This window comes from Watersipora subatra, chromosome 10 (assembly GCF_963576615.1).
Source record: "Watersipora subatra chromosome 10, tzWatSuba1.1, whole genome shotgun sequence".
In the NCBI taxonomy this organism is placed as follows: Eukaryota; Metazoa; Bryozoa; class Gymnolaemata; order Cheilostomatida; family Watersiporidae; genus Watersipora; species Watersipora subatra.
In genome coordinates, this window is record NC_088717.1 from 9289481 (window position 1) to 9361569 (window position 72089).

The 72089-nt window shown below is 39.1% G+C and overlaps 3 protein-coding genes across 3 annotated transcripts; 2 read left to right on the forward strand and 1 right to left on the reverse strand.

Moving 5' to 3' along the window:
* The first annotated feature begins 9422 nt into the window (after positions 1-9422).
* LOC137406754 (uncharacterized) lies at positions 9423-13835 on the forward strand. The gene has a single exon (XM_068093363.1). The coding sequence runs from the start codon at positions 9423-9425 to the stop codon at positions 13833-13835; it is 4413 nt and encodes a 1470-aa protein (XP_067949464.1).
* Positions 13836-14212: 377 nt separating this feature from the next.
* Positions 14213-15193, forward strand: LOC137406755 (uncharacterized). The gene has a single exon (XM_068093365.1). The coding sequence runs from the start codon at positions 14213-14215 to the stop codon at positions 15191-15193; it is 981 nt and encodes a 326-aa protein (XP_067949466.1).
* Positions 15194-64606: 49413 nt separating this feature from the next.
* On the reverse strand, positions 64607-65338 carry LOC137406756 (uncharacterized). The gene has a single exon (XM_068093366.1). It carries the CDS (start codon positions 65336-65338, stop codon positions 64607-64609), a length of 732 nt encoding a protein of 243 aa, XP_067949467.1.
* Between the last annotated feature and the right edge of the window lie 6751 nt (positions 65339-72089).

Consider the following 72089-nt stretch of genomic DNA (forward strand, 5'->3'; position numbering starts at 1 on the left):
GAGCTGGAACTCCTTTGGTAGGTCCTAGAAGTGTGAGAAGAGGTCTGTGGTCAGTTACCAAGATAAACTGTCGAACATACAGGTACTGGTGATACTTCTTTAGAGCAAATATGATTGAGAGCGCTTCTTTTTGTATTTGTCCATATTTCCTCTGTGTGCTGGTCAGTGTTTTTGAAACATTGGCTATTGGTCTCTCACTTCCATCAGGATAACGATGAAATAGTACAGCTCCCAGTCCAGTTTCTGAAGCATCACATGAGATTCCAATGTCAAGATCTGGGTTGAAGTGTGCTAAGACACTATCAGTTGATAGCACCTCTTTCAGTTTGTTGAAGCTCTTTTCTTGTTCAGTGCCCCACTTCCAGGTCTCTCCTTTGCGTGTCGGTTTGTGCAATGGTCCTGTGAGTTGTGACAGATTGGGTATGAACTTGCTGTAGAATTGTGTAGCTCCTAAGAAAGATCTTAGCTGAGTTAAGTCTGTTGGGACTGGCATCTGTTGTACTGCATCTGCCTTCTTTCCTTTAGTGATTCCCTTTGAAGTGAGTTTGTGTCCCAGATACTCTACTGTAGGTTGAGCAAAACAGCACTTGTCTTTTCTACATCTGAGCCCTCTTTCTTCTAATCTTTGAAGAAGTCGACGTAAGTTTTGTAGATGGCTCTCTGCATTGGCTCCACTCACTAGTATATCATCTAGGTATACTGCTACTCCTGGGAGGTCTTGTGTCAGTTGCTCCATGATTTCTTGAAAATACCCTGGTGCTGAGCTTATACCAGAGGGCAACCTCTTCTGTAGTAGTACTCCTCGGTGTGTTGATAGTGCTAGTCGTCGTTGACTTTCTGGTGCCAACAATATTTGATTGTAGGCATCTGCTAAATCAATCTTTGTGTAGCAATAGCCTCCACCTAGTTTTCTGATTAGATCTTCAGGTAGTGGGATAGGTTTCCTATGTATTTCTAGCTGATTATTGATAGTCTTGGAGTAGTCTCCACATACTCTGATCTTCTTTGCAGCTTGACCTGTTGTAGATTTGCGTACAGGTACAACTGGTGTTCCATACTGGTTGAATTGAGTTGGTTCCCATATGCCTTTAGCTACACCTGCTTCGTATGCTTGGTTGAGCTCTTCTGTCAAGGCAATAGGAACTGGTCTGGGTCGGCAGAAGACTGGCTTTGTTGAAGGTTTGAAGTTTATCTCTAGTTCAAAGTTCTTGAGACATCCTAGATCGTCTTTGAATATTTCTGGAAATTTTTTGCACATCTCCTTACACTTGATTTGTAACCTCCCATCTGGCTGGTTCTCTGTGATTGTTGATACAAGGTTCTGTTGTAGCTTGTCATCAATAGAGATGCCTAGTTGCTGTATAGCCGTTCTTCCTAGTAGGTTGAGATCTTGTACAGCGCTAATCACAAATGGTAGTCTGACTTCTTTCTGTGCATCCAATTGGGCAGTTAGCTCACATCTGCCAAGCGTCTCTATGAGATGTCCTGAGGCTGATTTGTAGTTAACTGTAGTAGGTTTTAGGTTTGGCTTTCCTAGCTTCTCCCATATTGATTTACAGATGAAGTTGTCACATGCTCCAGTGTCCAGTTCAAGTGTGAAGTTGTCTCCCTCCAGTTTGATGTTTTCAGCAAGTTTCACCATCTTGGTTGATGTGCATTCTATCATCTTTACTAGTTTTTCTGCTGCAAATGATTTCTTTTTCTTGCATGCTCTTTCTATGTGACCTTGTTTAGAACAAAAGTTGCAGGTGGCTGCTTTGAATCTGCAGTCATCCGCTGTATGGTTAGTTCGGTCACATCTGTAGCATAGCTTTCCTTCCTTCTGCTTGTCAGGTGTAGAGTTGTTTTTCTGGATTGGTTTGTATCTTGATTTCTGTTGAGCAACCTTGTTGACTTTAGACGAGTTTCCATAAACTGTCTCTTTGGCAACTTTAGCTGCTTCTTCTGTTTCCTGTGCTACCTGTATAGCTTTGTTGAAGTTGAGTTCATTGTCCTTGACCTTGAAGCGAGATTTGAGAACTGCTTCATTGTTTACAGAGCAGATAAATCTTGTTCTGAGAGCCTCATCTAATGGATCTGTAATGTCTATGAAGGCGCATGTAGTTGCATCTTGACGAATTCTGGCAGCTAACTCTTGAATAGTTTCTCCAGGTTTCCTCTGCATGTCACTCCAATACTTGTAACGCTCTCCAACAATGAAGCGCTTAGGGTCATACTGGTCTTTGAGAAATTCCAGTATTTCATCCATGTTGAGGTCGTTGATCTGCTTGGGTGTTGGAAGCTGAGCTGCTATATTACTAAGCTGCTTGTAGAGTGTAGGCTGTTGGTTGGTGAGAAAAGTGCCAGCAATCTTGTCTTGATGAATAGAATTTGCTGCAATGAATGTGTTGAATCTGTCTATGTAATCTGTTAGTAGCTCTGCTGTTGGGTCAAAACCTGGGAAGGCTGGAACAGCGGTTGCAGCTGTTTCTTGTTTCCGTTGTAGGTTTTGTAGTAGTAGCTCCATCAGTTTCTTATTCTCCTCCATTCTTTCATCTTGCTGACGTCTGTATTCCTCTTGTTGCTGCTTGAACTCCTCATGCTGCTGTTGTCTATGCTCTTCTTGCTGCTTTCTCTGCTCCTCTTGCTGCTGTCTCTGGTCCTCCTGCTGCTTCCGCATTAGCTTGATCAGGTCTGCTACTTCTGCCATTGTAGTTGTGCAATTTTGAACAGTTACTCTTGTAATAAACTAGAACTCTTTGTATCGATTTTATCAATGATAAAATCTGAACAAAACTCTTTGTGACTGTTCAAAAGAGAAATCCTTGTCGCCAATTAGCTTCTGTTATGTTTCTGCACAGAAGCAATTAAATAGAGTATTAAATTAGAGAAATGGTTTATTGCACACTCCAGAGACAACTGATTTGATAACAGAAAACCCAAGTATTTATATGTTTGGTCATAGAAAAGCTTTGTAAAAAGCTACAAGCATTATTAATAGCTATAATGAGACAGTACTATATAATATTAGCTTGTATAAAGCTTTAGCTAAAAAGCATAATGTTTGTTGGCAAAGTACCAGTAATACTTGGCACTTGCATGACAAGGAAAATAATTTAACATTTTGTAATATATTTATTAGTATAATATTAACGCTTCTCATGTTTTATAAATACTATAAACTATATATTAACTTCAACTATTACGTTAAGGTATTTTTAACTTAACTTCAACTACTGTGCGGTTAAAGTTCAACTTTATGTGAGGTTAAAGTTCAACTTTATGTGAGGTTAAAGTTCAGTTTTATGTGAGGTCGGTCAACACTATAGTAGGTTCAAATGTAAGTATTTCATCAAAATGAACTCTATGACTGTGAGCATGCGTCAAAATGTTTAATAGCCTTTGATTTATCTTCCTTGCTTATGTTTGTTTTTATTATTAGCAGTTGTCTTCTCTTTTTTCAAGACTATTTTCCATTTTTATCTTAATAATAGCCATATTTGTTCATGTACCTGCCTGAAGCTTAGGCTAAAGTCTAGACTAAAAACTTAGGCTCTATATTTTATCGGCACACATGACAATCTGTTACGGTGCACTGTTCCAATACAGTCATGGCACCAAATTAGCTGCTTTTCTGAGGTTTTTTTTTTCTGGCTCTGAGATGCACTAATGAGGCTTCAACAGTCAAAACGATGCTTTCAACTGATAGCACGTATTTTCTGCTGCTAATCTTGAGCTATCGGACAGCCCCTTTTGCTTCATTTTTAGACATTTTGTAATTTTTGTAAGCTTGCACCAACTTGTTTCTTAGTTTTTGATTTATCTTCCTTGCTTATGTCTATTTTTTTGCTTTCAGTTGTTTACTCTTTTTCAAGTTTTCAATTTTTATCATAATAAAAGCCGCATTTGTTTGTTTTTTTGCCTGAAGCTTAGGCTAAAGTTTAGACTGAAAACTTACACTCAATAGGACTCAAACTTCTAACACTTGGGTTGGTAGACTAGCACTTTAACATCTGTACTAATCTACCACTTAATTTACCACGCAAGAATCTTGTCAGCAGTCAAAAAATTTAAAGTTCTTTCAAAATCAACACAATTTACTCAACCTATCACAAACTTTTTCATGTAAAGCTACAATTAACCCTTTGGCTGGGTTAAAACCCGGCAAAAACACCCAAAAGTCGTGTCATTTATTTTTTTAAATTCAATAAAATCAATATTTTATGAACATGCAAGTATCAAATCTTAAATTTATTTCTATGAACAAAATCTTTTGTACATAAACAATTATTTGCATATCTACTACTACAAAAAATACAACCATGTGCATTTTCTGATCAAACAAAAAATCACTAACGATCGCAGGATTATATAGTTTTTTATTTCGCCGTTTTGAAAATCGAGCCGATGTTGACTGGTTTTTCCAACTTTTATTTTTTACCAAAGAGGTGCGATTTTTGTTGCTTATAGCACAAAGCAACGCCTCTCAGATCATCGTTTCATAATGTACAGTGTAAATCATCAACTGATATTTTGTTGATGATATTTAAAATTTACTTGTGTTCAATTCATATCCTTTGTTTATCGTTACGAGACGGCAGCTTTAGAAAACATCTACCGAAAGCAACATGGTGTTCCTCCTCGCAACCGATAAACGACATTTTGATCATTTCCCCAGCCAAAGGGTTAAGTATCATGTGAGCATGCAGACGGGCCTCTATATCAACCATGACAGTATAGTGAGATTCTTCATTTATTTGAAAAGTTATTTTTTATTCCTTCTCAATTGACTTTACTTTTTAGTTTTATTTTTTGCACAAATCCCGGGACATTCGATAGGTGATCATTGAACAATGTCATTGCCATGATCAAAACAACAAAATGATCATAACATGAAATCGGTAAATAATTGTTTTCATTTTTTAAATAAATAATAATTTTTAAAATATATAATAAATTATTATTTAATTTATTACCTCAATCCTGTCTATCTCATATCACTCTCAATCTCTTATATTATATATTACACTACTTAGATAATGATTTTCTTTAAATAAAACATTGATTATGCTACCTCAACCTGCGCCAAGCTTGCAATATGAATATAATAAATAAATATATATTATAAAAAATGCATATGATTATGAAATAATTATATATTGATTTATTACGATTACTATAACTTTTCTAAATACTATATGTAATCTTTTTAATCATAGTAATGACATATGGCAGATTTGGTTAGTTCTCTTTTGTCCAAGGTTAGTTCAAGAACTAGTAGAAGATAAAAGCAAAAAATCTGACACAAACTTGACTGAAGGGTTATTGTTATCTTTCAGGTGTTTGATAGAATTCAATTCACTTGATATGAAATTATAAATACTTTTGAATGAATGACTAGAAATGTACCAAATACAACACATTTGATATTGCCCACTCTAAGGGTGAGTTAAGATCTGAGTTACAGTTAACTACCACATCAGCCACACAAATATTTAAATCATCATATCTCTGCCGTCATTGTAGCAAGCCTCGCTCAGCTGCTGGATATACCACATTTTCACACTTCTTCTCTTAACAGGAACTACTCAAAAGCAAGATAAAACAAGCGTAGCATGCGGCAGGGAGCCTAATTCAAACTTTTTTCAGTTTATCCGATTCATGGCCAGTACAAACCCACAGCTAGACCAATGGATGAAAGGCCATCGAACCTACACATCACCTGACAACCAGAACGAGCTTATCAACATCATTGGCCAGGACATATCCTGTTCATTGTGTAAAAGAGTAAAAGATGAAGGGGCTGGATACTACACAATCATGTTAGATGAAAGCACAGATATATCTAACAAAGAACAGATGACCTTCTGTTTGAGGTTTTTGCTTTTTATACTTAAAATGAACAAGTTGTCAAAGCTTTTAGGTCACTTGGCTCTTATTCTCAATGTTCTATGGTTAAAACTTTGGGTTGATGTCATGCCCTGTAGGTGAGAGGGTTTGAAGAACTTTGCGGACCATGCTTGTGGTAATAATCTAAAGACTCTTTATTGACATGAGCCATGAGGGCTTTATTGACCCCCCTCCTCATACTTGCTAATTATTTGAAATTTACATCTAATCCCTTTTACAATTGTTTTATTTTTTTTAATTTATTAGGCTAGCAGAAAACCTTTTCCTCACGTATGAAGTTTGAAAGTTACAGTTGTTCGTCAAAGTTTGATAAACTTTGCAGTTGTTTTTATTTTCTCTTAAATTATTTCAACTACACAAAACACTTTTCTCATGATAGGTTACCTATCATGTTTCCTCATGTTACCTATGTAGTTTGAATGTTAGAATGGCAAATGTTGTTATATATGTTAAATGCAAATATATTTTTTCTGCAAAGACTTTTTGTTACCCAGGTACAGGTACAGCTTATGGTGTAAAATGTTGAAAAAAGACTTTACCGAAATTTTTTTCTCGCCTTGAAGCAGATTAAAATTTACCTTATTTTATTTTAATAGGAAAAACTGTTTCGGATCTCAAACTTCTAGAACTGATTATGTTCGAGAACTGAGGTTCTACTGTACATTATCAAAAGATATACATGTAGGTTGCTGAAAGTTATGAAATTTTAAATTTTCATTGGTTTGAAAACCCTTACTGTTGTTCTGTTTATTTTTAAATCAGTTGTCTTGCACAAAACATTTTCCTCATGATACTGTATGAAGTTTGAAAGTTGTAGTTGTTTGAAAAAGTTTGAATACCTTTGCAGTTGTTTTATTTTCTCTCCTAAATTATTTCAACTACACAAAACACTCATTTCATGATATGTAGTTTGAAAGTTAGAATGGCAAATGTTGTTATATGTTAAATACAAATCAATATTCTGTTCCAAAAAAGTTTTTACTACCCGGGCAACGCCGGGTAGTACCACTAGGCTATGGGCCGTGGCGTCACTCGGGAATGCGCGAGACCTTTTTTGCCCTGAGAACAGCGAGAGTCTTCAGGCGTTGCTTTCGGATGAATGAGTCGGCGAGTGCGAGGCGATTGATTGCAAAGCGATTGAGAGCTAGGCGATTGATTGCGAGTGCAGGGCGATTGGTGGCGCAACGATTGGTTGCGAGTGCAAGGTGGTTGATTGCAAGGGGAGTGCGAAGCAATTTATTGCGAGGAGAGTGTAAGGCGGTTAATTGCGTGGCGGGTGCGGGCCGTTTGATTGCAAAGCGTTTGATAGCAAGTGAAAAGCGATTGATTGCAAGGCCCGTGCAAGAGCGTTATTATCAACTGCTTGGCGGGTGAAAACTGGTCAGTTGAGGCGGGGGCTCAGCAGCAGAAGTGTGCGATTGTCAACTGCAAATATAGACAGGTATGAACGAATGCACGAATCTAGACACATTAATCTAGAATATTTACTAGATTTTACACGCATCTAGCTGTAAGACGCATTGCAGACTTTCATTGTTCCCCCAACATTGAAATGTATATGCGCATGCATACTTTGATCAGGGCAACAATTTTAGTAGACTTCATATTTGGAGTTGTTTTACGGTATAAAAGACAAATTTCAATAGACCATATGCTGCACGTGAATCTGTTCCTGTAGGTGGGTAATGCAGCTAGTTTGTGCATAATCCAATCAGATAGGAAAGGTTTAGGAATATTTCGACAATTTTCCAAGATTTGGTAACATTTAAATATGTTTTTATGTGTTTTTGTATTGTTATTATACTTAAACGACTTTACACAAAAATGGTTAAGTTGGTTAATGAGGTTTTGGTACAAGGGTTTGCGACGTTGTTGATGAATAATTTTCATTAGTTGTGTGCACATGCATTTGTGGTGGAACACAAGATTTCCATCCCTTCTTGTACAGTTTCTATCCGGAGTTATGTTCCCTTTATTTCTTTTGTTAGCCACGCCCCTAAGAGAGGCTGGTCTTATCATATAATTTGCATAATTTCATGTACTTAAGGCAGGGTCTCGGCCCTTTGTAGTTGTTCAATACATGCAGTGCAATTGAATCATACTCTTTCTGCTACCTTAAGCGATACCAGAACCACTCCGGCATATAGCTATCTCCAAAGATCTAGTCTATGGACTGTGCTGTGGGGATAGACTCATAAAAACACTGTCGACCCCTGTCGACCTCGTCGACCTTCGGTCGACTTGTCGACCTAATATAAAACCTCTTTGGGTGCAATCCCTTGTGTGAGGTGGTTAATGTTGACCGGTGGAGTAAGCCGACCTAGTCGCCTCTGCGTGTTGGTCACGGGAAACCAGTACACAGCCACTGTGAAGGGTGAATGCAGACCGGTAGTGTAAAGGACAGCCTTTTATATTGGACTAACCCTTATATTTAACTTAGTTAATTTATGCCTTAACGAAACTACAATGCTGAGTCAATGCGTGTGAGTGGTGCAGTGAAACTATTTGGCTGGGGTGCGTTTTCGCCGTTGCAATACGTCCGGTCACGGGGCGGTATCGGCCGATAGTTTTAGTGCCGTTTTCTCAGTTAGTCATGCAGAACGGCTTAGGATTACCTACGCTTTTCATCTAGTGCAGATCAGTTGGTCACACCGGTCTCTGTAGTTTGGTTGAGTTAATATACCGTGTATTGGACAACTATACCACTCTATTCTTAAGTACAAGTTAGAAACCACTACGGCGAGACAACTCATACATAATTATAAACTAACACAAACCTAGCCGTACCAGAACCTTAAAGGCAAAACCTCAAAGGCAAAAGCTTTCACGGTGCATACCAAGAACTGGCACGCATAATAAAATAACCTATTCAACCTCAAAGAATTGTGTCTAGTCCTATTGCACCCGTAGACGCACACCCTTAGACATAACCTGGTACAGCTACAGTGAAAGCTTACCTATCGAGACTATCAACCAGACCACCCTGTCCAGGAACCGGAGACGCCGTTGGAAACAAGATACGCAGACGTTGCACACCGTTACGGAACGACGGACAGCTAAGTAAAACACATCTACGAACGTTATCTATCTACACTTAAACCTGAACCTTATCTAGTTACTTTATGCAGAATTTTGTTTAATTTTCCTTTAATCCTTTCTCATTCTATTCCTTAGTTTACTCTACAATCAGATTATTTGTAAACAGAGACTGGGTTGACCAATTCTGCTTTGAAAAGTTACTGCTTTACCGATTTATTCAGTTTCGGGGGATTCACAGTAGTTAAAGCCCTGATATCGTCGGCCCTTACTGGTTCCTGCTGGAGGGCGTGTTGTGATTGCGTTGGGGTTCCGACAGCCTGTGTTGTTTTCCTGTGCCCTCATTCCGCGCATGTCATTGTATTGTTAGCCAAACTTGAGTAAACAATAAGGCAGCCTGATAAATCTTGTGAAATTTCCACATACATGTACTATAACTCCGCTGTATTACTCAACCAAGCATGAGTGTACAGGCCTACAGGCGTAGCTTACGTCATATGAATGAAGATGCATTGAGACCCTTTATCAAAGCTGAGCTATCGGATGCAAACAATGCTGTACTCAACATAAGCACTAAAATACAACAAGCAGCTAACACTGGTGATAATACTGGTACTGATGTGTCGCTAGAGCCTGAGGAACTGAAAGAGTTTTTGGAGCACACTAAACCATACAATTACACTATGCTGCTGATAGATGAAATTTTTAAGACACTTAAAGGTGTATCACATGATGAGGAAAATGAGCTGAGTGAAGAAATCTCAGAGTTATGTCAAACCATGGCTGAGCTGCATGCTACTGTAGGTACGTTTCGCGACACTATAATTCAATCTTTACAAAACAAATTCTCACAACTGAAATCGAAGGCTTTTAGTACATTCGCTGACTGTCAGAAAGACATAGCTAGCAGCCCTACCCGAACCACAAAGCTGGAGACCTGGATCAGCACCCTAGCGAAAGTGGATCAGGAAATAATCCAAGTATACGAAGATTTACGCAGATGGTCAAATGGAAAGCTGTATGGCAGTACTCAACAGGACATGGACAAGATTAGTCAGAATGTCAGAAGCCTCACTCGAAAAGCAAATCAGCTACTCTTCGCCGCAGAAGAATGTAATGACGAAGGGGCAAACTCTGAAGAAGAGGACAGTGTGGTAGAACAAAAATCCAGTATACACACCGCATCATCCGTTCACAATCAATCTGTTAAGTTAGCTGTTTCCAAAACACAAGCTTTGGTTGAGGCAATGAAAAGGGAAAATAGCAGTAAAGAAACAGACCTTCTAAGCTGCTCTAGTCAAGACACGCATGGAGGTATAGCACTAGCCAAGGAGTTCGCACAGGCGATTGCTACAAGTTTTGCGCAGAGCATGGAGCTGCAAAGAGTACCAGTACCCAGCCTGTACGTGTTCAATGGAGATCCTCTGGAGTATGCTGACTGGGAGATGGCATTTTCAGCAGTAGTCGACAAAAGTGGAATATCTGAAGAGGAAAAGATGAGAAATTTACAGAGAAGCGTAGCAGGTCCAGCTAGAAAAACGATACAGCGCTACTTCAGATTGGAGTCACCTAATGCTACCAAACAAGCCCGACAGACTTTGAGAGAGAAGTTTGGCGATGACTTCAAGATATGCGATGCCTACAAGAAAGAATTGAACAGCTGGCCAAAGATTGGTGGTAAAGACCAAAATGCACTCACCGACTATTCAGAATTTCTGCATCAGTGTCTAATTACCATGGATGACGTTCCAGCTTTGTGCTCACTAAATGATTGGAGTGAGATACGAAAGGTAGTCGATAAGCTACCAGACTGGCTAGTCAATCAATGGAAGAGAAAAGTCACGTCATACAAACGCAAACACAAAGTATATCCAAAGCTGAAAGACCTGACAGAATTTCTACAAGATGAAGTAGAAGTTAATGGGACAGAGGTGACAACAGAAAGTCGTGGTGCTACTGCAATGGTGAAGCCAGCTATAAACAACAAACCCAAAAAGTCAGCTACACTAACTGTCAAATCAACAGAGAAGACACTTACCGAGAAGAAAACTTCAAGTCGGCCTTCCCGTAAATTTTGCTACAACTGTGAAATGACCAATCATATGAGTGTTGACTGTGGTCATCTACGCAGGAAGCCTCACGCAGAGGTGATAAAACTGATCAAAGAGAAGCAGCTATGCTTTGGTTGCCTGCGGCCTGGTCATTCGTACAAAATGTGTCAGAATAGAGCGCAGTGTACCAAATGCTCCAGACGCCACCCTGACTGCCTACATACCGAGGAGAAACCTGAAGAAAAGAAGAAAGAAAATATTGAAACTGTTCAAACCTGCGGCAAAGTACAGAGCACAACAGACGGATTTACATCAGCAATGATTGTACCTGTTTGGGTGTCACACAAGAATAAACCTCATCAGGAACTACTTACCTATGCCATGCTCGATACCCAGAGCAGCTCTACCTTCATGTTAGACAACCTGTTTGACAAGCTCAAATGCCCAGCAACTAAAACAAACCTGACAATCACTACCCTCACTTCCAAGAAAGAAACAACAGAAAGTCTGAAGATCAGTAACCTTCAAGTAAGAGGATACAGGCAGTCTAAGAAACTGAACCTTCCACCGACATACACAAGACTGTTTATTCCATTTGACAAAGATCATGTTCCTACAAGAAGCAAAACTACTTCCTGGCCTCATCTTCAACACGTGGAGAATGAGCTAGAAGAACTCTTTGAGTGTGATGCTGGTCTGCTGATAGGATATGATTGCATGAGTGCATTAGCCCCAATAGAGACCCTCAGAGCAGAGGGTAATGTTCCTTACGCTGTCAAGACTGAATTGGGATGGAGCATCGTGGGCACAGTAGACCAGAGAGAAAGTGCAGATAGATTAGGAATTAGCCACAGAGTAATCATGAAAGAGTCAGAGGCTGGAAATCAGCTAGCTTTTGAATGCAAAACAACGATAAAGGAAAATAATTTTTCAAACGAGATTACAAAAATCATGCAGGCAGATTTCACAGACATTAAAGACCATAGCAAAGCAATCTCTATGGAAGATAGATCATTTCTGCAACAACTGAGCAAGAACATCTACCAGGATTCTGAGGACTTTGTCACCATGCCACTGCCGTTTCGTGAGAGACCTACCAATCTACCAGACAACCAAAAGATGGCCGAGAAACGACTACATCTACTAGGAAAAAAACTCCAAAGCGAACCTATGTTCAGACAGCAGTACACAGAGTTTATGACCAACTTACTAGATCAGGGTCATGCAGAAGAGGTCACTACACCTGGAAAGAAAGGAGAGTGTTGGTTTTTACCACACTTCGCAGTTTTTCACTCAAAGAAACCTGACAAGATCAGAGTAGTATTTGATGGCAGTGCGAAGTTCAGACAACAGTCCATCAACGACCACTTACTGCAAGGTCCCGATCTCCTGAACGGATTATTAGGAGTGCTTCTGAGATTCAGAGCAAAGAAAATTGCCATCATGTGTGACATCGAGAAAATGTTTCATCAGTTTCGGGTGGCGGAGCATGACAGAGACTACTTCAGATTCCTGTGGTGGGATGACAAAATGGAGACAGTCAAGGTATACAGAATGGTTGTGCACCTTTTCGGCGCTACATCTTCACCTGGTTGCGCCACATTTGGATTGAGATATCTGGCACAGAAACACCAGAGCACACATCCGAAAGCTGCAGACTTCATTCAACAATCTCTATATGTAGATGACGGATTGATATCAGTCAGTAGTGAGCAAGAAGCAAAGGAGCTTATAGAGTCAGCTAGAGATCTCTGCAAGAAAGGCAACATCAGACTACAAAAATTTGTAACAAACTCATCAGAGGTGCTGGAAACTGTTCCCCCTTCAGAAAGATCCCAGAACCTGCAGGAAGCCACTATAACCACGACTACTCCAACACAACCAGAGAGAGCATTAGGAGTACTCTGGTGTGTAGAAACGGACACCTTTCGTTTTACCATGCCGGTCTCTAAGGAGATGCAAACTAGACGAGAAATACTATCCCTGATAGCTTCAATATATGATCCGCTAGGGTTCCTAGCACCTTTCATAATTACGGGAAAACAGATACTACAGGAGCTGTGTAGACGCAAAGCAGATTGTGAAAGTAAACTACCATCTGACCTGACACCGATGTGGCACAAGTGGACAAGAGGACTACGAGATCTTTCAGAACTACGTATAGTAAGATCTAACATGATAGAGGAAGATGCTGCTAAAAGTGAAATACACTGCTTTTCGGATGCAAGCACTACTGGCTATGGTGCATGTGCCTACCTCAGACAAATAACCAAAGAAGGAGAAGTGAAGTGTAGTTACCTGCTTGGAAAAGCAAGAGTGGCACCCCTCAAGATGATCACGATTCCGCGCATGGAACTTCAAGCTGCTGTTGTTGCCACGCAACTAGTGAGCGTACTTGAGAGGGAGCTGAAAGACTTGCTGCCGGCCAACACTGCTACACACTACTGGTGTGATTCTATGATTGTACTAAACTACATTTCAAATGATGCTAAGAAATTCAAAGTCTACGTAGCAAATCGTATCCAGCAAATTCGAGACGTGTCAACACCTACACAATGGCACCACATAGCATCTGGAAATAACCCTGCTGACCACGCATCCAGGGGTTCTGAAGCGAAAGACATAATTCGACATTGGATTAATCCACCAAGTTTCCTTCAGCAGTCAGACATCAAAATATCCACAACGAAACTGCAAAAAACAACGGATAATCTCCCTGAAGCACGTTGCCTGTCTACTTCTGTAAAAGAAATACCTAGACTTTTAGGGATGATGGAGCGGTACTCTAAATGGGAAACGCTAGTCAACACTTTCGCGGTGTTCATCAGGGTTGCCATACATAAAAAAAACAAAAACTAACACCCCTACAACTGAGAAAAAAAGCTATCAGGCTAATCATCAAAACAGCCCAAAGTCGACTAGAGAACAAACATCTTAAACAGTTAGACCCGTACACAGATGACGATGGTATCATACGCATAGGAGGGAGGCTAAAATACTCTACCACTCTCACCATCGACTTGAAGCACCCAGCAATTCTGCCAAAGACATGCCACATCACAAACTTGATCGTACAGTACTATCATCGACTAACTGGTCACTCTGGAAGAGGACTGACAACTGCTACAATATGACAGAACGGATATTGGATCACAGGACTATCTACCGCAGTGTCTACGGTAATACACAATTGTGTAATATGCAAAAAACTAAGAGGAAATACGGAGACTCAAAAAATGGCGGACCTACCAGCCGTACGATTGGAACCAGCCACACCATTCCACTACTCCGGAATGGATTGTTTTGGGCCGTTTCACGCCAAAGATGGACGCCGTGAAGTTAAACGCTACGGACTGATGTTCACATGCCTAACATCTCGAGCAGTCCACATAGAAATGCTAGACGATTTGACCACGGATGCATTTCTGAACTCACTCAGATGCCTAATAGCCATGCGAGGCAATGTGAAGTCACTCTATTCAGACCAAGGCACTAATTTCAGAGGTGCACAGACAGAACTGAAAAAAAACCTGGCTGAAATAAATGAAGAACTGCACAAAAAACTTGCAGAAAAGTTTGAATGTGAATTTCTTTTTAACACCCCATCGTCAAGCCACATGGGAGGCGTTTGGGAAAGACAGATTAGAACAGCGAGACAGGCTCTGGAAGAACTAATCCAAGAAAGACACGCACAGCTTACTAGTTCTTCTCTCCGAACACTCTTTTACGAGGCTACCAACATTATAAACAGCAGACCGCTCACAGTGAAAGATCTAAATGACCCCAACAGCCATCCTCTCACACCAAACCACCTGCTGCACTTCAAATCAGATGTTTGCCTACCACCACCAGGGGACTTCAAAGACGCAGATGCCTACTCCAGAAAACAGTGGCGAAGAATACAACATTTGGCCAACGTCTTCTGGAAGAAATGGAGACTGGGATATCTGCAAACCTTGCAGCATAGGCAGAAGTGGACCGATGAGAAAGAGTCGCTAAAAGTCGGCGACATAGTTTTTGTGATGGATGCTAACCCACTACGAAACCAGTGGAAGCTGGCTAAAGTAACAGAGATGATCGAAAGTCATGATGGAAGAGCTAGAAGAGCGAAGTTAACACTAGGCAACACTCAATTAGACCGACAAGGTAGAGCCATCAAACAAGCTACGGAGATAGAAAGACCGCTGAACAAGCTGATCATTCTGACTCGAGTTTGAAATCGTTCCTTCCAGGAAAGATTTCCGGGGGGAGTGTAAAGGACAGCCTTTTATATTGGACTAACCCTTATATTTAACTTAGTTAATTTATGCCTTAACGAAACTACAATGCTGAGTCAATGCGTGTGAGTGGTGCAGTGAAACTATTTGGCTGGGGTGCGTTTTCGCCGTTGCAATACGTCCGGTCACGGGGCGGTATCGGCCGATAGTTTTAGTGCCGTTTTCTCAGTTAGTCATGCAGAACGGCTTAGGATTACCTACGCTTTTCATCTAGTGCAGATCAGTTGGTCAAACCGGTCTCTGTAGTTTGGTTGAGTTAATATACCGTGTATTGGACAACTATACCACTCTATTCTTAAGTACAAGTTAGAAACCACTACGGCGAGACAACTCATACATAATTATAAACTAACACAAACCTAGCCGTACCAGAACCTTAAAGGCAAAACCTCAAAGGCAAAAGCTTTCACGGTGCATACCAAGAACTGGCACGCATAATAAAATAACCTATTCAACCTCAAAGAATTGTGTCTAGTCCTATTGCACCCGTAGACGCACACCCTTAGACATAACCTGGTACAGCTACAGGTAGAGTAAGCCGACCTAGTCGCCTCTACGTGTTGGTCGCAGGAACCAACACACTGGTGGCAGCAGTGGGATTAGACTGCTGTAACACGGACTTCTAAGACAACCTTTGTAACCATGCCAAGCAGCCAACGGAATGCTACCAGACATCTGGCTGAGGCAGCGCTACAACAGGTCGACCAGATTGGTCAGATGACAGAGGCTATTACTAGAGCCTTACAAATGCCTAGGAGGGAGGCTAGCTTCAAGCCACCGAAATTCGATGGGAGTGAAGATGTGGAACTATTTATCTCCCAGTTCGAAGAGGTTGCAGAAGCTAATGAGTGGAATGAGAAGGCCACTCTCCTCCATCTGCGTGAGACGCTGAAAGAAAGGGCCAGAGGTTGCAGTCAAGGAGATTCACCTGCCTCCATCTTCTCGGCCTTACGCACAAAGTACGGGCTCTCCCCAAGAGAGGCTAAGAGTAGGCTCCACCTCAAGAGGGAGCCAAAGACTAGCCTCCAAGAACACGCAACGGAGATGGAGCATCTAGTGAAGATAGCATACGCTGACCTTCCGGACTCCTACCAAGCTAACATGGCCATGGATGCGTTTTCCCTGACTCTAGGAAACACGCACCTCCAACGCCATCTTTTGGCAGTAAGAGCCCAGAGCTTGGAGGAAGCGGTGCAGGCAGGAAATGAGTTCCTGCAAATTCAGCCCACTCTTCCTCGGCCTGGTGCTCGACCCCTAGTAATGACAGTGGAGAAGGAGGAGACTACCCCTGCTACAGTCGCCCCCATCCACTTGGATCCCCCATCAGCCACCCTGAATGACGTCCTACTGGCTATAAAAGGGTTAACAGATGGACTAAAAGAAGGAAACCAATTGGGGCGACGAGGAGCAGAGAAAAAGGAACCTAACTGTTGGGGCTGCGGCTAGACAGGGCACGTACAGCGCCGGTGCCCTCAAGCTATCCAAAGAAAACCACCTCAAGCCACGAGGTCGGGAAACGGTTCCCATCCACAGCAGTAGGGGGAAGTGCTGACTGTGGATCTACTATACCAATGCAAGACCAGTGGCAATGGCCACGACGGACTAGGCGACACAGGCTCCCTCCCTGGTTGCCACCGGTCCTCTTGCATAACCAGTATCAGCCCTTACCTGAGTGTGCAGGTCTCCCACCCTCGGAAACCAAGGAAGAAACATACGTCTGGCCAAAGCCGTCTCGGCCTTCCAAAAAAGGCCCCCAGAGAATGAGCGAAGCCGGACGAACTCATGGAGATGAATTGTGAAAGCCACATAATAGCAGCTATTTCTTGCCAGGTCGCATCAGAGGGCAGCTTGTCCAGTTTCTCGTGGACACCGGATGCACGTCTAATCTGTTGGGACGGCATGTTTTTGAGCGCTTACCCAAGGATGTCAAGAGCCGATTAGAGGTTCGAGAAGACTATGGGCGGATGGCAGATGGTACACGGCTGCAATTTCACAGACTCATCACTCTCCCAGTCAGAGTCAGGAGTGTCCAAGTCACTGTATCTCTAGTGGTGTGTGCCCTGAAGGAGGATGCCATCCTGGGCATGCCATTCTTGGTCGACCACCACTGTGAGATGAATTTTCAGCAACCCACGTTGGTGTTAAGTGGGCAGAAATTGACTTGCACTGACAGAGAGGGTCGACCCCTGACAAGTGGAGTTCAAATAATGCGAGCCACAACGCTTCCCCCTCGAGACAAGGTCCTAGTTGCTGGGCGTCTCACGTCCTCATCCTATCAGCCTGTAGGGCTAATCGAAGGAGTAAGAAGCAGTTATATGGTTGCCGCCAGCCTACATCAACCCGGTAAAAAGGGGAGAGTGGCCATCCGCTGTATGAATCCTACCGACCATCCAGTCCGTGTGACGGCAGGGACGATTGTGGGACAATACACTTGAGTAGGGCCGGACGAAATAGGGGGTTCCTGGACAGCAAAGGAGGATGTCGAGACTCCTAAGGAACATCCCCCTTCTCCTTCAGGCGTGCGCCCCCCCACATGCAGGACTTGCTCCAACAAGCGGCGCCGCATTGCTCGTCCTCTACCGAGCACAGAAGGATGGAAGACCTTTTGGTTCGTTATGCGGATGTGTTCAGCCAAGGAAGCAAAGACGTGGGGCGTACCACCCTGGTACAACATGAAATCCCCCTTCTCCCAGATGCACAACCCATCCGTCAACCCCCATATCGAGTAGGACATGAGAAAGAAGCTAAAATCGAGCGACAGGTTTCGGCTCTTGAGAAACAAGGCATGATTGAGCCCGCTCACGGGGCTTGGAGCTCTCCGGTAGTCTTGGTGAGGAAAAAGGACGGGCGTGGCGATTATATGTAAACTATAGAAAGCTCAATAGTGTCACTCACCAGGACACCTACCCCCTTCCCCGGATTGACGAGAGTTTAGATGCCTTGTCCGGCAGCAAGTTTTTCAGTACCCCGGATATGATGAGCGGGTATTGGCAAGTACCTCTCTATGCTGAGGCCCATGATCAGTCAGCATTCACCACACGCAGTGGATTATGAGATGGAAGGTGCTCCCCTTTGGGCTGACCTCTGCTCCGGCTATCTTCTAGCGGCTAATGGAACGCGTCCTCCAAGAACTACACTGGAAAACTTTGCTGCTATACCTAGACGACATCATCATCATGTCAGCAGACTTCTCTAGTCATGTAACTAGGCTGGCAGAGGTGTTGGAACAATTGAGGCAAGCAGGATTAAAATTGAAGCCCTCTAAATGCAGTCTGTTCCAGACCCAAGTCAAGTACCTGGGCCACATAGTCAGCGACACTGGAGTGGCTACCGACCCTGAGAAGATTCAGGCCATCAGTGAATGGGCAGCATCACAGGATGTGACTCAATTAAGATCGTACTTGGATACCACTGGGTACTACCACCGATACGTAGCTGACTACGCCTCGATCGCCAAACCTCTCACCCTGTTGACAAGCGAGGGGGTCCCCTGGAAGTGGGGAAAAGATGAACAGGAAGCTTTCCTTAAGCTTAAGTGGTCACTGACGCTCGCTCCAGTACTGGCATATCCTGATCCCTCTTTACCCTACGTACTCGATACTGATGCTAGTAACGTAGGGACCGGAGCGGTGTTATCCCAGGTCCAGCAAGGCAAGGAGCGACCTATAGCCTACTATAGCAAGACATCCCCCTATCCCCCCCCCCCCGAACGCAACTACTGCGTAACGAGAAGAGAGCTGCTGGCAGTCGTGCTAGCTGTCCGATATTTTCGGCCATACCTATATGGCAGAGAGTTTACCATCCGGACAGATCATGCCTCCTTGGTTTGGCTGCACCGAAGAAATGAACCCTCTTGCCAGGTAGCCCGGTGGCTGGAGAGCCGAGCACAAGTATCGAATCATCCATTGAAAAGGCGTTAAGCACGGTAACGCCGATGGGTTGAGTCGACAACAATGCATCGACTGCCAGCAGTGTGCTGCCATTGAGAAGCGGGATCGGGGGCCAACTAGGTCACAAGTGTGTGACTCTCTAGTACTCCCAGGGACTAATTGGGAAACTACCGTACCAGTGGACCAAATTCCAGTACAGCCACTAAGAGGTACAGGAGGACTCAGTCCTAGCGCCCACCAGTTGGACGAAGACGAATGGCCTCGACTACCCAGCAGCAGACATACATCAGGGCCCAGCCTCCCGACTCCCACACCAGCCAGCCTAGTTCCGGTACGGCTGCCATGCGGTGCGAGATCACCCAGAGTGTTGGACAACCCCCTCAGAAAGTCTCAAAACCCTCGGTTACGGGCCATCAAGGTGGCAGGTGAGCCAGGACTCATTGTGGAGACTGACCAAGTTACAGTAAGATCAGACGCTAAAGCCACGAGTTTAGATCTCTCACCGCCAGCTGCCCCAAAGGTCTCAGAATTGTTGGCAGTAGTACAAACCTCACTAGATGAAGTACGAGCATTGCAACAGAGACCCGCTACCGACCTAGGGATAATTTACCAGGCCGTCAGGAACTGGAAAAGAGTCGAAGAGGCAGTATTGCAAGTAGGCAGCTCCGAGTTGCAGCGGTTGGCCCGGATGTTCCATCAGCTCCAGATTGACGAATCAGGTGTATTGACCCTTCATCTCATCTCATCTCAGAATCAGCAAGAAAGGGTGGTGGTGGTATGCCCCCAAACTCTGCGACAGGAGATCCTGTGGAAGGCCCACGAACAAACTCACTGCGGTGTGGAAAGGACCCTGAAGCGCGTCCAGTTGGATTGGTACTGGCCGGGCATGACTGGAGATATCAGGAGGGCAGTTCTCTCCTGTGAAGTTTGCCAGCGAGCTAAGACGGGAAAGGCCTGGACCTCCGGGAATCGACAACGGTTGTACGCTGGGAGGCCATGGCAACGTCTAGCAGTAGATTTAGGGGGACCACTACCTCAGACACCTCGAGGAAATAGCTGGGTGTTGGTACTCACTGACTATTTCACTCGGTGGTCGGATGCCTTGGCTATCCCTGACGCCACAGCTCAAACGGTGGCCCAAGTCTTAGATGAAAAAGTATTCAGTTACTTCGGTCTGCCCGAAATTATCCACACCGACCAGGGGAGCCAATTCGAGTCCTCTTTGCTTCAAGAGCTATGTGACTTGTGGGGAGTCGACAAATCTAGGACCACTCCGTACCACCCCGAAGGAAATTGTGTGGTTGAAAGAAACAATCGAGTATTGGGTGACTCCCTACGAGCACTTTTACTGGGCAGAGGACAAGAGGACTGGGATCAACTATTGCCACAGATCATGCAGACGCTGCGAGGGCTATCGCACTCCGCCATTAAGGAAACACCCAATTATTTGATGTTGGGTCGAGAGCTTCGTCTTCCTGACCAATTGCTGCGTGGAAATAGGTTGGAGTCATTTCCGAGCACACACGAGTATGTCCAGACTGTTCACGACCGGTTGATACAAGCTCATACTCTCCTCCGAGATAGACAGAAGGAAGTTATATCAACCGATGTGAGAGAGCCTCTGCTGTTCAATGAGGGTGACCTCGTATGGTTGCTAAGCAAGCGGCGAAGAAAAGGGGAAAATCCGAAATTAGCGGCCAAGTATGTGGGGCCCTATCGTGTACTAAGGAGTCACGAAAATCATACGTACGAAGTAGAAAGATATGGACAGCGATCCACTCAGGCCGAAGGAAGATTAAGGCTCTGTTGCCCTAGCCCTGTGCAACAAGGTCGAGCCCTAACTGAAGTCGAACCTGCCCGACGTCCCAACATGAGAGGTTATTCCCGGAGACGAGTATCACAGAAAAACGGTAATCCAGATGCTGTTATTTCCGAATCACTTCTGCCTAGTCGATTAATAGATTTACCAATACCACAATCGCCAGGAAAACTGGAACCACCTCGGTTCCCCAGCGAAGAATTTTTGGTCTCTCCAAGTGAACACAACTCTGACTCGAGGACTGGCCTTGACACTGGCTGCGAATTGGCGACCGAAGAAGCAAGAGCTACGGGGAATGAAGGAGCCCAGGCTAGTACCACTGGGACCGGAAACACCACGCGGCCCCAACGAATAAGCAAGCCCCCTGCGTATCTAGCAGATTACGACACTAGTACTGACAATCAGGAGAGGCCAGAAGGGGGCAAGGCCGAAGGGCAACCATTTTGGAAAGTAAAGAAAGCCCTCTCACTGTTTGTTACCAGCTTGACACGCACGCACACGTACGCCCTCCAGCCATGGAAGTGATTAGAGAAACCATCAAGGAAGCTTCCCCAATTACCGTAGCTCTACCCTTGCTGTCAGAGCTGGTAATTCCGTTAGAGCTGCACCCTGCTTCCAATGAGACGTTGGACGGTATAGACTCTGACACGACAAAAAAGGATTTTTCTCCGAGTTATCGAATACCGACCAAGTGGGTCTCGGAGGAGACGACAGGAATAATAATGAAGCTGTGTGAGGAAGACGGTGCCCACTGCCCTTTATGCCATCAGTCTTTTTCCACCCCCCGAAGGCGTCGGATCCATATCTCACAACACTTCACGAGGTTCTTCTGCAAATGTGGAAGAAATTCTACTTCAAGAGATACGATAGCCAAACACCAATCGAGAATGAAGGGCCTGGAGAACCGGAAAAATCACGGCGGAGGGGGTATCAGGATCTACGAGGTCGACCGCGCCAGTTACCCCGCATGGATAAGGAGGGTCGAATTAATTAATCCACCGGCCTTCGAGAAGCCTATGCCTCATGGTTCGGTTAAGATAAAGCCCCCCGTGAGGAGAGGACCACAGGAGGCACCTTTTTCCTCTCCCCCGAAGGAAAAGCGGGTGGATCGGAAGTGGAGTCCGCTCAAGAAAGGGAAACCCATACCTGCTCCCAGGAAGTCGCTAACAACGGTGGGAAGCATCCAAAGTCGACTGGGAGACGTCCGACTCCGTGCCACGGTAGACGCCCTCCGAGAGGAGGCATCCAGCCTCAGACGAACGGCCCGCCGCCTGGAGGAGCTGGCTAACCAGATGTCGACTAAGTGAAAGCTTACGATACAGATTCCGTTAAAACATTGACTATTCTTAGAAACCATTATTTACACATCTTTTATCTTGTAGTATATTCTAGCTCGTTTGTGTTCTTTTTTTTTATTTCTATTTTATTTTACCTTTTTGTTTGTTTTTTTTTGTTGTTATAGCCGATTGCCGTCTATAGGGGCGGCGTGCGTGGTGGAACACAAGATTTCCATCCCCTCTTGTACAGTTTCTATCCGGAGTTATGTTCCCTTTCTTTCTTTTGTTAGCCACGCCCCTAAGAGAGCTGGTCTTATCATCTAATTTGCATAATTTCATGTACTTAAGGCAGGGTCTCGGCCCTTTGTAGTTGTTCAATACATGCAGTGCAATTGAATCATACTCTTTCTGCTACCTTAAGCGATACCAGAACCACTCCGGCATATAGCTATCTCCAAAGATCTAGTCTATGGACTGTGCTGTGGGGATAGACTCATAAAAACACTGTCGACCCCTGTCGACCTCGTCGACCTCCGGTCGACCTTGTCGACCTAATATAAAACCTCTTTGAGTGCAATCCTTTGTGTGAGGTGGTTAATGTTGACCGGTGGAGTAAGCCGACCAAGTCGCCTCTGCGTGTTGGTCACGGGAAATCAGCACACAGCCCCTGTGAAGGGTGAATGTTGACCAGTAGAGTAAGCCGACCTAGTCGCCTCTACGTGTTGGTCGCAGGAACCAACACACATTTATCATAAAACTCTCAAACATTTGCCCCGCTCGTTGGGTCGTGGGATTATATGCAATAGAAAATCACATGCACTTGCATGGGTACACACAGACCCACACGCACACCCACGCCAAACCGTCATGATAGTACTCTTAAATAGAATGTAAAGTCTTTCAAGTAGTGTGAAATCTTTCAACTTTATGAGAGTTGTCTACACAGGGCTGAGCTGATGCAACAAAAGCAAATAACTCTACAGCTTAGAATACATCATCCTCTACATCATCATCTTTTAATCTAGTCTTCTTTCATACTCACCATGATCTGTTTCTCCTCATGTGTAACTGATCATAAAGGAATTATAGTGTTCTGTATTTTACAGATGCGTGTTACCATAATAATCAAATCTCACAAGATCGGCCACCTGGCTGGTGGTAGACTAGCCTTGCCACTTCATCTCGCATTGATGTATTATGGGTGACTTGAATTAAAACCAACATTTATGAAATAAATTCAAGAGTAAATGCTGCCTCTAGTTATGTTGGGCTCCAGCTCAGGGCTTATTTTCTTGTACAGTAAACTACCTAAAATTGATGCTCTCATATCTGAGCAGATGTGGTCCGCACATAACTAGCGAGTTTTTTTCAAAAGATAATGCAGCATTAAGTTGCAGATCATAGTGGGAGAACAGCGCAGGCTAGAACTAAATTGCAAATCACCATAGCATGCCATAACACAGTATTACTAACAATGTTATATGAGACAATGCAACAGTTTATCAAAATCCAGTCAGATCATATAAGTTGAACGAACACAGCTCTGCAATCAGAATAATTGGATACACTTTGCATTAGAACATGTAATGAGATTATCAGAACTAATTTAATCAGCTAATATTATCAGTTTGTTGGGTTATTTTCACTCACTTTCACTGATCTTCATGCATCTTATAAAACACCAATACATGGGGTAAACTACGTAGAATATATTATTGTATACAATATATATTATTAGATACATATGGTATTTTCACTTTTTTTAATACATATATTTTATGTGTTGCAACCAAACTGTTACATTTCTGTTGCAATTGCTACCCGTTGCAACTTACAAAAGAAGAATATTTTAAATGACTTTAGACTTTTCAGTAAATGGCTAAACCTATTTGCTCAATGATACAGAAAGCAGTATGGTTTTACCTTGCTTGAGCTATGATGTAAGACCAAAGTATAATATGCATTAATTCCTAATTTTCGGTTGCCCAAACATTGCAATCATAAAAGAAATCTATTGCTTGCACATTAACTTATTTTTTACTAATTCTAAATGTGGTAAAACTTCATTTTTCTGTCAGTAAAACTTTTCTAATAATGTAGTGACACCACTATGTTTTTGTGAGCATCTTTCTTAAAAGGGAAAAATTTGTTTTTTAAAAGGGAAAAATTTGTTCTTCTATATCCATCAGTACCATAATGAATGCATTGAAGTTTTTTCTTTAAAGAACAAGCAGCATACTGTGAGAATAATCAGAAATTAGTATTGAGTTTAGATTAACCAAATGCCATCTAGATAACAGAAGCAGAAAGAAGATACGGATGCTGAAAAAATTTAAACATAAATAGGTTGAATACAACAGAAAAACAATAATGATTTGACATAAAACAAGTAAACAGGTATTTCTCAGAACTTCCTGCATATCTGGCCTTGTTGGTTATTCCAAATTGTCTGAGACATCCACATATTCCATAATGACTTAAGAGGGCTTTTCTGCAAAATGACATAATGAAAAGTACTGCGGAAACAAGTAGGCCCTAAACGTAATACCTACAGTCTAAAAATTGACTGCCAACTTAATGTAATTAAACTCTTATCAGCTTTAGTTGTGCATTCAACGGCATCTTACTATCCGAAAGTTATAGATAGAACTCAAATCCCTCAATTATCTATTATAGGCTAGCTGTACCACTCGGCGTTGCCCAGGTAATAAAAAAGTCTTTAGACAGAACATTCATTTGTTATTACCATATAAAACAACATTTACCATACTAACTTTCAAACTGCATATCATTAGAGAAATGTTTTGTGTAGTTGAGGTTAACTAAAAGAGAAAATAAAATCAACCGTAAAGGTTATCAAACTTTATTAAACGACTGTAACTTTCAAACTTTATACCATGACGAAATGATTTTGTGCAGAGCTGGCTCTTTTCTTTGGAGACCTTAGACAATGAGTAATTTATGAGAATACATAAAATTAACAGATGAATAAAAAAATATGACAGAATATGGCAGCATTTGGTAGTTGATGTTTTATTGGAACAGTGTCTGCCAAAAATGGTTGAATGAAAAATTTATACTATAATAAAGAATAGAAGCTAAATACTGATTAAACTTCAAATAGGTATTATACTCAAATTATGTTTCAGACATGCAAGTTAAAGTACAAACGATAATGCAACAAAGTGTATATATATATAAATTGTTTCCTCACCCCGGATACCCCGTATGGGTGGTAAATTTTGCTCTAACTCGGGTTTCCTACCAGAGACCTGGGAGTTTGAGCACTCGCCTCAAGATCTTAGCTGTTCCCAATAGCACACTTTTCTGCAACTCACTTGAGTTGATTGTTGTTGGTATTTGGGCAAGCCACATTTTATGCGCCGGTGTTATTGCGCCCAGTGCCCCAATGACTACTGAGATTACAGTTGTTCTTACATTCCAGCATTCTTCAATTTCTTCTCCAAGAGGGAGATATTTATCTACCTTTTCTTTTTTTTGCTGGCTATATTGTAGTCATTGGGTACTGCTATATCTATTATAGTAGCCCTATTGTTCTCCTTGTCTACCACCACAATATCTGGTTGGTTTGCTAGGACATGCTTGTCAGTTTGGATGTAGAAGTCCCAGAGGATCTTAGCGCGATCATTTTCATTCACCTTACCAGGAGCTTCCCACCAGTGTTGTGGTTTATTAAGGCGATACTCATCACATAGACTTCTATACACAATACCTGCGACATGATTATGCCGCTCAGTGTATGCGTTTCCTGCTAGCTGCCTGCACCCACTGATGATGTGTTGGATGGTCTCAGGTGTATCTTTGCACAGTCTGCATCTGGGATCGTCTCTAGTGTGATAGATTTTCGTTTGGAGTTGCCTTGTTGGGAGCACTTGCTCCTGGGCTGCCATGATTAGCGACTCTGTATTGGTCGTTAGGTTTCCTTTGTTCAGCCACATATATGTCTGGTGAAGATCGCCAACCTTAGATATTTGTTGGTGGTAAGCACCATGAAGAGGTTTCGTGTGCCAGTCAATTTCCTCATCATCAGGGCGTAGGTCCGTTGTAAGAGCAGCCAATTGAAATTCAGCTAGCAACTTATCTGAAATGGCCATGGAGGCTGCATATGCTTTGATGCTTTGCTCCTCCTCTTTCACTGTCTGCTGTACACTTTTGAGTCCCCTACCGCCATCTTTCCTATCAAGATTCAATCTAGTAGTATCAGATTTTGGGTGGAGTGCTCCATGCATGGTCAGCAGTTTACGAGTTGCTATATTTGTTTCTTTGATGGCTTCCTCAGTCCACTTTATTATGCCTGCTGGATATCTTATTACTGGCAATGCGTAGGTATTTATTGCTGTGATTTGGTTCTTGGCATTGAGCTGGCTCAATGCCAAGAACATATACATATATATATATATATATATATATATATATATATATATATATATATATATATATATATATATATATATATATATATATATACGAATCGGTGTAACGATCAGTGAATTATATAAAACGATCAGTGAATTTTCTTGACGTAACTTTAAATCTACAAGATGGCAGCTTCAAGCCTTTCCAAAAATCCGGCAACACAATACTGTATGTGGACAAACAAAGCAACCATCCACCTTCCATATTGAAAAACTTACCAGACAACATAAACAAACGATTAAACGCACTTTCATCAGATGAACAACAATTTAACAGCACAGTGCAACCACACCAAGAAGCACTCCACAAGAGTGGATACAACAACAAACTACAATATGAAACCAACATGAATAAACCTAAAAAACGTAACAGACAAAGAAAAATTACATGGTACAACCCACCATTCAGCGCCAATGTTGCAACCAATATTGGACAAACATTCTTCAACATAGTTACAACATGTTTTCCAAAGAAACACCCACTCCAAGCAATATTTAATAGACAAACCTTAAAACTGAGCTACTCAGTAATCCCAAACATGAAAACAATCATTGATGGGAGCAACAAAACCCTTAATAAAACCAGTACACTACAAAAAGAAGACAATGAAAAAAGTTGCAATTGCAGACAAAAGAACAACTGCCCTTTGGAAGGAAAATGCAGAGCCAAAAATGTGATATATCAAGCAACAGTCAGCAACAATGCAAACAACTTCGTAGTGACTTACATAGGACTTTGCTCAACCGAATTCAAAACTAAATACAGCGTTTAATCACAAAAACAAACAACACCACACAGAATTGAGCAAACACATTTGGAAGTTGAAAGAAAACAACTCAACATAACACATAACATGGAAAATATTAGCTCAAGCACAACCATATACAAACAAGACAAAACGATGCAAATTATGTTTACTTGAAAAATACTTCATAATATGCAAACCACACTTAGGCACATTAAATAAAAGAAATGAATTGACTTCTAATTGCAGACATGCTAGGAGTTATCTTCTCGGTTACACTTAGCACTAAATTACATTATTAACACAGCGAGCCCATTTCTGATATTTTGGCCCATTCGGTAAAGCTTTCCATTTCGGTACAATTGCGTCTGAGGAGTGCTTCGCACGAAACAGATTTGTAACGCAAATACTAAGTTTACTTTTTTCACAATAATTTTTCAAATATATATATATATATAATAGATAAGTTGTCAGGCCTACTGCTAACAGCACTTTACGCTCTAAAAAGTGCGGAGTGTTATAACTAACTAGAGTGTGGAATAGGTAATGTTACTTATCTTTGTTCCAGATTGATGTTTTATTCTGGGGTCACGACAGGTCTGTTTCGTGCTGGTGCACTCTTCAGGTGACTTGTGTTGAATGGCGGGTGGAGTTGCCTCTCCTGATGTTGTTGGTGGTGTCTGTAGCTCCGCCTCTGCCTGGATCGTATTGGCTGAGTAGGTATTTCTTGGAGTGTCTGCATGTATTGTTTATTCCATTTCTTTTGTTTAAGGTGGCTGTTTCTGGCCTGCAAATGATGTAATATTTTTCACTAAGGCACAGATGACATTTCTTTGTTTGGTTTGAATAAGGTCTAGCTTTCTGCATAATTTTCCATTTAATCCTGTAGCTTGCATTGTCATTCTTAAGTTTCCAGATGTGTTTACTAAGTTCTGTGCTGTTTTGCTTGTCACTGTGTGTGAAAGAGGCTGTGTGGTTTCTAAATCTGGATTTGAAGTCGGTTGTGCATAGTCCTATGTAGGTGCTCTCGGTGCCCGTATCTTCTCTAGTCACTATGGCCTGGTATATTATGTTTGTGGTTAAGCAGTTTCAATCTAGTGGGCAGTTGTTCCTTACTCTACAATTGCAGGCCCTGTTTGTAGTTGTGCTCTGCTGGCTGCTCAGCAGGCGTCTGTTGTGTGAATCTATGTGCTGTTTCATGTTCGGCATGCAAGAGTAGCTGAGTTTTAGTGTGTGTTTACTATATATATATAGTTATATATATAACTATATATATATAACTATATATATATAGTTATATATATATATAACTATATATATATATATATATATAGTTATATATATATATATATATGTTTTATATATATATATATATATATATATATATATATATATATATATATATATATATATTGAAATGTATTATACTTAAAACTAAAATCAGAGTGCTCAACATAGGATGGAGCAGCATAAATTGGAAAATTAAATAGTTCACTTATCCTTTTTTCAGCTACTGACAGTTTCCTGCTAGTCCATTCTTCAGGCTGTAGACTTCGACTGGAACAAGATGTTGACTTTTCAAACATCCACTCTTTCACGTGATTGGTGGATTTTGTCGTGCTCTGATTAACTTGTTACTAAAATTGCAGAGAAGATAATTCTTAGAATTAGGACAAGATGAGGCAATTTCTGTTCTTTTAATAAGGGTTGACATGTCGGGTTTTTAAATAATGTAATATTTTTCAGAAATACATAAATTGCACTTTTTCCTTAAGTCACTGTAGGATTTAGCGTGTTTTAGTATAGTCCAGTCAAGTTTGAAGTTAATGTCTCGGTCCTTTAGTGCCCATATGTGTTTGCTCAGTTCTGTTGCACTTCTTTTTAAGCTGTTATTTATACTACTTTTATGGTTACGGTATCTAGTTTTAAAGTCAGTTTTACAAAGTCCGACGTAGGTCTCAGCAGTGTTGCTGTCTAGTCTTGTCACTTGTGCTTGGTACACTATGCTCTTCGGTAGACAGTTTTGGTTAAACAGACAGTCTGATTTTGCTCTGCAGTTGCATTTTTTGGTTTTGGTAGTTGTCGGATTCGAAGGTAGCTTTTTGTAATGATATTCTATTTTGTTTTTGATGTTAGGCATAGTAGAGTAGCCTAAATTCAGGGTATTTTCATTAAATATTTTATGTAGTGGATTTGTCTTTCAGAAGCACTTGTTGATCAAAGTCAAGAATCTTTTTCCTATGTTAGTTTTTACACTTGAGTTAAATTGTGGGTTATACCAAGTTATGGTTCATTGTCTAGTTTGTCTTTTTCTTTTGTTAGTTGAAATTGTATTTTCAAAAGTAAGTACATGTATATGGTTGGATCCACTGTTTGTCAGAGCTGTCTGGTATGGTCGTACCGCCTTGTCAAAAATCTGTTTGCTAGAAGAAAGTCTGTTCAGTCGTTTGTTAATGTTAAGTGATAAGTTTTTAATGATGCAAGGGGGTGGTTGCTCAACCTATGGACATATAAAATAGTATTTTTAGGCTTGGTGTATGGGCCGTATGAGCCCTTGGCAAATTCAAGAGTCACGTCTAAAAAGTTGACAGTTTTCATGTTTTTTGATTGCTATTATCAAATTGTTTGCTTTAAATATCTTGCAAATCGTCTTTTTTCATGTTTTTGACATGTTCAGGTGTTTCGTTGCATAGTGCCAGTTCATAATCATGGTAGAGTTCAGTATTACTTTTTAGTTTATTTGGTAGTAGAGATAACATGTAAGTTCTCACGAGTTCACAAGTCTCGGCCCCGCGAAAAGGGCGGTTTGCAATATATCTAAAGCAAACAATTTGATAATAACAATCGAAGCTAACATGAACCTCAATTCCCTAATGAAATTAGGGCACAGTTCACCAAAGTAACCTCAACCAACGAGGAGTGCATATCAACACACACTGTCACGCATACATGATCATGTAATGACTCACGGTGGAAGAAGACATGCACTTGGACCTTGACCCAAGGGTGAGAGAGCTTGCGGAAAATATCATCAACAAGATGTCAGCTGCTAATGATTATGGAAGCAGGGCACCACTACGAAGAGTTACCTAAGAGCCATACCAAAGAAGCTGTTAGAAGACATTAACATGGCACTGGAGTCGATCTCAACTAGATCAATCAGTGAGACTAATGCCTTAATCTACAGTACAGCAACCGTCATCTTGGAGGAGATGGATATTAAGCCAATGCCAACAAGGCTTCAAGCCATTCCATCCTGGCAGCTGAGGCTACAGAATAAGATCAAGGACTTGCGCAAGAAGGTTAGTAGGCTCAGTGAGAGATCTAACCACAGTTTGGAGCGTCCAAAAAGGGAAACCACACTAGAAGCTCTAGAATCTGCCAAACAGCAGCTAGTAGCACTCTCGGCACGACTGAAGCGGTACACCAAAGAGCGGAATAACAAGAGAATGAACAAACTGTTCATCAATAATCCATCTAGAGTGTATTCCCAGTTCAAAAGTGAACTGCAGAGGCCAATGTCTGAGCCTCCCTGATCTAGCATTTGAAAGTTCTGGAAGGACATCTGGGAGAAAGAGACTACTGATAACACCACTGCAAATTGGCTGAAGAGGCTTAAAGAGAACCATCTGTCAAGACAACATGAGAAGGCAAACCAATCTTGCCATGACTTGGATTGACTACAAAAAGGCCTATGACTCAATTCCCCATAGTTGGATACTTGAGTGCCTCAGTATGTACAATGTTCACCCTGCTCTTGTGGCATTCATCAATATGTCAATGACCAAATGGAAGACGGAACTGGAGGCTAATGGCAAAAAGCTGGCGAGTGTACAAATTAAGCGAGGCATCTATCAAGGTGACTCCTTATCACCGCTGCTCTTTTGCATATGCCTAAACCCTCTAAGCAATATGCTGGAGGCGACTCAATATGGGTACCAGTTTAGGAGAGGCACCAAGATAAACCACCTCTTCTACATGGATGACATCAAGCTGTACACTAACAAAGAAAGGGACATTGATTCGCTAATACACCTCACTCAGGTATACAGCAAGGACATCGGAATGACCTTCGGTATTGAGACATGTGGAAGGCTAATTCTTAAGAAAGGCCAATCTATGCTCACAGATGTCCTAAGAATGCCAAATGGTACCATCAAAGATATAAAAGAAGGGTACAAGTACTTGGGGATTATGCAAAGCAACATCAACCACGAAGCCGAGGTATGTCACAAAGCCATTACCGAATACAAGAAACGCCTTCGGCAGGTCTTACGGAGCCAGCTCAATTCCAAGAACCAAATCATGGCAATAAATACCTACGCGCTGCCAGTAATACGATACCCAGCAGGCATAATAAAGTGGACTGGGGAAGCCATCAAAGAAACAGATATAGCAACTCGTAAACTGCTGACCATGCATGGAGCACTCCACCCAAAATCTGATACTACTAGATTGTATCTTGATAGAAAAGATGGCGGTAGGGGACTCAAAAGTGTACAGCAGACAGTGAAAGAGGAGGAGCAAAGCATCAAAGCATATGCAGCCTCCATGGCCATCTCAGATAAGTTGCTAGCTGAATTTCAATCGGCTGCTCTTACAACGGACCTACGCCCTGATGATGAGGAAATTGACTTGCACCTGAAACCTCTTCATGGTGCTTACCACCAACAAATATCTAAGGTTGGCAATCTTCACCAGACATATATGTGGCTGAACAAAGGAAACCTAACGACCAATACAGAGTCGCTAATCATGGCAGCCTAGGAGCAAGTGTTCCCAACAAGGCAACTCCAAACAAAAATCTTTCACACTAGAGACGATCCTAGATGCAGACTGAGCAAAGATGCACCTGAGACCATCCAACACATCATCAGTGGATGCAGGCAGCTAGCAGGGAACGCATACACTGAGCGGCATAATCATGTCGCAGGTATTGTGTATAGAAGTCTATGTGATGAGTATGGCCTTAATAAACCACAATACTGGTAGGAAGCTCCTGGTAAAGTGAATGAAAATGACCACGCTAAGATCCTCTGGGACTTCTACATCCGAACTGACAAGGAGAACAAGAGAGCTACTATAATAGATATAGCAGTACTCAATGACTACAATATAGCCAGCAAAGAAAAAGAAAAGGTAGAGAAAGATCTCCCTCTTGGAGAAGAAATTGAAAAATGCTGGAATGTAAAAACAACTGTAATCCCAGTAGTCATTGGGGCACTGGGTGCAATAACACCGACGCATAAAATGTGGCTTGCCCAAATACCAACAGCAATCAACTCAGGTGAGTTGCAGAAAAGTGTGCTATTGGGAACAGCTAAGATCTTGAGGCAAGTGCTCAAACTCCCAGGTCTCTAGTAGGAGACCCGAGTTAGAGCAGAATTTACCACCATACGGGGTATCCGGGGTGAGGAAACAATTTTTTTATTATTTTATATGTATATATTTATATATATATATATATATATATGTATATATATACATATATACATATATACATATATTTATATATGTATATATGTATATATATATATATATATATATATATAACTGAACTATTTAACTTTCAAATTGGTACATATATATATATATATATATATAAACTATATTAAGAACTGAAAACTTTTAAAACATTTTACAACTTAAAGTTTCATGGTTGCTACCATTCATCAGGTAAAATTAAAAATTTTCTTCTAGTGAACTGCAACCTTCTTCTTCATCAGTATATATATATATATATATATATATTTTGCTGTATTGATAATGATAAATACAGCAAAATAATGTGACTAAAATTTACACAAAGCTGACAAGACAGCGGTAAATCAAAGTACATCAAAAAAACAAAGAAATTACGCACAAATTAGAACTTGAGAAAAGAATTGAGACAATAGCAGAGAAACAGACATTTATAACGTTAAAATACCACAAAGATAACTTCACAAACCACACCCACATGTAGATTAATCAATATCAAAATCTGAGATAGGAAAAGTTAGTAAAACCCTGCTCACAAATATCAACAACAAAGTGACAAGAGAAACAAATGTAAAATTACGGCGAAATATGGGCGATGTACTGAATTGGTTTAGAGAAATAAAGGAAATACAACAGCAAGCATTTATTACTTTTGAATTTTGTGAATTTTACCCTTCGATAACAGAAGTGCTATTAAAAAAGCATTAGACTTTGCAAGCAACATAACAGAAATCACAGAAGACAAAAAAAACAGTCATACTACATGCAAAAAAAATGCTAGTATTTCACAACGACACGGATTGGTCAAAGAAGGACGCTAATAAATTGTTTGACTTGACTATGGGTAGCTATGAGGGAGCGGAGATTTGTGATTTAGTACGGACTTACTTACTGACCCAAATACCCAATGAATTGACTTGCAGTATTGGACTATACAGAGACGACGAACTTGCGGTTTGCAAGGGTACACCACAAGCTGTAGAAAGAACAAAGAAACTAGTACGCGCGATATTTAATAAAAACAACTTGAAAATTACTATTGAGGCAAAAAACGATCAGTAAAATTTATTGATGTAACTTTAAGTCTACAAGATGGCAGCTTCAAGCTTTCCAAAAAAACCATGTAACGCAATACTATATGTGCACAAACAAAGCAACCATCCACCTTCCATATTGAAAAACTCATCAGGCAATATAAACAAACGATTAAAGGCACTTTCATCAAATTAACAACAATTTAACAACACAGTGCAGCCATACCAAAAAGCACTCCATACGAGTAGATACAACAGCAAACTACAATATAACACTAACATGAAAAAATCCAAAAAACGAAACAGACAAAGAAAAATCACATGGTACAGCCTCCCTTCAGTCTCAATGTTGCAACCAAAGACGGACAAAAATTCTTCAGCATAGTTACCCACATTCTTCCCAGAGAAACACTCACTTCAAGAAATATTTAATAGACAAATCTTAAAACTGATCTACTCAGTAATGCAAAACATGAAAACAATCATTGATGCGAGCAACAGAACCTTCACTAATACCATTACACAACAAAGAGAAGAAAACAAAAAAGGTTGCAACTGCAAACAAAAGAACAATTGCGTTTTGAAAGGAAAATGCAGAGCCAAAAATATGTTATACCAAGCAAAATTGAAGAACCATACAAGCAACTACGTAGCAGCCTACATAGGACTTTGCTCAACAGAATTTAATTAAACAACATGGGTGGAGCAAACTAGCCAGGCCCAAGTTTCAAGCTGCTTAACATGATGCTCCAAGCCGCTAATTTCTTGATTAAGCAAATGTTTGTCATCAGTAGCTGGCGTATCTCATTTTTGGTACTGTGGGCTGCCTTTTGGAACTGTCTCTTTTCTTTCTGAAGTTATTGCGGCATGGCGTGAACACGGGTGACCAGCTGGAGGCTGTTTTAATAGAGTAGTCTGGCAGTCTGGACTAGACTCCCAGGTCATCTGGTCTGTGGCTAGGTCGTCGTATCCTCTTGAGGTCTGATAGACCCAATCACTGTATCGTTCCGGTTTTTATAGTATGGGACAAACGATGATTTAGATCTTTTGTAGTGGTGCTGGGGTTTTCCACGGCCTGGCGGGACATCGCTAGGTGTCCGAAGTCCAGGTCCGTAACTAAATCACCTGGGCTTTCTAGAAAGGGAGAGTTTATCTCCTCTCTAACTTCGTTTTGGGGAGGTGCTGCAGGAGGTCCAGAGTTCACATCCTCGTGCAAGTTTTCTCTTCCGGTATTGGTTTGTAGAATCGGCTTTCCCAATTCGTCGAGCTTATCAGCTGGACTCATTTGAAAAGGGAGTTCTAGTAATTCTTCATCAGCTTGCAGACCACTTCTTCGTGGGAAAATAGTCTTCCTGGCTCCTTTCATATTTGGCCCCCTTCGATGCTCAAGCGTTGCCAGAGCACAGCCAGAGCTCCCTGGGCAGGCATGATAGGGTTTCAATTTGGACTCGCGTTCAGCCGAGGTTTGGCCTTGTCTTTCCACCACATAGGTGTGGTTGGGCCAGGCGGTTATGACTTGGTAAGTGCCCATGAACTTAGCTTGTAGCTAAGCGTTTGTCCCCTTTCACCGCCGCCTGTTTACCAACCACCCCAATCCCCAGGTGCGAAGAGCGGTGGCTCTTTTTGATTTGCCTGTCTAGTCTCTATCTGCGCCTCCCTGAGGGCTTTATGGGCTTCTTCCAAGTTCTGCTGCCTCCGCAGCACGTAGTCGCTGGCGAATTGCATCTCCGTGACAGGGGAAGACATTTTAACTTGTCGGGCAGACGCAACTCCCTGCTGAACATCATGAAGTTGGCCATCTCGCCTGTCACAGTGTGGGGGGTGCTTTGATACGCCCGCATGAGCTGGGGCAGAAGCTCATCCCATTGCTCCTGGCCTCGTTCCAAAAAACATTGCCATCAGAGAGTCTCCCAGGCCTTTATTGTTTCTCTCTATAATTTCATTGGCCTACGGATAGTAAAGAGTAGTCCGTGCCTTGCTCACCGTCCAGAGCTGGCAGAGCTCATCCATCAGTTGGCTCTCAAATTGAGCACCTTTGTCTGTACAGGTTTGCTCTGGAAGGCTCGAGGAACAGAACGCTCTTTCATCGAGGGCACTGGCTACCGCTTGAGCCGTGGCCTCCGAAAGGGCAAGGGCATCCTGCACCAGGTAAAGTGGTCCAAGATCACTAAGATCCACTTATTGTCTCTTGGGATGGTGAGGAGGGGGCCTACCAGGTCAACGGCAAACTTCTGCCAGGATTGGCCAGCATTTAATTACTGCAGGCTTCTTGCAGGCTTGGTTCCCTGATGCTTGGCGGCCTGGCACACCTCACAGCTTCATACTAACCTGCAGACAGTGGCTGTCAGCTAGGACCAGTACCATGTAAGCTGGAGGCTGCTTACCGTCCTTGCCACTCCGGAGTGGGTCATGGTATGTGTCTGCCAGATAACTGGCTCCGTCATAGCCAGGGTTCACGGCACACCACCGGATTTGACCATGAGGGGCCACTCTGGCTTCCAGCATGCCATCCTGCCTGATTTTCAGGGATTCCTTTCTGCTATGCAGCACCCTGAGCTCCTGGTTCCCTAAATTCAACTGTTCCGAAGGCACTGTGGGGCGGCTCCAAAGTGCTCAGTACATTATTGGCTCGCTTTCTTTCGCTCTGCAGCTGATTCAGATGCAGCAAGATTTCACCCTACTTGAAAGACTTTACAGTCTATTCAATAGTACTACCATGACGGTTTGGCGTGGGTGTGTGTGTGTGTGTGCATTGGCGTGTACCCATGCTAGTGCATGTGATGTTCTATAGCATATAACTTAAAAGAGACATAAAAAATTACAAAATGTCTAAAAATGAAGCAAAGGAGAAAATGCAGCAGAAAAGACGTGGTATCAATTGACAGTATCGTTTTGACTGTTGAAGCTTCATCAGTGCAGCTCAGAGCCAGCAAGGAAAATAGCCTCAGAAGAACCGTTAACTTGGTGCCATGACTGCATTGGAACAGTGCACCGTAACAGATTGTCATGTGTGCCGATAAAATATAGAGCCTAAGTTTTTAGTCTAAACTTTAGCCTTTAGTCTTCTCAAAGCCTTAGAAGCTTTGAGAAGACTTGGGTTATAATAATAGTAATCTTTCAAGCGTCCAAGTAATAAACTAGTGGTTAGTGGATGAGGCACAATTAAATGTTTCTGCTAACATTTGGTGCTAACGGTACTTTCCAACATACATGTATCATAGTCGGAGATGCTAATATCTTGATTAAGGATTGTCAAAATTAATTGTAATGGTCCAGTTTTAATAAGTATTAGCTGCATTACCCGTGTTCGGGAACAGATTTACGCAAGGTTTTAGTGAGAGTTGTCTTTCATACTGTAAAACAACTCCAAATATGCAATCTACTAAAGTTTTTGTGCTGATCTGACTACATATACATATGCAGTCCTACATGTCAATAATGTTAAAGAGACCAATGGAAATATGCAATGTGTTTTACAGCTAGTCTACAATGCATCAGTCTCGAACCACTCAAATCGGAATTGTCCTAATTTTGTACACAGAACTGATAGCGAAATTGACATTGCTAGGCAAACTGACGTTCTTCAAACTGGCAGTATTGAAAAGTTTTACATATTTTAAAAAATTCTAGAAAATATTTTCCTATTGCACTGCTTTGCTATCACCAGCATTTATTGAATTGAGACTTCTACATGCTTGAAACACTAATCATGACTCACCAGTTCTTTGCCTATAGCCTGTATTTTGACATGGTATATACAAACTGTGCAGCAGTAATGTGGTAGTGTTGATAAAATTTATTTTCAATAAAATCTACTATATAAACTGCATATATGGCCTCTCGCCTTTTTAAAGTAAGGCATTACATCTGAAGCATTTTTGGACATTCTTTCCATAGAAAGATTTGGCCCTATAATATGTTGCAGGACTGTAGTCAAGTGCAAAGTTTTCTGTCCATACACGGCGCCTGGTAGCAGCTGCTGTAATTAGTGCATCTCGCTGTTGTCGCCGTTTCATCTGCTCAAAAAATTCAGCTCACCGAGCAGCTGTTGTAGCTAGTGCATCATGCTCTTGTCGCCGCTGCATCTTCTTGGAGGTTTCTGCACGTCTGGCCGATGTAGGGGCTGCTCTGAGCCATTTGCTGGGTCGGTTCAGTAGTCTCTGCACTTCGAGTGGCTGCAGCATCTATTCTGGCCTGCTCTCGATGTACCTATGTTTGTTCAGCGATTTCTGCTCTTCTAGCAGCTGCTATTCTGTTTCGATGTAGGCGTAGGTGTGTTTGCTCTGCAGTATCTGCACTTCTAGCAGATGCAGTAGCAGTTCTGCTTCGTTGTGGGCGTAGCTACGTTTGCTCTGCAGTTTCTGCTCGTCTAGCTGCTGCTTTGCGAATTTGGACTCTTTCTCTACGGGAATCAATCTGTTCTTGCATTTGGGAGGTAGGCTTTTTGAAATGCATTGCACTGCTTCAAGCATTTCTAAAATTGAATGAGATTGTGTGCTTTTTTTGAAATATACACTGCTCGCTTTTTTCTCACCATCGCCTATCGCAACGCTCGGAGTGCCCGTGCAAGTTCTGTAGTAGCTGTAGATCTGTAGTTCTTGTAGCTGGAAAAAAAAGTAAAAGTAACTCGGCTGCAAAAGGAAATGAACATGTTTACTATCACAAACAGTGGAAAATCTAACGTTTTCAACCTTTTCACTGAAGTAGACTCATTCATTCGTTTTCTATGGTCGACCGCTGTAGACACATATTTGCGACTTTCCCAGCAAATGCTAGTAACTGAATTTTATTATTCGTTGAAAACATAACCAACGATCTTTAGGACTTTTATGGTAGTGACAGTGTTTTCCTAAGATTTCTCTATAAAATTAGCCTAAAATTTAATTTTAAATCTTTGTATGAGAATTTCCAACTTAAAAGCGAATATTATTTGTGCGAGTTCATTAAATGCGTTCGAATAAAAAACAAAAAAATAACTACTTATGTTGATGACACTAAAGCCATTTCAAATTTTTGTGATTACACAGATAATTAAAATGCACAAAGTATAGATACAACAATTTTTCTGCATAGCAGTGCTTGTTAAAATGTTGGCAAAATGAAATATATAACCAAAACAAAGGTTATAGATGGAGTTTGAAATTGAAAAAATATTTTATACATATTAAACGAAATAGGCAAAATGACTGGCAGTAGGCCGATAGCTAAATTTGTATACGGACACAAGTGAAAGGTTTATGTAGTGTAAGTCTGGCAATTCATAGACTATACAACATTGATTAAGGAATAATTACTTTTTTTATGTAGAAATGTAAAAGGTGAGAACTGCGTTTTCCAGTGGCCGCAAGAAACCAACGTTCGCGTGGCCTTCTCGGAACACGTTGGCAGTATATATTAATCGCATGTAAATTACTATTCATTAATTTCTTTAATGATTAGTACATTTGTATACCTGTATAGGCCGCCGAACTCAGGACGGCGCTTTCTAACGTGACAGCATTTTTGCTGTTTCAAACGCACCAATGTCGTTGGGAGCGCCCGAAAGAGGCGCGCTAACCAGATATGACGTGTTCCGTGTAAGAACGATGATGATTAGGTTATGCATAATAGAGGCGTGTACTAACTGGAGATTCCCATTAATGTGCCCAAGATACCTAGTAGCGGGTAATAGTCCGAAAAGTACTGTACTCTATAAGGCGGACAAACAATCAGATACACAGACAACGATTGCCGTTTACATAGTAGATTAAAGCTGTAGACCATAAACTTTTTTTGTAGAATATGTTCAAGTTTCAATAACTTAAAAAATATATTTGACAATTAACAAACAACATAAAGCTGAAATTTAAATTATCGTTAATTTTATTCGTTATTCATAATTCATAAATTCATTAGTGATTAACTTCTCGTTCATCATAGTCTTTTTTTAACTGTTTCACTCCGCTACTAAATATTTGGTCACTTCTTTCTAGTTTATTTTATAGCCAGCTGGAGAAATCTTATTAATCTATGTAATTAGTTATTGAGATCTCTGGTTTGGATTGGTTTGAAAGAGGTTAATAAGATAGTTTAGGCTAGCATTGCCTGTATATTTATTTGAAGGTAAAATTGGTGTTGCACTATAACGTTCTAGTTAGATTGCATGTAAATGTTATATGAACATTTCTGTACAAACATTCCAAATTAACCTTTCGGGAACATTACAGGGAAATGTGACATATAACATATATTATATGTTATATATATATATATATATGTTATATATATGTTATATATATGTTATATATATATGTTATACATATGTTATATATATGTTATATATATGTTATATATATGTTATATATATATTTTATATATATGTTATATTTATGTTATATATATGTTATATATATGTTATATATGCTATATATATGTTATAAATATGTTATATATATGTTATATATATGTTATATATATGTTATATATATGTTAACATTGTTGTAACATGATCGATGATCGCCAGATAAAGTTCATAGAGCATTATGAAAAAATTGGCTGAAAACGTTATTTAAAGGTAAGGTTACAGAACTCCCCAGTCACATCAATCTGACATGGGTTCACATATATTGGTCCTCTGATGTTCCATAGAAGCTAGACATTTTCAAAAATGCTAAAATTCATTTAAAGACATCCAAAATCAGTACCACAGGCTGTAAAGGTGAATCTCTTTCAAGCAACAAGCAAACACCTGAAAGACCAATAACCTTTACACCACCTTCCCACTTGATTAGCCAGTACTAATTGCAGACACATTTGCTGATAGTTCTGTGTACAAAGAAATGGCGATCACTCAATCTGACTCTACTCTATTGCAGTGATTCTTATTTTGTTGCAGTTGTTTCATCCTGCCTTATCAAGGTATTTTACTCAGTGCCTTTTTACTCCTTTGTTTGTGCAGATGTCGTTAATCTATTTTATTCCAGCTAAAACTACAAAATCAGCATCAACTGATTTTTTAACAGGGATTTTTTCAAGATTTTATTACTTTGATTTAGCATGGCATATACTGTCTTGAACAATTTTTGATTGTCCAAAAAAGTAAAAAGTTTCATTTGTAACCGCGATTATTACTCCAAATGTTTTCAAAGAAACAAGCAGTCATCATTCTTTTGAAACAAAAGTCAACTAATATGTTCAGAGTAAAATCAACCACAACTAAGCATTGCTTTTTTCACATTGAATTCACAAACTTTGAAGGTTTTGGAGAATGTTGGTATTTTCATTGGCAGTTTTCTTATCTATGATGGTAAAATACCGTTATTACTTTTACCAAAACAGCCAGGAATACAGCTAGAAAAGCTTAGCCTACACCGGTAGTGATAAATAATTTCCTACAGCACTAATGGATACTCTGTTTTTTATGATTATTGCCTTAAGGTCTGGCAACACGTAACAAATTATTCGTTCAGTCTGACCGAATCCACGAATTTCACAGAATTCACAGATTAATTCTGCCGAACATAATAGATTCGTCTGAGCTGTGCATGCACACCGAATTCGTTAACGAAACGCGTTTAATTGGCTAACCAATTTTTTTAGCAAGCACGATTCTATTAGCTTTGACAGGTGGTACAGTCCAAGACACGTACGACGGCACACAATAAAAGTATCACCGCGATATGATTTGATACATACGATGCAACTGCCTATATGCGCTAGAGATAGCGACTGTTTTTGCGACAGAGATTTTGCTGCATAAAAAGAAATTCTTATTATTGAAAAAGAAATAATTCATAGCTTCTAAAACATCTCAAAGTAAATTCTGGATACACGATGAGAAGTTCCTGTCATGGTGAACCAACGAGAGAGAACCAACAATAGCGCATATAGGCCGTTGCATTTTATGTATCAAGTCATATCGCGGTCATACTTTTATTGTGGGTCGTCGTACGTGTCTTGGACTATACCACTTGTCAAAGCTACTAGAACCGTGCTCGCTAAAAAAAATTGGTTAGCCAATTAAAAGCGTTTCGTTAACAAATTTGGTGTGCATGCACAGCTCAGACGAATCTATGATATTTGGCAGAATAAATATGTGAATTCTGTGAAATTCGTGGACTCTGTCAGATTGAACGAATAATTCGTTACGTGTGGCTGGACCTTCATTCTTTTCTGGGTAGTGAAAATTTATGAGAAAATAATGTGTGTGCACGAGTTGCCAGTTTACCAATTTACCAAATATAGGTATAATATACTTGCGTAGATCATAACATTAAAACTATTTTTGTTAGTCTTACTGAAATGAAACATTTATTTGCTCTTTACAAAATCATCAAATCATTTTGTAATTTCTTTAAAACCCTGAAACATTTTAATCGCTGTGATAATAGTTGTTCCGACCCTTCCTTAAAGGTTGACTTGCAACAAAATTTTCATTACAGTTCTTTGGTATTAAAGGTTCACCATGTCATGCTTTGCTGTTTTGTAGATGCAAAATATGTAGAAATGTGATTACAAGCTCTTAAAAGCTAGAAAACGAACAGTTAATCGCAGCCATCACGGTAAATTGAAATTATTTTATTTTTCTGATGTAGTCATTACATTTGGTTATTGTTTTGTCATGTGATGTTCTCACTTAAGTTGAAAGGCCAATAGAAGGCTCAATATAAAACTTTTCGTATCACTAGTTTAATACAAACACTTTGGGTTTCACTGAAGAGCCCTTATCAAATATAGACGCTCACTAGTTTACAGTTTCATTTCCGCTTAGTTTAATGGTCTATTCGCAATCTGATTATATGACCCATAGTTCCTGCCAAACAGCGTGAACAATTTCGACAGCTTTTTTTACTATTAAGGGTGACCAACAGGATCGCAATTTTTATCATAGGATGATATGCACTCCTACGAGCTAAGGTTTAAAAATTAAACAATTTTTTACGGTAGGTTTTGAGATATCAGTGCTGAAAGTGACAGCATTACAATAAGGATGAAATAAACGCGTAAGAACAATAGACATGGTTTTATTGAATAAGGTGAGGTGTATTTGAGAAAATATTTCAACAAATGAAGTTGCATGGAAGTGTAAACAGAAGCCATATTGTACAACTAAGTCCCATTTGAGTCGTTTTGGGAAGAGATTCTAATCTACGGCGGTCTTGTGATGGCTGTGATTAACTGTTCGTTGTTTAGCTTTTTGCACCTACAACACAGCAGAGTGAAACATAGTGAATCTTTTGATACAAAATGACTGTAATGTGATATTTGTTGCAAGTCAACTTTCAAGTGCTGTTCATTAGTTAGTGTTTGCTACAGAACAGGGTGATAAATTACTCAACATCTCTAATCTTGATGTACTGAAGATCCTTGGTTTAGTTCACAGGCATTTGAAACTGGTGTACCCACAACACCTAATTCAGGGCTTCAATTAGACAGTTTGTTTTTGACCAGCGCTTGTGGCATGTTTGTTGGTTGTCTTCTTTTATCAATGCTACCTTTAAAGCAGGCCATTTTGTCTTTAGCTTCCTAGCTTTACTTATCTCCAGGAAAATAAACAACAAAGTTAATTACCTCATATGGTTTGGTATATAATTATTTTACTATGATATGCAACAGTAAACTAAATGAGCCAAACAACTGCTTCATTGGAATAAGAGCCATCTCTTTCCATTCTAATACCTGTCCAAGCCAAGGTTAGAGCTTGGTATAAAATATTCCTACATATGCTGTACAAACTAATGACGTTTAGCTCGCTGGCCTGTCACTACAACACTTGTGGTAATAATCTGTATTTTATCATTTTAGAAGAGTTGGGTAAATTAGTACTTGTTTTTTTTTGCTTTATCTGCACCCTTGATTATCTCTCTAGGCAGGTGAGACTGCTAGGGTATTAGTATTTAAAACAACTACAAATATTACTTCATGCAAACATAAGCAAATTATAATTGGTTAGAATAGTGAGGCGTTACCTTCCAAGCAATGTCTCCCTGCCTTCCTGCCATCACATAATGTACAAAAGGAAGTGTCTGTACGTCGGAATTCTCTTCCACCTTTTGCACAGTTTTTTTATCTTTTTCCAAAAAATGTTTTAATGATTAAATTCACATAAAAAACTAGTGCTGGGCATGGGTAGTAATACTCGTTGAACTCGCGGGTTTATCTTCTCTCGAGTATTGGGTAATAGAGAATTCGGGTATTCCGGTCTTTCGGGATTGGGTTTTGACTTTTGAGTTCGTGTTTTGGTACACGGATCTATCGGGTACTGTGAACATAAACTCGGTCTATTGCGCCCTGTGCTCTTAGGCTGGGGGCCACAGGGCATTTTCTGTGTCATTTTGCTAAGGAGGCAAGACAATGGAGTGTGACGAGTCTTTAATTTAATGGATAGAATAAAGCATCTCATACCTTATTTACCATACCTACCGGAGATATTGTAGTCAAGCAGTGATTACTTGTCATTAAAAGGTGCGTAGAAATACTTATATCAAATTCTATTTGCGCATTTAGCCAAATCGGCTTCGTAAACAAATCTATGCCTTAATTAATTGTTCACTTTCACTGATAACACATAGGTCCTTAGTCTGTATTCGTTATCGCCTTGTTAGAAACTGCCATCAACGTTGGTAGTGGCAGCGAAAAATTAATAACTCTGTTTAAATTGATTACCACAGCTAGCTATTATGGATTAAATAATTCATTATAACCAAGTTTTACTAAGCCAACAAGCTTTACTAACGGAAAAAGCTGAAAATGTAAAGCTTTTTATGAGATTTGGAGCACCATCTACAAAAATTCAGAGAGGTCCATAGAACATGCTCAAGTATTAAGCTACGTACCATAGACCCTATCTTCTGTCACATGTTGACGCGAAAATGCCCTGTTGCCCCAGGCTATCTTGACTGTTTAACAATCCGCCTGTTAACGCTGCGAGTACAAATGTCAGTCGACCAAAACTGTGAAAAATGATACATAAATTGAAAATAAATATAATTGCTTTGTAAATTTTAAGATATGTCTGTTTAGAAAATTTAAACATAAAATTCATATCAACAAACCCGATACCCGAAAAACCCGTAGGCAAAGAAATACCCGAGCCTAGCACTACTAGCTACCCGATACTTGGAAAACCCGTACAGAAGGGGGCGAGTCTAAACCCGTTGGCCAAGAAGTACTCGTGCCCAGCACTATAAAAACTGAGAAAACTGCTGGCAGATATTACCAGAGTTACTTGTACATGTATATTTTTTAATTACTAAAAAAATGTGACCTGACATCATGTGGAACAGTTGTTATCTTTACACTTTGGCAAGCGCTACGAATATGGTATGCACGAATTTCAAGTACTCAAGCTTAGATATCTTGATGATGAAGAAAATTTGGGTTGCACTGTTCTTATTTTTTATAGAAACAAAAACGGCATCTTTCTTATGCAGTTGAGTAATTGCAAAAATATTGAAGGGTTTAATGGAGTATTTAGCATCAGTGTATAATGAATAATTATACGCTTACCACAGTAGTAAAAATTAATTAAGACTACCATATATGTGATTTCTTTTTAGTAGTTTTAATTATTTAAAAAGTTTGTTGTATAACTTTAAAAAATTACTTATCTTCACTTAAAAATACATAAATTGGTATAGTTGAGTAAGATGAATCTCGCTATTACTCCTTATTTACCAGAACTATCACTATTATCATTGTTTGTCATTTTAGTCTCAGTTGGGATCATCTTCATCACCATCTTAGAAAACTGGTTGCCAATGACTAAATTTCCGCTTACATAATCCGGCAAACTTCAGTAGAAAAGCTGCCGAATAAACCAATCCTCAGACCGCCCAACAGATTAACTTTTTAATAGATCTCTTTTAGTTTTCAGTTTTTGGTTATAGAAAATAAAAGTTAGTATGAGTATCTATATTATGGACTACTGGCTATATACCATGGCCCTCCTTAAAAATCTTTAAGAGAGATTTACACTAGAAACTCCACTTACACCCTTTAGGACGTGTGACAACAATTTAGATTTTATTGCCTTCACACAAAAAGATGAATGATATGCACAGTTTTCTCATAGATATATAGTTACCTAATGGATGCTAACATTGCATAAACTTACGTTTGTCTATCCATTTCATCAAAAAAAAAAATGCGCAGTCGTTCTTCTAATCTAGTAACTATGAGATGCGTTTAAGGAAACCTAAAAAATTGCTTAGCCAACTCACATCAAAAACACTGTGTTTATAATCACAAACACTTTTAACATATTTTATGAAATGACAAAAATGGTGATCTATGAAAATATAATTTGTGATTTGGCAAGTTCGATGCAATTTCTATATTTTAATTAAGATTGTGTGCTAAATAATCAGCAGCTAATAATTGACGATGAACTTTGTCAGCTTTACGTATTATTTTAAAAATTAGTTGTTATTTTTATTTCAACTGCTTGTTTTAATCATTCATCATTTTTCTTTTCATTTTTCTTCATCTCTAACTCGTAATTTCCAGCAGCACTTATTTTCAATAAGCGCCCATATTAGCTTTTTTTGCTGCACTAATCAATATTTAAAAGACCTACAGATTTTGTTGTAATGGTAGTAATTACTATTTTACTGTTACAAAGGGAGGTCAGGTTTGAATAATCTTTACGTGAGGTTAGTCAACAGTAGAGTAGGTTCAAAAGTATTTCATCAAAGTAAGCTCTATGACTGTGAGCTCGCGACAAATTGCTTCGTAGTCTTTGATTTATCTTCCTTGCTTGTGTTTGTTTCTATTGTTGGCAGTTGTCTTCTCTTTTTTCAAGACTGCTTTCAAACTTTATTATACTAATAGCAACATTTTTGTGTATCTGCCTGAATCTTAGGTTAAAATTTAGAATAAAAGAGATATCTTCTACAAGACTCAAACTCCAGAAATTTGGGTTGTTAGACCAGCGCTTTAACACGTGTACCAATCAACCATTTTCCATCAATACAGAGTCATTGTAAAGGTTTTTAGTCTCTATATTCTATTGGCACACATGACTATCTGTTACGGCGCACTGTTCAGTCGCGATCATGGCAGCAAGTCAACTCTCCTCCTGATGTTATCTTTCTTTGCTGGCTCTGAGCGGCACTGCTGAGGCTTGAATAGTTAGAATGATGTTGTCAACTACCAGCAGGTATGCCCTGATGCTAGTCTTAAACAAACGAACAGTCCCTTTCGCTTCATTTTTGTACATTTTGATATTTTCTGTGGTATGTTAATAAGTGATATGCAATAAAACATCATGTATATTTTCACAGATACAAACATACAGGCACACAAAAAACCGGCATGATAGTACTGTAGTTTTACATAGATTACAAAGTCTTTCAAGATGTGTGAAGTCTTTCAATCTTGCGAGAGCTGTATCTGGAAGGCTGAGCCGAAGCAACAAAATCAAAAGACGCTACAGCTGAGAAAGCAGCACCTGCTACATCATTACCTGTTGATCTAGTCGCCTTTCCTACTCACTGTGAGCTGTTTCTATTGATGTGTAACTGACCGTAAATGATCAGTATTCTGCATTTCACTGATGAATGTTACCATAATAGTCAAATCTCACACAATCAACCCTCTGGCTGGTGGTAGACTAGTCTCAGGACGTATCAGTGCTGACTGGCTAAAATGTGCTATCACATTGTAGCCTTGTCTTTTATCTCTACATTACACTGATGTATTTTGGGTGGCTTGAATTAATTATATAAAACTCGCGCAAGGATAGGCGACGGCTATCATATGGGCGGAGTTTCATGATTGAGAGCTCTGTTGGGATGAACCCGAACATTGCACTAGAACAAAAACAATATGCTGAATAAAGCCCCTTGTAAATTTAACGGTATTAAGAACAATGGTGGTTATTTTACTGATCTGTTGGTTTCATTTTGTTGCCAAATAAATATAGTTGCCCAATAATGTTTCCGCTATGATCAGTCAGTTGCCATTTACAAGCATTTACGATATTAATAGTCGCCATTGTGAAATGGCCCAAATTAGGTTTTATATTTAGATTTGAAGTACGAAAACTACACAGCACAGCTATGATAGTTGCTCCATCTTATTGCCCATGTCAAAAAGTGTGACAACTACGAAAAACTTTGTCATTTTATGTGCAAAATCAATGCTGCTACATCCGAGCGAATATGTTCGAAAAATCACCGGTCAATTATTTTTATTTTAAATAATGCAGCAATAGGCTGCAGATCATAGTGGGAGACCAGCACAGTATAAAAATAAATGTAAAACACTATAGCATGTGATAAAATAATATTACCAACAATATTATGTGAGACAGCGGAATAGAATATCAAAAAACCTGTGAGATCATAATAAGTTGCAACAATCAAGCTCTGCCAATAGGATAGTTGGATACACTTTGCAATGGAACATGTTATGAGGTCACCCAAACTAATTTACCCAGCTAAAGATTATAAGTTAGTTAGGTTATTTTTTACTTAATTTCATTGTTCTTCCTGCATCTTATAAAAAACAAATACATCTGATAAAATACATAGAATATATTTATTTGTATACAATATATATTTTTAGATACGTATGATATTTTCAATTGCAATTGGTTTATTTTCTGTTGCAATTATAGTAACCGTTGCAACTTACTAATGCAGAATTTTTCAAATGATACTTTACTTGATGGGTCATTATTTGACCGAACCGGATAGAGCAGAACTTTTAAATTACTTTCATATAAACAAGAATAAAACCTCTAGCTATGATGTATCAGGTAGCTGTCAAGTTAGGTTTTATTATCCTTCTGTTTAGTTCTTAAAGAGCAGCCCAGTTTGATAGTTTCGACTCAAATAGACATAAATGAAATTGTAGAAGCAGTTTAGACTTTTCAGTAATTGGCTAAAACTATATGCTCGATGATGTAGAAAGCAGTATGGTTTTACCTTGCTTGAGCTGTGATGTAAGACAAAAGTATAATACGCATTACTTTCAAATTATCTGTTGCTTAAAAATTGCAATCATTAAATAAATCTACTGTTTGCACATTAGCTTATTTTCTTAATAATTCTAAATGTGGTAAAACTTCATTTTTCTGTCACTAAAATGTTTCTAATAATGTAGTGAAACCACTATGTTTTTTGTGAGAATATTTTGTAGAAAGGAGAAATTTGTGCAACTATATTTTTCAGTACTGTAATGAATGCAACAAAGTTATATTTTTTAAACGACAAAGCAGCGCACTGTGAGAATCATCAGAAATTAGTATTCAGCTTAAATTAACCAAATGCCATCTAGATAGCGGAAGCAGAAAGAAGATACAGAGGATGAAAAGAATTGAAACGTAAACGGGTTGAAACAACAAGGAAAGAATAAAGGTTTGACATAAAACAAGTATTTCTCAGAACTTCCTGTATAGCTGGCAATGTTGGTTATTCCAAATTGTCTGAGACATCCACAAACTCCATAAAGACTTAAGAGGGCTCTTCTGCAAAATGACACAATGAACAGTACTGCAGAAACAAGGAAACATAATACCTGCTATCAAAAAATAACTGCCAACTTAATGTAATTAAGCTTTTATCAGCTTTAGTGATGCACTCAACAACACCTTACTATCCGAAAGTTAAGGATAGAAGTCAAAACCATCAGTTATCTATTATAGGCTAGCTGTGCTTCCCGATGCTGCCCAGGTAATGAAAAAGTATTTGGATTGAAAATTGATTTGTTATTACCATATATAATAACATTTACCATTCTAACTTTCAGACTGCATATCATGAAAGAAGTGTTTTGTGTAGTTGAAGTAAATTAGAAGAGAAAATAAAAACAACTATAAAGATTGTCAAACTTTATTAGACAACTGCAACTTTCAAATTTTATAACATAAAGAAATGATTTTGTTGCAAAACAGGTTCTTTTTTGGGAAGTAATAGATAAGGTGTAACTTTTGGGAATACATGAAATTAACAGATAAATAAATAAAAATATGATAGAATATGGTAGTATTTTGCAATTGAATTTTAATCAGAACACTGTCTGCCAAAATTGGTTGAATGAAAAGTTAACATTATCATTAAAGATTAGAAACTAAAAATTGCTTCAATTTCAACCAGATATTATACTCAAATTATGTTTACAACATGCAAATTGAAATAAAAAGGAGAATTCAACCAACTTTTAACACTTATATATATTAAAAATTTCAAAAGTTATACAAAGTTTATAAATGTAATAAGAGGATGTAAGTCTATATACATATATATATATATATATATATATATATATATATATATATATATATATATATATATATATATATATATATATATATATATAGAATACCAGACGAAGACCGATACTATGGTACAACCCGCCATTCAGCAAAAATGTAGCTAATAACATCGGTAAGATTTTCTTTAATATCCTGGACACAGAGTTCCCTAAATCACACGCTCTTCGTAAGATCTTCAATAGAAACTTTGTGAAATTAAGCTACAGCTGTATGAACAATGTGAGCAGTATCATTAGCGCTCATAATACCAGATTGCTGCAGCATCACAATGAGACCCCTATAACTACAGAACCAAGTGAATGCAACTGCCGACATAAGAATGGCTGCCCACTACAAGGAAAGTGCCTGAGCAAGTCAATTATATATAAGGCGACAGTCACCACCAATGATCAATCTGCGGACAAACATTACATAGGATTGACTGACACCACATTCAAACAACGCTATTACAATCATATGACAACCTTTAGAAATGTAGAGAAAAGATCTAGCACCGAGCTCAGTAAGCACATATGGACCTTAAAAGACCAAGGCATAGAATATAACATCAAGTGGAGCATAGTCAAAAGAGCTACATCATACAACAAGACCACAGGCAGATGCAACCTATGTCTGTATGAGCAATTTTATATTATATACAACCCCAACTTTGCTACCTTAAACAAACGCTGCGAACTAGTTTCAACATGTAGACATGCTGGCAAATTCCTTTTAAGCAATTTTAAGACTTAACTTTTAAACTTCTGCATTGTTGAGGCTTTAAATCGTGTTGCTTGCTAATTTTAATCCTACGTATCAGTGGTGTATTTAGTTATTTTAAGACCTACGCTTTTATTTCCATCTATATATAAGTCGTTTTCAGTGCTAACAATTTTATCTGATGATTATCGCATGGCAATATGAAACTATTAGTAATAAAGTTGTTTTAAACTTAACTTTAACTTTCATTTTTACTCAATTTTATATATATATACATATATATATATATATACATATATATATATACATGTATATATATATATATACATGTATATATATATATATATATATATATTTCTCAAAGTACGTAAATGCATGTACATATAAGAAAGGGAGGATTAACTGATACAAACGAATTACTAATTGGTTAGGTTTAGAAAGAAATATGTGTAAACTAATACACAAAGCAAGCGCTGATAAGATTTTTTTTAAACACGCGCTTAACGAACAAAACATTTAGCTGTTGAGAAAAGAAAATAGCGCTCATTAACGTACTATATAGCTATTAAAATAAATAAATAACAATAAATAACTGAATCAAAAAATATTCATACAAGCCAAGATGCTTTAATTTTAACTAAACAATTTAACGTAAAAGATTTTTTAAACCAGCAAAGATTTAATTATGAATTAAATGATTAAATATGAACAAAGATTTTGTTCATATTTAATGATTGTGAAACGCAAGGTTCCAATTCAGAATCCAAAAACATAATGGAGCTGGGAAAAAGTTTTCTGAGCAGCTGGAATAAATTAGTAATGAACTGAACGTAGATGTTAGATAATTAGCAAGTATGTAAACTACGAAATGTCGATTCAACGTATATATTTTTGGTTACTTATATGATCAGTACAGAGTCGCGAAATTTCAAGTTTGAGATAAACTATTAGCTTTGCAAAAAAAGACGAATGAACATCGCGTTGCATATACTTAGGTGCCAAACTATTTCTAAACAAGAGCATCGTAACTCGTGGAAGCAAGGCTAAAATAATCGACACGCTCATGGTTTATACGTTATATGAAAATATATTTGACCATTATGGCGTTCTAGCTAAGTGGTAGAGCATCCGGATAAGAAACTTGTCAATGCATTTGTGGTATTATTTGCGAGCTTAAAATTATCAGAACGTAGACCTTGAATATCAGGATTTTAAAATCTATAGCTGAAATGCAGACATATGACGACGACGATGAAGACAGACAACTTATGGACTTGATAACTCTATATATAGATTAAACCCTCCTGCAGCCAAATATTTAACTGATTGGGTCACCTGATTTAGTGTGGCTACCGGAAGGGTTGCTCGCATCAGTTTTGAATGCTTCGACGAGAGGCTGTACTTCCAGCTCATGGGTGCTAAAGAATCGCTCACTTTCTTTGATCATTTCATTCGGTTGATGGTCTACGAGGCTTCCACTCTTAGTCATGAGTGGTGGAGTTGTTGGCTCGTCTTCCATTTCTTGTGGGGGAATGGAAGGCTCATCTTCTTTGTCCGTTTTCTTCATCTGAGGATCCAAAGGACTTCTTTTTTCAGCCTCAGGTGGGAAGGACTTTGCTGCGGCCTGTACATCATTAGCACCAGAATGCTTATTCTTCTCTTCTGGCAGCTGATTTGGTTTTTCAGAGTGGATCACAACATTTATTTTAGATGGTCCTGTTTTTGGTTCCAGCTTAGTGACAGGAAGCATAGCTTCTGAGCCATCCGAACTGCAAATTTTCAATTGAATAGGTTTTGTAAAAAAATTACTTAAGCAACTCTTGGATTTAATTAATCTATTGAAATTCTAGTAAAAAAGAGCTAAAAACTTTTGATCACTTCATTTAAACAAAAGTTCCTAAAATTTAGTTTGAAGTTTTCTTTTTGTAAACATGGTTTAGGTTTTTAATGGGACCGAGAAATTTACTGAAAACAAAGGTTTTATTCTAATTATCTTACTAATGTTGGAATGACATCAACTATACCACATTTAGTACATTTGGAATGTTTTGTGTACATGTAAAATAAAAATCTGAATATTACATACTGAAGTTGTTAGTTTTAGAAGCACAATATTTTTCAGTTCTCTTACAGTTATTTTTTTCTGGTCATCAATTTTCCTATCACTGTATAACTTCAATTTGAACGCCATGAGACTCTATTTTTCATTTATTTTGCTGTAGTAGCGTTATACTACATGTGATGCTCAAATAGAAGAGATGCCATGTTATATGACTAGCTCCTCAGAATTTTGGAAATATAAGTACGTAGAACCTTTTTACAGGCATAGTAATGCTATTGTCACCTATGATTTTGCACTCTCAATTGGGCGAATTTAAATTAGAGTCATTGCCCTCAGCATTTTTGCTAAACCGTTTTTCATATACACTACATATGAGACAGAGTTAAATAAAACCCACTTAGATTTTAAATATTTAGTGAAATACGCTAGTTAATTATTTTTATGGTGTCGCTTTTAAAGAAAAAATTGTAAAGTAAAGCAGCAATGAAAAGATCAGGTTGTTAACAAAGCAACCATTCAATTAAATGTATATGATAAAAGAATTTGTCAACCGAAAAGTTCTTATAGTTACACTTATTTTTGTACAGCGCTATGTTTTGCTACTGAACAACTTAAAAAACTGTGATGAAAACACCAATTTATATGTACAACAGCATATAGAAAACTTTTATCCTCCAATATAATTAATGGTATAATCAGAGCCAGCTAAATTAAGTGAGTCATGTCTACCTGTTTCTCACTTAAAGGGTATTTTCTTTATCAATGTGGCTATGTCTACAGGCTTGCATATACTGGTTTTTTACAATTCTAATTTTAGAGACAAAAGGATTTTGAAGCATGAACACATGAAATTGGTAGCAACAGGAAAGTAAAGCCTGGTTCCCATATCAATTGCAAAACTCGGATGGTAATATTGTGCAGAAACGCTAAACTCTTGCTTTGCCACCGGCAACTACCGGCGGTCCGTGGCGCATATGTAACCATTTCACCGCTAATAGCATGCAGTGCTGTTGCCAATGCCCTGCGTTGTATATAAAAATTGAATTAAAAAATATATAATTATTGCGTTATGAGTGAGCGCGAGACAAAATATTTTAGGCTGCCAATACGAGTAGGTTTCTGGTATAGTCACGCAGTACACTAATGTTTTAGTTATTCATCATGGCATGTGATTATAACAAATTATTAGGCACAAATTATTAAAAGTACCTGAGAGTATATTTAAAGAGGGAGTAAAAATGATACTCTCTACTGATATTTTGAAAAAATGACAGAAGTAATTTTGCGAAAAAAGGTTTTCCTTCGATAAGTTTTGATAAACCTCATCACTTAGCATAGTTTAAATAATTGAACTATGGAATAATATAAAAAGAGATAAGTGAAAATTTCCAATATTTATTTCAAAAGAAATAGCGTTATGGGATTAGCTAAAATTTAAACTTGGAGTCTTTTAGCTTTGTTCATGATAATTTAGTCACTAGCGGATTACCTTTGTCTTCTTTTCCAGACAACAGCAAGCACAATCGCTATCAGCAGAACCAGTAGTACAGGTATTACAATAGCTATATACTTAGGAGAACTTCCTGCAGCTTCATTCTTTCTGCAATTCAAAGCAATATCGAGGCTTTAAATTAGCTATCTGTTCACTTTGGATGCACATCTAGGACAAGTATGCAAAATCAATCAAACAAGCTTCCACAAAAAAAAATTCCCCTATATTCATGGGCGATTTCTGTTGAAACATTTTTTGCTGTAATACAACCAGTGGTGATTTGCTCAAAGTAACGGTTGAATTTTTAAAAAAGATTGCAGCATGCAAGATTTAAACTCACAACTTCAACTTTACCGCAACTTCAAATGAATAACTTACAGGGTATTTCTATGTTTGCTAATAACTAGCAGTAATTAATTGATGGATACCTTAATCAATTAAAGGCTATACTATAAACTTTTATATACTTGCCTATCAAACTATATGCTTATATATGTTCGATACATGGTTTGCCCTGATTGGCGTATTTATGTCAAACTCTTTTTATCTTATATTAGCTGCATTACCCGTGTTCAAGAACAGATTTGCGTAAAGCAATAGTTTTATTGAGAGTTGTCTTTCATACTGTAAAACAACTCAAAATATGCAATCTACTGAAATTTTTGTGCTGATCAGACTGCATACACAAAAGCAGTCGTACATGTCAATAATGTTGGAGAGACCAATCAAAATAAGCAATGTTTTCTACAGCTAGTCTACAATACAACAGTCTCGAACCACTCAAATTGGAGTTGTCCTAATTTTGTACACAGAACTGATAATGAATGTGACATTGCTAAGCAAGCTGGAGTTTTGCAAACTAGCAGTATTGAAAAGTTTAATCTATTTTAAGAAATTCTAGAAAATATTTTGTTTTTGGACTGCTAAGCTATTGCCAGCATTTATTGAATTGAGACTTCTACATGCTTAAAACGTGAATCATGACCCGGCAATTATTCGTCTATAGCCAGTGTTTCGACATGGTATATACAAACTGTGCAGCAGTAATGTGGTTGTGTTGATAAAATTTATTATCAATAGAATCTACTATACATGTATAAACTACATATATGGCCTCTCATCATTCCATCATAAGACATTACATCTGGAGCATTTTTGGACATTCGTTCCATAGAAAAATTTTCTCCTATTCTGTGTTGCAGGACTGTAGTCAAGTACAAAGGTTTCTGTCCATACAAAAACCTGGCAAGAAATTCTGGCCTGGTAGCAGCTGCTGTAGTTAGTGCAATTTGCAGTTTTTGACGTTTCATCTGCTCTGAAAATTAAGCTCGCCGAGCAGCTGTTGTAGCTAGTGCATCATATTCTTGTCGCCGCTGCATCTGCTCGAAGGTTTCTGCGCGTCTAGCCGCTGTAGCGGCTGCTCTGAGCCGTTTAAGTGGCTGCAGGGTTGGCTCAGCAGTCTCTGCACGTCTATCAGCTGCAGCATCTATTCTGGCCTGCTCTCGATGTACCTGTGTTTGTTCAGCAGTTTCTGCTCTTCTTGCAGCTGCTTTGCAAATTTTGTCTATTTTTCTACGGGACTCAATCTCTTCTTGCGTTTGGGAAGTAGGCTTTTTGGGAGGCATTGTACTGTTTCAAGCATTTCTAAAAGTGAATGAAATGGTGTCTTATGTTGTAATATACGCTGCTGGCTTTTTTCTCATCGTTGCCTATCGCAACGCTCAGAGTGCCCATACAAGTTCTCTAGTACCTGTAGTTACCTGTAGTACTCGTAGCTGAAAAAAAGTAAAAGTAATTTAGCTGCGGAAGGAAATGAACATTCTCACTATCACAAACATTGGCAAATCAAACGTTTTCAACCCTTTCACTGAAATAGACTCATATATACGTTTTCTATGGTCGACCGCCATAGACACATTTTTGCGACTTTTCCAGCAATTGCTACTAACTGAATTTTATTATCCGTTGATATCATAACCAACGATCTTTAGAACTTTTATGATAGTGGCAGTGTTGTCCAAGAAGTTCTCTATAAACTTACCCTAAAAATTGATTTTAAATATTTCTTTGAGAATTTCCCAATAAAAAACAAACATTTTTGGTGTAAGTTTTGAAAATGCCACTGAGTTAGAAATCAATTACTTATGTTGATGACTTTGTAGCCGATTCAGATTAATACTTTTTTGATTACAGAGATAATTAAACTAGCAATAGCAGCACTGATTCTGATGGTGGTGAAAGTATTGCTTTTGTAAAATAAGGAACATTGTAGAGGATAGTTTTAGCTTCATAGCCTCACATCGCTTTAGTATGTGAGGCTATGCACAAAGTAAAGATACAATGAATTTTTTGTTATAGTAGTGTTTGTTAACATGTTGGCAAAATCTACGATATAACCAAAACAAACGTTCTAGACGGAGTTTCAAATTGAAAAAAATATCATGAAGCAATATCGGCAAAATGACTGGCAGTAGGCCAATAGCTAAATTTGTACATGGATGCAAGTGAAAGGGTTATGTACTGGAAGTGTGGCAATTCATAGACAATACAACATTAAACAAAAAGTACTTACCTTTCTGATGTGGAAATATAGTAGGTGAGAACTGCGTTTTTTCCAGTTATCGCAAGAAACAAATGTTTACGTAACCTTCTCGGTACATGTTGGCAGTAAAAATTAATTGCATGTAAATTACTACTCATTAATTTATTTTATTTAATGAGTAGTACATTTTAATAGCTGTATAGGCACATTTTTATAGGCCATAGAACTCAGGACAGTGCTTTTTAACACAGCAGCAACTTTGCTTTTTAAAATGGAACAGTGCTGTCGGGCATGGTAAAAAGGCTTGTTAACCAGAAATCTTTGATTTTTGTGTAAAAACGATGAATAGGTTATGTATAGAGGCGCACTAACAAGAGATTACCATTAATGCGCCTTAGATACCAAGTAGCAGCTGATAGTTCAAGAATCACGGTGCTTTATAAGGTGGACACACAATTACACACACACACACATACAAAGATTGACATATATATAGTATATTTTAACGTATTTTTATATTTGATTGCATAATAAATTGCAACGAATTGTCTGACGACATCACTGTTTTAAATTTTAACTTAAGACTTGTATAAGTTTTAACTTTTTAATCAGTTTAATGTAGGCCCTATTGTAACATAATGGACTGAGTTTTCCTAATTGCTCCACAAAGCAGCAAGCTATTTTAGTGCCAGGTAATTAATATATATATATCTCGCTAAATATTTTTTATACATGTATATAGATGCAGCTGTATATGGCGAGATTTCCAGGTGCTCTGCTCTTGGTCACTTCTGCAGCATCTTTTATAGCTTTTGGTTTTGATTTGGTTCTGCCCCTTGGTAGAATTATTGACCTCGCAGTTGACTCTCAGTCAAATGAAAGTATTATTAATGGCTGTGTCATCGGCTGAGCTGATACTTGACCTGGTCCTTACGTCGACCGCCTCGTGGTCGGCTTTTCATTATGACTCTGCTTCTGTCTGGGAAATTGGCCACCACTCTAGATCTTTTCAGGTAGAAGCTCTGGAAGCCAACTACTCACTTTCAGAAAAAAAAACAGATCAGCTTAAAACATAGAAGTGATGCTTTCGGACACTATAATCTAGGCAACAGCTTCGTGTCTGCAAAGGTGCGGTCTTCTCTCGATTTCCTAGTTCGTAAAAGGCTGGCAGTTCTCAGGGGTAGTTTTTGCCAGCCGAGGCTATCTTTTAACAATTTTCGATGTCGTTCTTCTAAGCGATGACAGAAAGGCTCACCGGCTGCTAAACAACCTAACATGCAGACCAGCCACTTTGAGGGTCACTCAGTTTGGATTGGTTGCTCCTCAGCTGGTCTTCTAAGTTTGGCAAGCAGGCTGTCGACTGCCCGCTTGGCAAATCTAGACTGACTATGCGATTAGAAAAGGCTACTTGATCGCTGAGTTGGCTTCAGGTCACACCACCAAATTGGTTTTTAAGGTCGGTACTCTCTTTTAGGCACCCTGACCTAAAAGAGCCCAAGGCCATCTGACACTCATGTTTACTTTGACCAACTTGGTTTCTGGCTTCCTGAGATGCCAGAAATTCATTGAGAGGTCATCATGCCATTCTCACTTCTTCACGAAAGGGATCCACTTGGTTTTTTTCAGCGAAATACACAACACTTTCGCACGAGCCACTTTTATGTGCCTTTAGACTGAAATCACCTAATCACGTAAAGCGTGGTTGCATAGACAACATGCATTTGCATCGACACATTTGCATCAACAAACAGTTGCATCTACACGTTTGCATGGTAAACGTATTGCCATCTACAGAGACAAATGAAGATTCCAAAGTTCTCTTATACGTGTTGCCTAATGAATGCTTTAGATGGTGTTAACAACTCACACAGTTTACAGGGGCTGGGACCTACATGTAATGGTTTTAGCAAGCTCCCACTCTGAATAGAGAAATAACCTAGTCGTTTTCTTAGGTATGCGTTGTGGGGTCATGCTTTTAGAATCTGGATTGATCCTACACACTTGGCATGTAGCTTAGGATTGTTTCTTTTTTTCTTTATTTTGTTTATTAGCTAAAGCTAGTCTGCTAGAGCATAACGTAGAGGCCGCTTTTTGTCTTTTTTGACAAATGACCAATGGCTTTTTCTGAGGGTTGTGTGCACTTGCTCTGGTCATTCGATGTCTCTACTGAAAACCCATGTGTTTGATGAGCTTTTAAAGGCAGTGGATGAAACCCTAACTGGTCCGGCAGATGTAATTCTTACCCAAGCATCGACCGATTGACCATTTTTGTTGTCAAGTGAGGGGTACTCCTGCATGCTTTCGTCTTCTAATGAATCAGTTTGTTCCATTTCATGTCAGCAGCAGAGGGCTTAGTTAATGGCTCGTCAGCCTATTAATCAGTTTTATAATTTTATGTTGGCTTGAGGCTGGTAGAGATTAGGGTGAGCCTTTTCTACACGTCAAACATGACATGGCAGGGCCGGAAACTTAATCTCAAACTGTGCCTGTTAGTTAATGTGAATTTGTTTTGGCATGCCCGTATTGCAGAATACCCGCTTGTCTAGTGTACTAGCCACTTTTGTAGCTATGGCTTCTGGAAAAGCCAAAGTGTTTTGTCATTTGGTGAATAACGGTGTGAGGTGGCAATGTGTATAAGTACTACTCACCTGTTCCTTTTCGTCATCATCAGCATTGGTTCCAGCAAGTTTACAGCTACCTTTTGCTAATGGTGTCCTACATACACTTACTGTTTCTTCTAGGCCTTTTTTTGTCTTTCCCTGCTTCACTGCCTGGCACACCTCACAGATTTTGTTTCGTTTTCTTACGATGACTGTCATTCTTGGCCAATACAAGTCTCACAAAGTCAGCTTATTGTCATTGGTATTCTGGAGTGAGCAAAAGCATGCGTTTGCTATAGGATTGTTTCCTTGATTGCCGGTGGGTAAACTGCCCATCCCTGAAGCTGGCCGTAAGGATATGTTTAGGCCCTCAATACTCTGTTTGGTTGTGGTCAGTGGACTTGCCATATCATGTGCTAGAGCTCCTGGTTTGTTTATCTCCATCTGACCTTTGATCAGTTACTCTGTGAAAGCGATGTCTTGATATATCGTTTCGCAACCTGCATTTTGGTCACCTTCTTTTCAGCGTCTCCTGGAGTCTTTGCAAACGGTGTGTCCCAGAGTCTCCTGTTGCCTCAGTCAGTATTGGGTCAACTCCAAGCTGTCGAAACAACAGGAATCTAGCCCATGCTACTGACCCATTTGCAAGTTATCCTGACCACTCTTGACATAGCTGCTGGGCTTTCTTCAAGTCTACCCGACAGTGCCTGACTTTTCATGACAAGTTTATTTCTATTAGTTTTACTATTTTCAACTTAATGTGTTTGCACTCCTTGCAGTTTTTACAGGTTTGCCTGATTAATCTACCAGCATTTGTAACCTAGTTTGGATTAGTGTTCAAGGGTGTATTGTCACTCGGCTAAAAATTTTGGCTACCATGGCTTACTGGTTTAACAGTTCTTTTTGCACAGCTATTAGAGAGGGGCTTTGTCAGAGGGGGTTAAGAATTGCCATCTGTAAAAGTAAGGTTCAGATTGCTTCAGCTTCAATTTTCTATGGGTGACACGGTGGGTTTTTTCCATTGCCAAAGCCTTAATGAAGAATGTGATTACCTTCTTAGCACTATCCTGCTCTTGAGATATCACTGCGCCTAATCAATATTTGCTTGCATTTATGTCCGGCACATATGGCCGACTCAGATTGACACCATGACAGGTGTCAAAGAAAAGTGCCTCTTTAGCTTTTGAAAGGCTCTATGTTCTTCATTCCCCACACTCTCTTTTATCATTTTTTGTCAACTGATTCAAAGACTATGTTGTTGTAGCAAAGCTTAGAACGTACTGCAAAAAGTATCCCACTATACCCAAAAAGCCTAGCAGCCTAATGAGCCCTTTCAATGTCAACCATTTTAAACTACCCTTTTTTGTCAAGGTCAGTGGGCACCCATACAATACTAAGAACATGACCAAAATACCGACATGTTATTTTAATATGTTGCATGTGGTTAGTTTCAATTTAAGTCTGGCTAATTTCAGTCCATGAAACACCCTTCTTAGTCCATGTAGGTTTATATCATAATTATGACCATGACGTTTATGTCATCTAGGTAGAGCAGCGGTGATTTCCGATGCAAGCTGTGAAACATGCGCTCCATCAATTTTTCAAAGGTGGCCGGTGCGACAGTGAGTCTGCATGGCAAAACCTTCCACTTCCAAAGATTGAAGCTAATAGCAAATGCTGATTTTTTTCTTGCGCAGCATCCAGGGGTACCTGTCAGTAGCCACTGATCGGGTCAAACGGGCAGGAGATTCTGCCACCAAGAGAGCATAAAATCTTTTGCCAGTTGAAGAAAAGGATACAGAATTTTTGTCCGACAAGTTTACCTTATTTTTGGGCCTTCGGCACCCTACTTTTTAAAAACACCACCTGGGAGCACCAAGTACCTCCACAGTGTTTGACGGCTCTTTATCTGCATGGGTCCTGAACTCGCAACTCTGTCTCAGTTTCTGACTTCGATCTGATTCCGTGTGAAGGCTTGTGTATGGACCGAGTATCTTGCTTCAGTGGTATACAGTGCTCTACTTTGAGGTTTGTCCCATATCTATGTCTTAGTGGTGAGCATGCTTTGGTAGCGCATCGACAGCTTAGCCAGCCACTTGGCTTGTCTGAAATCTGCACAGTCTTTCTTGACTGCCATGAACAGGTCCTTCAGGTAAGCTGGGATCTTTGTCATTAGTAACTTAAAAACCTGTTTTACGAGACTAGAGCCAGAAATGGCTGGTTCGTTATTCACCTAGCCCGTTTTTACTCTAATGTTAGAGCTCATCGTGACCTCTGTCAGAAATTTAGGGGTTGAATCGCGGGGCCACTTCTTGTTGGTAGTCAGCGGAGACTATACGGACAATCTTCTATCAGCCAATATAAGCAGTAATTTTTGGTAGGGACCTAAAATGGAACAGCCATTGCTGACCACACCGGCACCATCATGTATGTCACCACCCGCACTCTGCTAAGCAACAGCCACCCGTTTCTATCAGTACAAGTCAGGGGTCAACCATTGAAAGAAACTACCGGCTGCAAAAAATCAATAGAACAATGGTGTGCCACCAAGAAAGGCATTCTTAAGATGGCGTTTTCACTGATGTAACTTATTGCATTAACCATTTCAGCCTCTACATCCCCAAGATGTTTGGGTAGACAAACAACTTCACAAAATGATCGGTGGGTTCAATTGGCTATGATTGTCAATGTCCATTGTGACTGTCACTCTATTGAGCGAGTCTCGCGCTGTTTGAGAAAATTTGTCGGACACTTGCTTTTTGATCAACTGTGTCGTACACCTGGTGTCAACCCAGAACTGGATGAACCACCCTTCTAGCTTTCTGAAGAAAAAGTAACTTGCAGAGTATAGTCATTTTAGAGCCTGTGCCCTGATCATTTTGGTGCCATCCTTGTTTCGAGAAGCAAGATCTTTGGGTAAGAAACTCCTAAAACTGCTAGAACAGTGTTCTGGTATATTTGTGAAGTTTGAAAAGAGGCAAAAGTCGAGTCAGCTTCGGCGTTTTTAGGCATTTTTTACTGTGCCTGGGCTATTTTTTGTACTTGTTTCTGAGCGCATTGTTGGCAGCATGGCCTGGTGCAACTGGCTCCACAGACGCATGCTTCCATGGCCTTGCCATCCTCAAGTTATTCAGGCATCAGTTTTTATGATCTTCTAGTAATTTCGGAGAGCTATAGCTACAGGTGATTTCATCCCCGTATTTTCTGGTGTGGCCTGAGCAGATATTTCTCATTTTGTCTCTCTATTACTTGTCGAGTCCTTTTAGACTACAGTTTTTCTTGGCAGGGTGTCACCAACAGTGCACTAGTAGTTGGAACTACTGTTGCAGCTCTCTGCTGTTTCTCTGATTCTGTGGCCTTTGGTTGGGGCAGTTTTTGCAGAAGCATCTCTGGACTTAACACTCTCAGCATCACAGGGGATTCTTTTTGTGGCCATTTTAGTTCTGTGTTTTCTTTGCTGTACTGATCAAACCTGTTTCGTCTGGCTGATAGTCTGGAGCTTCACTACTGCAGCTCTCTCCACCTGTTGTTATTCTATTGGTCCAAAGGGCCAATGACTGACATTCCTCAGGTTTGACTTTGAGGAACTTTGTGTCAACTTCATTAATTCATGTGTATCTTAGCACTGCCAATAAGTATCAATGAAGGCTAGAGTCACTGAAAATGCAGCAAAAAGGTTTTTTAGCCATGTTTGCTCAGTAGGTGGGCAAGCGTGTTCTTTAAAGGTCTGGGCTGTGGCTTTCTTCAAAGTGCTCATTTTGCACTAAGTCTGCATGAAGAAAGACCAAAATCATGCTCAAAAAGCGTAAAAGATGACGACTGTCTTTCACTTAGTTGACATGACCATAGTTTTCTACCTCTTTTTGCAGAGTGTTTTGAAGGTAAGGCAGACTGGCAGCTTTTGTTCATTAACTTTTTTCTGTCACTTCCTGGAGTTGGCTGATGAAGTACTCCATCTTTCCTGAGCCGGAATACTGATGTTATTTTGACTAATGAAATAGGGCCAGGGCAAAGACAGTATCTTCATTGTTTCCAGCACCTCAGACAAGCGCTCAGGACTTATTTCCATGCTGTGAGCGCGTCTGATGGCCATTTTGCTGCCAAACCAATCAGAGTATATATCAGATCCTCTAAGGCAGGCTGCTATTTTTGCTCTTCTTGAACTACATTGTGATCATGGAAAGCTGGGGCTGACTTTCGGGCTGCTACAGCTCTTTGTGATCAAGAGGTGGTATTGCCTTGATGCACTGGTTTTCTTTAAGGCTCTTTTAACACTACCACTAGGGTAGCCTGGATTAGAGCATCTGAAGGTCCCGAGCTTTTTTTAGCGTCGGAATTTGTGATCACATTGCTGTCATCAGTGTAAAGAAACTGATCAGTTCCTTTACTTGCTTCACAAGGAAACTAACCACATGAGTGCAAAGCAGTGGATGTATATAATTCTTCGCGACTTTATATTTTTTAGCAGAAATATAACGATACAGCAAAAAATTCAATAGCACTCTATTCCGAGCACTTCTACAGCGTCTTTTATAGCTCTTGCCATTGGTTTGGCTCTGCTACCCAGTAACATGGTCAACATGGCAGCTGGCCATTGGCTGACCAAAAATATTACAGAAGGGGGGTCTCATCTGCCCAGTCGAGGCTCAGCCAAGTTGTAGCGTTGGTCACCTCTGAGTCCTCATTCATCTCTAAGCCGGCTTTGGTTGTGGACAATCGGTAACCGCGATAAGTACTTGAAGCTTTAAGAACTAGCATATCATACTAAAGTGTGAGCTACTTATGCAAGCAGAAAATTAAAGTTTAGTGTTACCTGAGTTCATGTGATATGGTGATTACAATAAAGTATATTTTCTATAAAAGTATAGTATACAAACAGAGGTATGAAGTGGCTTAAGCTACATGCATGTAACTTTTATTGCTTTTCATTTAATAATTAATTAAACTCTAATATCTAAGTAAAACTTTGAAAAGTGTGCAAAAAAGATGTTACTTTTGTCTAAATGATTAGTTGTACTTACGGTTTTGCAGTTTCAGGAGTGACAGTCACTAAGTTATGTTTTGTGGAGGTCTTTACTGGAGGTGTGGGAGAAGACTGAAGAGATGCTGATGCACTGTTTAATTGTATTCGTTTTGTTGTTATTGTTGGAGATGGAGTTGTTCTGTTATTGTTAGTAGCAGCAAAAGGGCTAGAGGAGGGTTGAGTAACAGATTGATCTTTGATAGTTGATGGATCTGGCAATGCACCGCTTGAATTAGATAGGATGTTGCTTGTGGTAGTAGCTTGAATTGTATTTGTAGCAATTTGAGTAGACCGGCTATTTGCTTTGGCTATATCTGGAGTCACATTACTTGAAGTAAATGGGATGGCATTGGTGTTTGTACCTTGAACATTAGTCATAGCACTTGGAGTAGACAGAATATTACCTTTGGCAGTTGTTGGATCTAGAGACACGTTGCTTAAATTAGATTGAATGGCGTTAGTGGTGTTAACTCGAACCGCAGTCATGGTACTTTGAGTAGACAGAATATTAGAATTAGTAGTTGCTGAACCTAGGATCATTGCGCTTGAAGCAATTTGAATGGCACCTGTAGTATTACCTTGAGCTGTCGTGTTTGCATTTAAAGTTGACAACGTATTAGCTTTGGTAGTTGCTGGACCTTGAGTCAATGTGCTTGAAGCAGATTGGAGAGCACCTGTGGTAGTACCTTGAATTGTTGTCAATGTGCTTGGACGACTGGAGACCATTTCAACTATAAAAGTTTTCAAACCATATACCATTATCAGACTTTAGTATGACATCAAAACATGACTTAATTCAATTTTATTTTCTGCATTTTATTTTCTGTTAAACTGTGACACCTAAAGCTTTTACTTGCTGTTGCAAATGAAAGACTTGAAGAAATATTTTGTATGAGAGAAATGGCATCAAAAGCATTAATCAGCTGTTTAAGTAATGAGAGGTTTATGATTCAAAGATGTACTGCTGCTTCGGTAAAATAACCGCAGTACCGCCATAAAAAAAGTAAAACCTGTGCTTGCCACTTGTATCAGAACTTCTTTTACATATGCCAACTTGATGCATGCAGTCAAGTTAAGTTTTACCAACAGCAGCATAAAGGTCCCAAACTTGTTTGTCAATAGCTTGTAAGTAACTAGCAAAAATCTCTGTAAGTCTTAAAAATATATTACAGTTATTGGAATAGATTTCTTTAAATTTACTCAAAAAATGATGCTCAAAGATTACTTTTGTGATTAATTTGTAATTAGCTTAAATAAAATAATTCCCGCAATCATAATTTTAAAAAAACACACCCTAAAATGTGCAGCAACACGTGACAATACAGAACAACCTACGTATTATCTACATGTCATTAGTCTCAGCTTACATAGATATTGCGAGGTATACCAAAAAGAGCATTTTTATGCCTGCAAAAATCAAAGAGTTATTGTGTTCTATTCGATATTGCTATTAACAAATCTACTTTTACTATTGAATTGCCCACTAAACATATTAAATTTTTATATTGCACAGTGTTTTCCTTTTAAGCTAGGTATAAAATAAAAAAGAATTATTTTAGGTGAGAGCAAGAAAAATATGCTCCAGTTATTGTACACTGCAATATTTCCAGGCTGGCCGCTGTCTTGTGAAGTCGTTGAACAACTATGTGTTTGTTTGTATTCTCACAATTCGATTGATTAACTTTTTTATTAAAATAACAGTTTTAAGTTGTTTGCTATTTGTACTCACCACTTAAACCAGAAATTGAGTTATCTCTTCCAATCAGTATCAGTGAAGCGTTGTATCTCATGAGAACTGTCGGTATAGATATGTTACAATTACTGATATGTTGACCTCCACCTGAGCTTGAGCATATTGAACTGACCTGACCATTAAGATCAATCACCCTCAGTACACCACTTGCAATATCTACGACTAGAAGTGTGTCATTGTTCAGCATTAATATATCAGTCAATACACGAAACTTAGCACTTTGTAAAGGCCCATCCACATAGCCAGATGAAGAACCAGCTATAACGGTAGCCAGGTGTAAAGCAGCTGGGTCCATCTGTAAAACTTCTGTTGCGGTAATCGAAAGTAAAACACTATTTTGAAAATCAGCCAACATTGAAATTACACGTAACTGCAAATCAATGTGTTGAACATCTCCGTTGCTTGTGTTTAGGTTCATAATAGCGATGTAAGTGGCGCGGAACTCGCTAATATAAAATACTACTCCGTCAAACGTTGTTATCGAAGATGGTTCACGAAAAGAACAGGTAGAAAGACTGCCATTAGCAATCCTAAATCTTCCTGGAGTTCCAGCAAATAGAGAGGACTCTTGGGATGTTCTGTCAACTTTTCTTAACACATGATTGTCGGTGTCCGTAAGTAACAGAGAAGAATTTGTGAGGTGATAGACGCCATGTATCGCCTTGAATCTTGTTTGGCTTGAATTTCCTTCCCTGTAGCCTGATATGTTGAGTCCAATTATCAATGTTACGTTTTTCTGATCCAGATCCATTGTAAACAGTTGATTACCAGTAGAGAAGAGAATGTTACCAGAAACATACTGGTCATGAGTAAGGAAGGTAATTGTACCAGAGCCGTTTAAAATTCGAAACAGGTTCTTGAAAGCAAATCTGTAAAAAAAAAATTGTTGGAGCTTATTATTTGATTAAAATGAGTAAAAGAGCATAAATAATACATTTCATTGTAAACATCTTCATATCAGCCGCTGCAATCGAAAGCCAAAGTTTAGTGCATCGTCTACTTTGTGTTTCTCAAATATCTTGAGCACATTTTATTTTTTTCAGTGGGCTTGAGTCAACGAGTAAACTCACTTTTCCCTCTAATAAAAAGGTTTTTACTCTTGAGCTCAAAGAACTTATATTTTAGAAAAAAAACTTTAATTATCTCTCCCCTTTTTCCCTACGTCCACGCTTCGGGGCCCTTTTTTACCATATCTCTCGCCTTTTCCCTACTCCCTTTCTGTTCTTCATCCACCTTCTTTTTCTACCTCCTCTCCCTTTTTCTATCTGCTCTCCTCCCCTCCTTTGAATTCCTCACTTACTATCTCTCCATTTCCCCTATCTTCTCTCCCCCTCATCTCATGCATTTCTCCACCTCCTCTCACACTGTTTCAAACTAATAAAGAAAACATTGACAGCACTTAATATGAATTTTGCAGAAAATACTTAGAGCAAATGCAGAATTTCTTCAAAAACTAAAAATATACCTTACTCATTTAAGCAATTACTTAGAATTGGCTCAAACCTTCAAAAGGAAAAAAAGACCAACTAATAAAACTATGAAAATAAATTTTGATGTTTCAACACCCTTCGACATGCTAAATTGTAGTGGCAGAGAAGATAACAGTGGAATTCTGGAAATAATTAAACCAGAAAACTTCTGAAAAACCTTGGCTGAAGTGAAAAAGTTTGACATACCTTCCATTGGGTAAAAAATAAAGATATGGCTATACAAGCAATATCAAATCTCATTTTCACATATATTGTAAATTAAATTAAATCACAGTAAATTGCATTACTTTGAATAATGTTGCAGTGTTTTAAATAAGATTTATCTAAGTGCTCTGGAAAGTCAAAGCTCCTGTTTTGAATTCTGTATCTGAACAAGTGACACAATTTACACACAAATTGTGTTTTAAAAATGTTATTTATAAAGATGAGCAGTTTATGCAAATTGCATTAACTTGTTGGCTTTCAGATTACAGCAGTACGTGTTTAATGTGATAAAAGAACAAACTCTGCATAGATTTTACGCAACTTTAAAAATTGGTAGCGGCTTAACATATATACATGTAGATATATATATATAAATATATGTATGTAAATAAAAGTATAGATATATATATATTTGTATGTATGCATCTGCATATATATATGTATATATATGCATATATATATGTATATAATGCATATATATGTATATAAATATATTTGTTTATTTCTATATATATTTTTTTTTATCTAGTTATTTTATATATATATATATTAAAATCTTGTAAAGATAAGCTGGCCTTGTGGTAAATTATTTTAAATTATTCTATATGCACTGCCCTTACAGCATTGAGCACTTTTTTAGTCGGAAGATTTCCGCTAAATATGTTAGTATAAATACATACATATATATAAATATATATACATATGTATATATGTATATATACAAATATATATATAAAAATATATAAATATATATATATATATATACATATATGTAAATATATATGTATATATATATATATATATATATATGTATATATATATATATATATTTACATATATTCAACACAAGTCACCTGAAGAGTGCACCAGCACGAAACAGACCTGTCGTGACCCCAGAATAAAACATCATTCTGGAATAAAGATAAGTAAAATTAACCTATTCCACACTCTAGTTAGTTATAACACTCCGCACTTTTTAGAGCGTAGAGTGCTGTCAGCAGTAGGCCTGACAACATATCTATTATATATATATTTATATATTTGCATGTACATATGTATATATATTTATATATATACATATATATATGTATATATATATTTATATATATGTATGTATATAGTATATGTAGTTTACACTGTATAGGAAAGTGCTCAATAGTCGAGTCAACTAGAGCGTTGTATGAAGTTTATTAAAAACTGCAGGTTAAAATCATTACTAATAATAGTTTCATGCAATCATGCTGCAATCTTCGGGTTGAATATATCCGAAGATTGCAACTCAATTGCATGAAACTATTAGTAGTAATGGTTTCAACCTGTAGTTTTTGATAAACTCTATATATAAAAATAAAATTTGAAAAAAAATTGGATTCCCCACCCCGGTTAACCGGTGTAGGTGGTAATTTCTGCTCTAACTCGGGTCTCTTGGGAGTTTGAGCACTCGTTTCAAGATCTTAGCTGTTTCCAATAGCACACTTTTCTGCAACTCACTTGAGTTGATTGCTGTTGGTATTTGGGCAATCCACATTTTACGTGCTGGCGTTATTGCGCCCAATGCCACAATGACCATTGGGATTACAGTTGCTCATACATCCCAGCATTTTTCAATCTCTTCTCCAAGAGGGAGATATTTCTCTACCTTTTCTTTCTCTTTGCTGGCTATATTGTAGTCATTGGGTACTGCTATATCTATTGTAGTAGCCTTCTTGTTATCCTTGTCTACCACCACTATATCTGATTGGTTTGCTATGACATGCTTGTCAGTTCGGATGTAGAAGTCTCAGAGGATCTTAGCGTGGTCATTTTCATTGTTATGGAAAGAGTTATTTTTCACGGCCATTACCTATTTTTTAATTTGTAATTTTTATAATTGCAGCTTCAATGTCAAATGTGTCGCTACAATTCTTTTTTTATTTGGCTAGGTGGTAAATCTGTAAAAGCTAAATTTTTAAAAAGATTGTAGTATTTTGAGTAGAAAAAGCCACAAAATTCTTTCTCCATTTAGTCAGGCAATGTACCAAACATAGGCGGTGTGATATCGCATTTTTAAATTTGTACCAGTATTGAGAGGTACTAGTATCATCGTATTAAAAGGTTTGCTAGATAGCTTCTGCTGCAACAGTAACTTTTTTATACACACACTTATTTGCACTAATTTCTTTCATTATTAATTCAAAATTAATTATTATACATACATTTTGACAGTTTTGTTTCTTAATTTTATTGACCAGCAAAAGAAATTTATTTCCTGATAAAAATTTTAAAAGCTATAGCTGTTTGAAAAAGTTTAAAAACCATTACAGTCTTTTGCTTTTCCTAATTTTTCAAATTGCACAAAACACTTTTCTTATGATGTGAAGTTTGAAAGTTAAAACGATGTCTGTTTTCATTTGTTACATAGAAATAACTTTTCTGTGTAAAGACCTTTGTATTACCCATTCAATGTCAGGCATGCAAATAATATATATATATATATATAAAAATTGTTTCCTCACCCCGGATACCCCGTATGGGTGGTAAATTCTGCTCTAACTCGGGTCTCCTACCAAAGACCTGGGAGTTTGAGCACTCGCCTCAAGATCTTAGCTGTTCCCAATAGCGCACTTTTCTGCAACTCACCTGAGTTGATTGTTGTTGGTATTTGGGCAAGCCACATTTTATGCGCCGGTGTTATTGCGCCCAGTGCCCCAATAACTACTGGGATTACAGTTGTTCTTACATCCAAGCATTTTTCAATTTCTTCTCCAAGAGGGAGATATTTCTCTACCTTTTCTTTTTCTTTGCTGTCTATATTGTAGTCATTGGGTACTGCTATATCTATTATAGTAGCCCTCGTGTTCTGCTTGTCTACCACCACTATATCTGATTGGCTTGCTAGGACATGCTTGTCAGTTCGGATGTAAAAGTCCCCGAGGATCTTAGTGCGGTCATTTCCATTGACCTTACCAGGAGCTTCCCACCAGTGTTGTGGTTTATTAAGGCCATACTCATCCCATAGACTTCTATACACAACACCTGCGACGTGACTATGCCGCTCAGTGTATGTGTTTCTTGCTAGCTGCTTGCATCCACTAATGATGTGTTGGATGGTCTCAGGCGCATCTTTGCACAGTTTGCATCTAGGATCGTCTCTAGTGTGATACATATTCATTTGTAGTTGCCTTGTTGGGAGCACTTGCTCCTGGGCCACATATATGTCTGGTGCAGATCGCCAACCTTAGATATTTGTTGGTGGTAAGCACCATGAAGAGGTTTCGTGTGCCAGTCAATTTCCTCATCATCAGGGCGTAGGTCCGTTGTAAGAGCAGCCGATTGAAATTCAGCTAGCTACTTATCTGAAATAGCCTTAAAGGCTGCATATGCTTTGATGCTTTGCTCTTCCTCTTTCACTGTCTGATGTACATTTTTGAGTCCGTTACCGCCATCTTTCTTATCAAGATACAATCTAGTAGTATCAGATTTTTGGTGGAGTGCCCAATGCATGGTCAGCAGTTTACGAGTTGCTATATCTGTTTTCTTGATGGCTTCCTCAGTCCACTTTATTATGCCTGCTGGATATCTTATTACTGGCAGTTCGTAGGTATTTATTGCCATGACTTGGTTTTTGGCATTGAGCTGGTTCAGTAACACCTGCCGAAAGGGTTTTTTGTTATTGGTAATGGCTTTGTGACGTACCTCGGCTTCGTGGTTGATGTTGCTTTGCATAATCCCCAAGTACTTGTACCCTTCTTCTATATATTTGTTGGTACAATTTGGCATTCTTAGGCCATCTGTGAGCATAGAATGGCCTTTCTTAAGAATTAGCCTTCCACATTTCTCAATACCGAAGGTCATTCCGATGTCCTTGCTGTATACCTGAGTGAGGTGTATTAGCGAATCAATGTCCCTTTCTTTGTTAGTGTACAGCTTGATGTCATCCATGTAGAAGAGGTGGTTTATCTTGGTGCCACTCCTAAACTGGTACCCATATTGAGACTCCTCCAGCATATTGCTTAGAGGGTTTAGGCATATGCAGAAGAGCAGCGGTGAT

Excerpts from the sequence above, each read along its gene's own strand:
- LOC137406754 (XM_068093363.1), top strand. The coding sequence starts at position 9,423 with ATGAATGAAGATGCATTGAGACCCTTTATCAAAGCTGAGCTATCGGAT.
- LOC137406756 (XM_068093366.1), bottom strand. The coding sequence starts at position 65,338 with ATGGTCTCCAGTCGTCCAAGCACATTGACAACAATTCAAGGTACTACC.
- LOC137406755 (XM_068093365.1), top strand. The coding sequence starts at position 14,213 with ATGGCGGACCTACCAGCCGTACGATTGGAACCAGCCACACCATTCCAC.